At 42.8% G+C, this 70,294-nt stretch overlaps 1 protein-coding gene across 1 annotated transcript; it reads left to right on the top strand.

The window, feature by feature from the left end:
- The first annotated feature begins 18,460 nt into the window (after window positions 1-18,460).
- LOC140001063 (death-inducer obliterator 1-like) lies at window positions 18,461-37,245 on the top strand. The gene is made up of 12 exons (XM_072032200.1): window positions 18,461-18,464; window positions 22,898-23,078; window positions 24,017-24,176; window positions 24,836-24,952; window positions 25,167-25,272; window positions 25,861-25,998; window positions 26,127-26,670; window positions 27,181-27,334; window positions 28,373-28,462; window positions 29,109-29,313; window positions 34,664-35,757; window positions 36,583-37,245. Exons 1-12 carry the CDS (start codon window positions 18,461-18,463, stop codon window positions 37,243-37,245), a joined length of 3,456 nt encoding a protein of 1,151 aa, XP_071888301.1.
- Window positions 37,246-70,294: the final 33,049 nt, after the last annotated feature.

Below are 70,294 nucleotides of genomic sequence, written 5' to 3'. Positions count from 1 at the left end.
AATTTATAATATAATAACGTATAAAAATTGTTTAATTAATAAGATTAAATAATATTCATCATAATTTTATAGTAATAAAACAACGCCATACTGTACAACACAGTCAATAAAGTGGATTTAATGCAATAAAAATAAAACCCATTTATCCCATCCCAATGAGTTCCTATCCCCATCATCACTTCCCATCCCACTGATCATTTCCTATCCCAACAACGTCCCAGTTCTGATCCCAAGGCTGAATTCCCAACTCCCACCCACCCATCCAGCCAGCCATGCACCCATTTTCTGCATTTTCAGGTCACAAGACTCTGATGAAGGCCACCTCAGCCTTTTCCCCCCCAAAAAAAGCTGCTCTTTATTGTGAAAAACTTCACTTTTGCACAACACTGCAGACCCAGCCAAGATGGTCCTTCAAGACAAGGTGAAACAAACATACAAAACCCATATGGAGGTAAATTGGTTCATCTAAACAAATTCCTACCACGAAATCCTGATCCTCAATCTCAGCACCGATGAAAAAAGAGGATACAGTTCCCTCCTCCAAGGTCCCTCTCTGCCCCTGCTCCCCGTGGGCTCCTCTCCATGGCTGCAGCTGCGGCCCGGGGCCTGCTCCTGCGGGGGCTCTTTTTTGCACCTAAGTGCTGTTAACCATCCCAGGCATTTGTTGTTCACATGGTGAATAAGTGCTGTTTTGGATTTACAGAGATAATCTGTAGATTTGGTTCCAAAGGGGTTCAAATTCAGGCAAGGCAGTGAGAGCTTTGTGGGCTGCAGGAGAACCAAAATGCAGGAACTGTCAGGGCTCATCCTCACCCGTGACCAACTCTCATTTGGTCTTCTTTGGAGAGAAAGCCAAGCCAGCCAGATGGCTTCCACTACTTCTATGGGAGTGACATTGGGATTGATCTTTAAAATGAAATGAAGCAGAAGGCTGTGGGTTCTCCAACCTTCAAGATATGCAGCACTTGGCTGGGAAGGTTTCTTCCGTTCCTATGGATTTGAAGAATTAGGGCTGAAAGAAGCAGCAGGACCCTAGGGCCATATTCTGTCATCTCTATGGAAACTCCTGACGGGAATTACCTCCCTACTGGTGTCAAACTGCAGGCAGGCAAACGGGTGTGGTCTCCTCTCTGTGCAACTCCCCAATCCATGGTGTCTCTTTGCATGTGTGAAATTGCATGTGTATAGGGGGTGTGGTGGCAGAAGAGTGAAAGCCTCTTCTGATGGCTCCTAAAGCTGTGAGTCTGACCCTTCTGTGACTGTGCTGAAAGCGATCCTGGGGATAGAAGGGGGAGTGATCCAGCTGCACATCATGAGACGGGGAAGAGACAGAGGCTCTGGCGTGCACTGCTGACTGGTTTGCCTCGGTGGGGTTGGAGTGAGGAAGCTGTACCCTCCTCTGTTAGCACAAAGGAGAGGAGTTATTCCACGCTATTTTTCCTCCTCTGTGTATGAATGGACAGACTGCACAGTTGGTTAAGGCCGTAGCTACTGAAGACAAGAACTCGATTGTCTGCTGCTCTTCAGGCAGAAGGCAGAAGGAATCAAGAGACAGGACTGGCTCTGTCTGCATACTGCAGTAGACGCACTTTTTTGCATCTTCTGTGCGTGAAAAAGTATGTTTTAATTGATAAGAATCCCAAGGGCCTAGAAATACTGCAGTTTTAGGATAAATCTGGTATAAACTGAGTGTCCTGAGGATTTTGAGTACTCCATTTCCGTGGCCAGACCAACAGAAACTCCAGGGCAATAGGAAACACAACTTTCTCTCTCTTATCCTAAATTTCTCCACTTGTTATCTCCTGACCAGCAATTTACAGGAAAGTTACAGGAAAGTGAGGGAAAATATTTGAACTATTTATACACCAGTGCAGGTGGTGCCATGTTAACTTCACTCTTTTGCAAGATCTTGTTTGCTAACAGCAAGTTATGGCCCCTAGGGATGTTTTACCTTGAGGGAGGGAATGGGGGCACACCAAAACAAGTAGAACAAGCAAAATACTGTGGGGTGGAGCTGACAAAACAACAAACAAACAAACAAACAACAAAAAAACAACTACCACCACAGACCACCCACTAGTGCCGTGCTTTTCATACTGAAGTGAGGAAAGAGCAGAGCATCCTTGCAGGAACTTCATGCCTCAAAACCCTCCTTTGTCACTCTTCCTGCACTTGTGTAACAGTTGCTTGCAGGTCTGTTTCCTTTCTTATTTCAGGACTGGAAGATGGCTTCATGGACAAAACAGACTTGGCTTGGGGAAGAGTAATTGAATTTATTGCCAACTGATCACAAAGTAGGACAGTGAGAATTTAAAAACTTTAAAACCAACCAACCAACCAACCAACCAACCAACCAAACAGAAAACCACCTCGCCACACTACCTCCATCCCAGGCTAAACCTCAGTCTTGATTCTTCTATCTATTTCCCACGGAGCAGTGGGGGGTGGTTGGAGGATGTTGGGGAATGGAGGTTGCAGGCTCTGCTGCTCCTTCATCGTATTTGGCAATTTTATTGATGGTAGCGCTCCCCACCCCTCCCATCCCCTCTTTTCCCTTCCCTCCACTCCCCTGCCCTCCCCTATGCTCCCTGTTCTTTCTGACCAACAGTATGATAGATTCGGGTGGGTGGTCAGCACGTGGGGCTACGGAGAGGACATGTACACAAAGATTTGGCTCCAGATCCAAAATGTCATGTATTTGGCAATTTTATTTATGGTAGCACTCCCCTCCCCTCCCCTCCCCTCCCCTCCCCTCCCCTCCCCTCCCCTCCCCTCTTTTGCCTCCTCTCCCCACTTTTGCCTCCCCTCCCCTCCCCCCAATCCTCTCCCCTCCCCTCCTGTCTCCTCCCCTCCCCTACACCCCCTCCCCTATGCTCCCTGTCCCTACACTCTGTACACTCCCCTCCCCTATACTACCCTACACACTCCTACACTCCCCTCCCCTATCCTACCCTAAACTCCCATTCGCTACACTACCCTACATTACCCTATGCCCCCCTCCCCTACACTCTCCTACACTCCCCTCCCGTATCCTACCCTACACTCCCCTAAACTCCGATCCCCTACACTACCCTATACTCTCCTATGCTCCCCTCCCCTCTAACACGCTACACTACGCTATGCTACCCTACCCTACCCTACCCTACCCTACCCTACCCTACCCTACCCTACCCTACCCTACCCTACCCTACCCTATCCTATCCTATCCTATCCTATCCTATCCTATCCTACCCTCCCCCTGCCCTCCCCTCTCCTCCCCTCCCTTCCTTTTATTCCCTCCCCTTCCCTCCCCTCTTGTCTTCTTCTCTCCTCTCTTCTTTCTTTCGGGTAACTTCAAATCGCTTCAGTCGTTCTCATAGCTCCTATCCCTGGCTGATTCACGGGAACCCATCAGCAGCAACCAGAAGCGCTCCAGCTGCTGTGTCACTGGTCGAGCAACAGTCTCCAACTGGGAATCGCTGACTTCGTTGTGTGGCTCACACAGGTGCCTTGCAGTTCCACCGTGGCCTGGACGTTTCCTCTTGCTGTGTCCCCACCTACAGCGCACTTCTGCTTAGAAGCAGCAGCAGGCTTTGCAAGATGTCCCACTCCTTCCATTTTCAGTGGTTTAGCTTGGCTAGCCGGGTGGTGTCTGTCAATAGAAGACAACAACGAGATTTGGGTTAGAAACAGCTAACTGAGTAGTTCCTTCGCACAAGGGCAAGGAATATCTACCCCTTCCTACTGGAGGCTGCAGTGTCAGAGATAATGACGGGTCCTTCCGAGAGCTTTGAAATATCCCTTGGGGATGCTGAGTCCAGAGGACCAGAGCAAACCTGTCTAAAGTACACCGTGGAATCACTCGGAATGACTTCCTAGCAGAAGCATGTGTCTGATACGGCTTCAGCTGCTTGCAGTGTTCTTCTTCACCTCATACCTAAATTCAGATGAGAGATCTCAATGAAGATGGAAAGGTTGAGAAATAGAGAAATCACTGATGTGCTTTGAGAACTTCTAAGGACTGAGTACTGCATCAATCCAATGTTGTAACATTAAGGATTGGTTAGAAAAGCAAACGTTAAAAACAAGGAAAGGGGAAGAACAAGTAAGCTTTCTTAAAGTATCTATTCTATTTAAGGTATCTTTAAAGAAGTAAATAAGTACTGAAATAAAGATGCAGATAGAGAGAGAGAGAGAGAGAGAGAGAAAGAGAGAGATACAGAAACCTAAGAGTCTGCTGTGCAGGTTAGCTTCTTGCTCTCTTTTCTAAAAGTCACAGTGAATGCAGCATCTGTGTGCGTTACAAGCATTACCCTCAGTCCAGCACAGGTACACACGAGAGGTCAGCCTGCAGGTTGCGGAGGCAAAGCAACTGCTCTGGCTGGATGTGAAGAGCCAAGACAGAAGTTGCTGTCAGGGAAAAGATACACAGAGGGGATGAAAAAGACGGAGTGTGCTTCCGACCTTCACAACTTCTAAGCAAGCGGAGATGAGGTTGTGGAAGAAGCAAATAAGCTGTTGATCTAGAAGCAGCCTGAAGATTGTCCTTAAGCAGGGCCTTGCATTCTTCATTTTTACAGCATTGCTTGCCTTCAAGTGCACGACGATGATTTTATGAACTTTCTACCACTACAGAAATGCACCGGATTCTTTCACAAAACTTACGGGTGGTACTTGGCAATATTGGTCAGCATTCTCTATTTCCTTCTTCATCTCAATTCTCTTTTGGCCTGTGAAGCTTTCCAGATCAGAGGAGAAGATCCACGGTAATACGGAGCTTTGGATACTGCAAAGGAAACGAAGAATCCTACTGACAACTCTTTTCAACCTCGCCTGCAAGCATCACAGAAAAGAACACCGAAAGAACACCGCTTTATCATGGGAAGCATAAATTGGAGCATAGGTGTCCTATAGCTGAAGCGAGGTGAAGCAGGTTCCACACAAGGTGAAGGAGCACACCCATAAGCATTTCCGTAAAGCCGTGTTTTCAAACAAAGGGTTAAGATTTAGATTTTCTTACAAGTGAAGAATGAAGAAATAAAAGAAAAAGAAAATTACCAGGACATCCAGTTTTCCTCTAGCTTGCTTTGCTTCTTTCCGAATCTGAGTCTGGAGTGACAGTCAGGGAGCAGCGTTGTGCAGAAATGCCAAAGCCTCCCCAGCTGGTTGTACCTTCATCAGCAAGGGCTTTGATACTGCTGCCTCCTCAGAAACATCAGCCATTTCCGAGGAAAGCTGGTGTCCATCAGGTCAAATAGGAATGGGAAATCCCTCTTGCCACAACTTCACACTCACACCAGAGTTGGCAGGACAGGCCGATGGACAGAGAAGCGTCTGCAAGAGTGTTAGAAAACAGACTTTAGATTTCCGTCAACCCAGGAAGAATTACTTGCTCATCCCTTCAAAGTGAACTCTGAGTAGAAGGAGGGGATCCCAAGCTGCATTCCTGACATCTATGCTGCAAAGTCATCCAATGGGACATGTTACTGGACCAGCCTGTTACGAACAGAAACAGGACTTTGAGGTTATGCTGTTGGATTAGAATTAAGCTCAAAGAGTTAGTCCTTTGACATGTTTTTGTTTGCAAGTGTTTTCACTGCTTCCTAGACAATGTCTCCAGCAAGCTAGCTGCTTGCTTCATTTGTTCTGTTCTGTTCTTTTTGATTCTGTTTTGTTTTGTTTTCTCAGCCAGGATTCTTAGAGAAATGAGATTAAAGTGATCATATTGTATGTCCACCCATCCCTCCCTCCCCTTCGCTTGTCCAGAGCTTTTACCTCGTCCAGCAGCTTGAATGAACTCGGTCCTAGGCGCAGTTGTGTCCAAGCCATTCTGTTCCTAGACGTGTTGTGAGAACAGACAGCTAAGTAGTGGGGAGAGGACGTGCTGCTGTCTGCAGTGTGACCTCAGCGCTTACCAAACAGTAGGGAATACACAGAGAAGGGCCTTAGGAGAACTTCAAGCCCCAGATACGTTTTATGTGGAAACCATATTTCCCAAGATAACACTGGACACAACTGCATAATCAAAAGGGATTCATTTCTTGGTTCATTCAACTCCTAGGTTTTAGTTTTAAAACATGTCTGTCTTGGCTTAAAGCACTCTTCCAATCTCTATTTCCAGTTCCTAGGATTTCCTGAAATAGGGTGTCCTGGTTTCAGTTAGCACAGAATTAATCTTAATCTCTTAATCTCAGGGTCGTGGGTTCGAGCCCCACGTTGGGCGCCAAAAAGGCTGTCGTGGTTTAACCCGGCCGGCAGCTAAACACCACGCAGCCGTTCGCTCACCCTCCCCCCTCCCTCTCTGGGACGGGGGAGAGAAATGGAGAGTGAAGCCCGTGAGTTGAGATAAAGACAGTTTAATAAGACAGGAAAATAATAATAACAAAAATAATAATAACAATAATAATAATAATGATACAATGGTGATAATACGAAAGTAATAGTATGTACAAACAAGTGATGCACAATGCAATTGCTCACCACCCGCTGACCGATGCCCAGCCTAACCCCGAGCAGTCCGGCCCCCTCCCCCCAGCTAGCCACCCCTATATATTGTTTAGCATAACGTCAGATGGTATGGAATACCCCTTTGGCTAGTTTGGGTCACCTGTCCTGGCTCTGTCCCCTCCCAGCTCTTACTGCACCCCCAGCCTGCCCGTTGGCAGGACAGAGCAAAAGGCTGAGATGTCCTTGGCTTAGTATAAGCACTGCTCTGCAACAATTAAAGCATCGGGGTGTTATCAGCACTCTTCTCATCCTAAGCCAAAACACAGCATTCCACCAGCTTCTAGGAAGAAAATTAATTCTGTGCTAACTGAAACCAGGACAAGGGAATCCCACTTTTTCCTTTTACAATCTCACAGTCTCTTCTTTTTTACCTCTCCCCAAGAAACTTAGCACTGCTCTCTTCATACTTGACAACTAGATATGGAGCTGTATCAGCCAGAAGGAAGTTTCCTTCACACTTTCTGCTTCTTACGGTATCTGGGCTCTTACCTTTACACTTACTCACCCTTCCTACATTAGCACAAAGAAAGCTGTTTGGGAGATCTGATGTCTTGTTTTCCAGAAACTGCCCTGAATCACCTTTACGAGAGCTGTCCCACGCTGCGAGCACAAGTCTTGCAGTCTGGCCAGATATTTGCCTTCTAAGTCAATAACCAAATCTGTTACAAAGGTAAGAACATGTAATTAATGGAAAGGAAATACTTTTATTTTCATCACAGTTCACTTTTTTTAGTTAAGTTAAGAACATGTAATTAATGGAAAGGAAATCCTTTTATCCTTTTATTTTGATCCAAATTCTTTTTTTTTTTTTTTTTTTTTTTTTCTAGACCAAGAATGAACCGTGGAGAACCACCAAAACTCAGGTGAGAAATGAAATGACAAATGTTAAGGTCAGGCAGCTTGCCCACTGCCATTGCTACCCTGAAAGCAGATGGAGTGCATCTTCATACGCCACAGCCTGAGACACTAGTCGACAGGCCAGCCCGTGTGAGGAAGTCCATTGCTGCCTGAATTTTAACATGACAGGGGGACTCTTAAGCCTCTTGTTTATGCTTTAGTACTTGCGGTCTATGGGAGGACCACAGCACACTCTTCTCTGTCTCCCCTTATTTGTTGATCGTCTGTAGGAAGAAGAGAACGTGCAGAGGTCCTCACCCGTACATTGGGTCTGTTCTCACTCTGTGCAGCTCCATCATTGAGCAAAGTACCAACCTTGAGGCTTCTGTAAGGACTTGACACAAACTACAGAATACTACAATGAAGCATTCACAACAAAACCACATCTTTTTCCTCAGCCAAGCATCAAAACACTTACAGAAGGGCATGGTCCCTCTCTGTGCACCTCAAGGGGAGATCCACAAATCCTCACGTGGTTTCATCGCATCCAGCACCCTTCTCTGTGCCTCCCAGCTAAACGTGCACAGAGGCAGCTGTTGCCAAAGTGCTGTGGTGACACAATTCAGTTCTGTTTCTGAAGTCATCACCGCAGGCGCCTCCCAGTGACGGCACAACACTCTCTGTTGCTAATGCGTCTGTCTCAGAAACAGCTAGGGAAGTACCACTATGCCCAAACTGACTTGAATTAGAGTAGTTCCCAAATTGTTCTCTGCTCCCCTACATCTGTGGAAGGTGTGTGATCAATCTTTTCCTTGAGAAAGGACTACAGAGCAAAAGAGCTTGATTCTGAGACGTTGCCCGTCCTTGTAGAGCAGTTCACCTTTGATTTCCATGTCAGAAAAAAGAAGGTGAAATCAACAATTCCCTTCCTCTGAGCTGGGAATAGGAAAGAAGCCCAATTCTCCAGGAAGCCTTCAAAAGGAAACTCTGCATTTCTTTGTTAAACACCTTGTTTAATTTCTTGAAAGAAATCTTTCCCAGGACTTTGCAACTGCGGTGGTTCAAAGCGGGTGGGCAGCCGAGTTCCACCACGGCCGCTCTCTCACTCCCCCTCCTCAAAGGGAAAGGGGGAGAAAATACGATGCAAAGGGCTCCAGGGCTGAGATAAGGACAGGGCGATGGCTCAACAAGTATCGTGACGGGCAAAGCAGACTCAGCAGAGTGACCCTCAGGGTCCCTCCCTGCCCCTGCTCCCCGTGGGGTCCCTCCCATGGGATGCCGTCCTTCCCCAGCTGATCCCACACGGGCTGCCCACAGGCAGCAGCTCCTCAAGCACTGCTCCCACACGGCTCCGTCCCACGGGCTCCATCCATCCATCCATCCCCCAGGAGCAAACTGCTCCAGCACGGCTCCCCCACGGCTGGGCGGCAGCTCCCCCCAGCCCCCCTGCTCCTGCGGGGGCTCCTCTCCATGGCTGCAGCTGCGGCCCGGGGCCTGCTCCTGCGGGGGCTCTCCACAGGCCGCAGCCTCCTCCAGGCCACAGCCACCTGCTCCACCGGGGGCTCCTCCACCCACAGGGGGGCAGCAGCGTGGAGATCTGCTCCATGTGGGACCCATGGGTGCAGGGGGACAGCCTGCTCCACCAGGGGCCTCTCCCTGCACAGCCCGCAGGGGAACTGCTGCTGTGAGCCTGGAGCACCTCCTGCCTCCTGCTGCACTCACCTTGGGGGCTGCAGGGCTGCTTCTCACTCCTTGCTCTTCCAGCTTCTGTTGTGCAGCAGTATTTCCCCCTGCTTACATCTGCTCTCCCAGAGGTGCAAACAACATCGCTTATTGGCTCAGCTCTGGCAAGCGCCGGGGCCCTTTTGGAGCTATCTGGAGCTGGCTGTTGTCTGGACTGTTCTCACAGACGCCATCCCTGCAGGCCCCTGCTACCAAACCCTTGCCACGTAAATCCGATCGAAGTGTATGCAGCAATTACAAAGCCGCTGTGCTTTGGGCTGTCACGATCCTTCTGCAAGTGCAGGGGAGGTGCAGGGTTGCTTTGCATTTCCAAAAGGAGGAAGAAAGCCTCCAACCCCACTGGACCTCAGCCACTTGCAGGATCCAAGCAACGCTCCCCACTTTCAGTTATCTCCCTCCCATGCACACAGTGGGAGCAAGGTTGAACAAGCACATTTTTGAAAATGTTTATCTTAATGAAGAATAAAAGAAGTCTACAACACCCAATCCCTCTGTGCACCCAAGGCAAAAATCGTGGAGTATTCTGCCTCAACACTATTTTCAGACCCAATTTGTCAAGTCATCTAGCAGAGGATTTCTCTCTTGTTCACTCACTAGCTTAGTAGAGCACCAGTTTACATAGGTGCTGGAGCAGATTCCTCAACCATCTGAAGGGACTTGATCCCAGAAAAGTTCAAAACTGCAGATGACTCATGATTTTGTGGTGAAGCATCTATTAAATGAGAGCTGTTCCGCTTAGGGCACAGTGAGACAGTGTGAGAAGAACCCTGTATCTCACTGATTGAGGCTTTATAACTCTACAGAATTGTCAGTCAACAATAAATGGAAAGTGCAGGAGATATGTTCTTTCTTCCTCCTTTCCCTGCCATACATTAGCAGAGAGATTGTGGTGGGATATAGGTTCAGAGCCTCACAGAAGAAGGATTTGAACCCAGGCTCTCCACAGTCTGCACCACTGCCTTCCTGATGGCTTTTGACTATTTTATTTTATTTTATTTTATTTTATTTTATTTTATTTTATTTTATTTTATTTTATTTTATTTTATTTTATTTTATTTTATTTTATTTTATTTTATTTTATTTTATTAGTATTATTATTCTTCTTTTTCTGGGTGGTGTCTAAGTCTTGGGGGGAAGAACAAACTGTGGGAGGAGGGAATGCTACTACTGTCTGTGACAGTGGTGATTTCTGGACAGTGTTAGCAACAGAGCTTCTGCAGAGAAGAGAAAATGCCAGGCAGTCTCTGTTGGTATTCCATGTACTGAGTACTGAGTGCAGTTTTGGGCTCCACAGTATAAGAAAAAGACATAAACCTGTTAGAGAGTGTCGAAAGAAGGGCAACAAACAAGAGGGTCTCTTTTAACAGGGGGATTGAGGTTTGTGGCAAGGTTTTGGTAGCAATTTAGGGGCTGCACTGTGCTGGACACAGCAACAGACGCACCATAAGCCAAAGTCAGACAATAAGCCAAGGTGTGTTTACGTGTGGTTTACTGTGGTTTAACGTGGTTTACGTATAGAAGAAAGTTTTTGCCTATTGGTGAGTATACTGCAGATTTGCTGCATTGTTCTAAATTAAATAGCAAGATAAGTGATGGCATCGTAGGCTGGGAAAATATTTCTAGAGTATCAGCGCATTTTGAGCATCATTTTAACTGTTTATGCAAACATGAAGATTATTAAAATCAGTGTTTATTTATGTCTGTATGTAAACAGGTGATCATGTTGTATAGCATGCAGTAAATGGTTTGTGAATGCTGCTTGAAGAATGAAAAGAGTAAGTCAGCTCCACAAGGAATAAATGAATTTTGTTTATTTGTGCAATGCAGAGATTAGAATTAGACCAACAGCATGGAACCAAAGTCTTGCTGTGTGCCTTTTATCTGTAGGACAGTTCATGGAGGCTTCAGCAGCCCTATCTGTTTTCTAGCACTCTGAAATGTCCTCTGTGGTGCTGCACCCAGTTGAAAGCCTGCACTGATTGTGCTGAACTTTCCTAACAGGAGGCACGGGTCCTTCGTCGGACGCTGGCTGGGGATGTATGCTGCGATGCGGGCAGATGATGCTGGCCCAAGCACTGATCTGCAGACACTTAGGGAGAGGTGAGTGCTGGTCCTGAGGGAACTTCGGTATTGTCTGCAGACGCTTCTTCGTAAGTACTCCATTAAAAGCACAAACCCTGAATTTATTAGTGAGACTTTCTTTGATGCCCTGGTAACAGTTCCTAATGAATCAATTCATATTCAGCTGGGTGAAATCATCCCAGCCTGAAGCAGAGAAATAGGCATAGAAGGAGAACAAATGGGGAATCCTGTCGCCATTATTTTATAAACCTTTTAGTGTAACACCCAAGTTGAGGCCAAGGGAAAACCTGCCACCGTGGGACAGTGCTCTTACCCTTCTCTTCACTACTCACTTGTCAGCAGCACGAGGTCCAAACCCCCCTGGTGCAAGCTCTTAAGCATGCATGTCACATCCCAGGATGCTGCCAGTGGAGTGTTTGGACTTTCTGTATGGATCTTATGTTGTTATTTAATGGGTGCTTAGAAATCCAACAAGGTCTAAACACAGCCTGTACTTTTAAATAATCTTGGAAGCTCAGAGATACTGGAATGGCTATCAACACGCAGCATGATCCGTCAGAATATGTTTGCAGTTGATGTTTTTGTTTTGTTTTATTTTCCCTGTTTTTACAATCTAGCCTATGATGATAAAGGGCAGCTTGATGATAAATAACAAGCTTGGAATTCTAGGAGCTCTACACAAAATGTAAATATTCGAGATGAATTGAAATGTCTTTTAACATCTCATTATAAAGCTTTCTGCTGTCTAGACATTTGATCAGTGTAATGAAAACGTCACCATTTTTTATTCTATATCAATTTTTCCTTTCAGATTGGCAATGGGAAAAACACAAAAAACAACCAGAAGAATATCACAGAATCCTACGATGCTTTCTCGACAGGAAGGCTTGCTGTTATTCAATCCACCAGATGGGTAAGAACAAACATAAACTTTCAGGTTTTTTCCACTGAAATTTCTACTGTGTTGAATCACTAATTTGCAGTATGTTAATTCATAATTTTAAAAAGTGGATGTGAAGACAAGGTGTATGCTTATACAAAAATAAAAAGGTATGCAGATGGGCGCAAAGACTAGTAGTACAGAAACATTCCCTGAGACCTAAATAAAGCCATGTACTAGAATGTAGCTCTTGATAAACTCTGTAAGCCTTGGGTACCAGAGTCAGTAATGTTAGAATAGACAGTCTTGTAGCTTATTGCTGTAATTTGTAATAAAGGGCACTAACATTTGTTAACTTGTAATTCTCATTGTAGTTTAGAAGCCTTTTGTTTATTAAAGAAACTGGCACTCCCTAAGTTTTGAAAAGAGCATAGATTGAGAAAATAATTGTTATTGCTAAATACAGATTGCAGTTACTCTAGAATGTTTGACAGTCACAGTATTTACTGTATATTGTTCCCACATTCTTTATGGTCTCATTTTTCTTTGATTTTGTGTACGTGTGTCTTTTTTTCACTATGAAAACAGCACAGGTGGGTGTTGGAGAGGGGAAGTCAATTGGAGAATGGTTTGGACCAAATACAGTTGCTCAAGTACTAAAGTAAGTGAGATCATACCAGTCTCATTCAGAACGTACTCCCCTGGGGCAGCCAAGAGAAGGCCCAGGCAGAGTTTTGAAGGCTGCATCTCCCCCTGTCCCACAGTCAGGAATGTACTTGCCATCTATTTACAAGCGCAGCATGGAATGTCATGCCACAGCTCGGTGTGCAGGTACTGAGTTGGGAATGGGTGACCTCTAAATTTTAATAAAGGAAGAGCCTGAGGAGAAGAAACTGCAGGAAAGTCTCCTGCTACGCCGTCTGCATGCCCTCACCAGTCACACCACAGATGTATATTCCTTTCTGCACAGTGGCACAGCTCTGGCAGGTCGAGAGTGCCACCGTGTAGGTCGGAGTGGTGGTGTGAAACATCAGAGAGAAGCCATCTCGGCTGAGGAGGGAACTGAGCTGCAATTCCTCCCTTTCTGAGCAGCAGTTCTGCCAGCAAGGCTACTGGATAAAGATGGGCAGCTCCTCATAGTCTGGGAGCCACACTGAAAGGAACTGAGGCTGCTCAGTTCTCCAGGGGTACGTGGAGGTGTCTTACCTCAGGCAGGGGCTAGGCTACAGGTCCTGCGAGCTCAGCAGCAAGTCTTTGACACCCTGGAACAGGCACATGATCTGAAGAGGGAGGGGAGCTGAAGCATGCCCTGGACTCCAGATCTTTCATGGCCAAGTTTTTCATGGTGAAACGCTCACCCCCATTTCTTTCTGGCTTATTTGAAACAGCTAATTCTGCCAGTGCAGCTTAAGAGTGTAGCTCCCTTCCGCAAAGGTTTGGATTTTGCAGAAGTGGACATAAAACTGTGTGCTGCTGTCTCCCACTGAAGTTTTGGTGCCCCAAACCCTTAGCTGATTTAGCTTTTAACGCCCCATTTCTGCTGTGCACGCAGGCTCAGGCAGAAGTAATTCCACTGAATTCAGTGGAATTTCTTAAGCAAAAAGTAATCTGCAAAACCGGCATAGGAATTTTTTTCTTTTCCAGATGAGAAAAGACACAATTGGGCAAGAACCCAGTGCAGAGACTGTCGAGTGCAATAAAAAGTAATAAACTTGATGTAGTTGAACTGTTACTGTCACTGCACTTAGCAGTAAGACAAAACAGTTTGCACATGGTGCAGCGCATATGTTTTTCCTGGTACCACTCAGTACCTATTTTTCTAAAGATATTAAACATTTAATGTTTAAAGTTTTCTTTTTCTTACATGGAGACTTTAAAAAATGCAGAAAGGATGTTTTTTCTTAAGAAAAAATAAATAAATAAATGGTTCTGAGTGTAAAGCTACCCTTTTGATCCAACTAGTTTATATTAATTAGTACCTTAATGTTTTCTAGGAAGCTTGCTTTATTTGATGAATGGAATTCATTAGCAGTTTATGTATCTATGGGCAATACGGTGGTCATTGAAGACATCAGGAAGTGACACCTCATCAGTTTTCTGGTAACAGTTTCTGATTTGACTCCATTTGCCAGCATGTATCTAAACATGAACAAATACTTGGGGGGCCATGGATTTGTCTTGCAAGGGTAAGAAGAGGGAAGAAGGACATACAAACTCAGTTGTGTTTTTTTGATCCCTGATGCCAACTTCGTGCTCACATCACTGGATGTGAAGAGCTCCTTGAAGAATTTCTACTGTCATCATTGCTGCCATTTCATTTCTCTGGCGTTTTATAGGCAAAGCTTGACACTATTAATAACATTAATAGGACATGTCACTGCAGTCTTAAATTGTCATCCCCCAATCATTGATCTAACGTCTCACTTGGACGTGCCAGCACATACTGTCTGCTAGAATTACTTCTACTAAATAGCTGTAATTGCCATGCCCGGCTCGTTTTGTCTTGGGTGCCCTATAAAGATCCCTGGCAAACTAGCTTAATTCACTACTGAGAGGAAGATCTGCTTTGTGTTCCTCTGTGCGTTGACTGATTTCTAGTTTTATTCCCGCAGAAAAAATGTGCTGGTGCCCTCCTCAGAGCAGTAGCGCGTCCCACAGCAGTGCACATTTGCACAGAAGTGCTCTTGGCCGAAGCAAGAAGGCAGGAGGACTCTGCACAGGCTGGAAAGCCCTCTTGCTTATTATACCTCTACGACTAGGGATAAATCACATAAATCCCGTATATATTGATGCATTTAAAGTAAGGTTTTCTTTCAATTCATTGCTCGTTACTGTCAAATAAGTTTGGGTATCTGTGATGTCAGTAAAGAAATGAATGACAATTTCCTTTATTCCTTTTGAACTCCTAGGAATGCTTTAAGATGCCACAGTCTTTGGGAGCATTAGGAGGGAAACCAAATAATGCCTATTATTTCATAGGATTTTTAGGTAAGGAAAAAAGAAACTTATTCCAAATGTGCAGATGATCCAAAGAGAACATTTTTTGAAGGGGAAATAGTAAGGGGTCTAAGCGTGAACCTCTAGAAGTAAAGAAAGATGAGAATAGAATAAAATAAATGAAGAAGCATATCTAAAAGAGTTTAGAAACAGTATGAGATGATCCTTAACAGGAGCAGAAAGTTAACAGCAAAGCTAGGTGTAAAAATAAGTGATGACATCAACAAGAGCAACATACTGAGAATAGCTGATAGCATTTGACAAGTGTATTGGTCAAATGTCACTTTTATTTTCTTGTATTTCAAAACTGTTTCTGATAGCAGTATCTTTTTCACCTTTTGCATACCTTCTGTTATTAAGTATTGCTCTAATTAATTTAAAATGCATTCCTTCAGATTTCACCCCACTTTGGGCCAAAATTTTGCAACCCTATTTTGTCCTTTTGTAAAACCTAACCTGTTTTAGTTAGGCTTTTTTGTTCCAATTTCTGAATGAATGCCTAATGGGATTACAGATTGCATCTGTGAACATCCTGTACCTTTTAATCTGTCAAATGTTAGTGTTTACAACACTTGAGATTTAAAAAAAAAAAAAAAAAAAAAAGTACTGGATCTCACATGGAAAAATAAAAGTATGTGACAAAGATAGAACATAACCAACCAAAAAATTACAGTAATAGGTGACAATAGGAAGTTATACTAAATACCCTGTGGGAAACGCTGTGTCTAAACCTTCCGATTCTCTTAAAGAATCCCTAGCTGGAAAGTCTAGATTATACTGACTGCAATGGCAATCTAATTTCTATTTTACAGTTCTGGACCAAGTGCTTATTAATGTCACTTGCTTATTTTTAACATACGGCTTTTACCCATCCAGGCAATGAGCTGATCTATCTGGACCCTCACACCACTCAAAGCTTTGTAGATTCAGAAGAAAATGGCACGGTTGACGATGAGAGTTTCCACTGCCAGGAAGCCCCACATAGAATGAAGATCATGAATTTGGACCCTTCAGTAGCTTTAGTAAGTGTCAGGAAATCTGGAATGCATGTACTTTATCTCAAAGTAATGTCTCTCTACATTGGTAAGGGCAGCAATGCATCTCCTTGAACAGAACCAAGATCACAAAGCTGTCTTCTGTGATCAACACATAGTAGTTTGTACATAACTACATGGAGAATCTTAGGGCAAGTGGGGAGCTGTCTGTACTGTAGGGAGCTCGCTTTGTTTTCTTTACTGAGCAGCTTTTACTTCTTTCAAGAGGCATTATAATGGTCAGAGCAAGGAACTGAAACAGGTTTACGTGTTTTATTCTATCACTACTTTATGTTTGGTCACCTCTAGACAAGTTACTTAAACTTACTTTATATCATAAGTTGAAAATGTTTAAGTGGAATTATTGTATTTCACCCCAAATTACAAATACAAATGTATTATTTGTAATTCACCCAAAATGTCATGGGGGTACTGTGGTATTTGAAAAAGTTGGATCTGATCCCATGCCAGTATCCTGTGATTGGGTGATTGGCAGTTGTCACCAGTGGGATGTGTTTCTAAAGCTTTAAACAATCTGTAAAGATACCGGTATCTGTCATTCATTCACATACCTGTTTTTTAATACTGCTGCTTTTTAGAAAGTTTTTTTTGTTTTGTTTTGTTTTGTTTTGTTTTAATACTTAACTACGTAACTGTGCAAAATGTGGCATGATGCAACGAGACAGACAAAATCATAATGAAGAGCAAATATTTTCAGTATAGATACCAGAATGGAAATGTTCCTTAGGTGGTCCATCATCTACAAGTTTTCAGCTTCTGCTGATACCTGGACTGTAGGAACTGGGTGGCACTCCATGGAGGAGCACACAGGAGCTGCTGCTATTTTTTGCTTGACTATTTCGTTAGGGGTTTGCAGGGCCTTGTTCTCCCCGTGGGTTCTCTCCCTAGAGCTGCCACATATTTGGAGTCTTATATCTACTGATCGTACAGGGCATTACTGTATCAGAGGTCAAACCGCCTTACCTGCTGGTACCACATACCTACCATCTGCAAAGGTAAAACTCTGTGTGTTTGTTTTTTCCCCTAAGGGCTTCTTTTGCAAAGAAGAATGTGATTTTGATAACCGGTGTAGTCTTGTACAAAAGGTAAGAGTGGGAACTTAGCATCTCGATTTGTTCTTTATAAAGTCTGGTTTTTATTGTCTGTTTTTTGTAAAATTTTCCTTTGCATTTTCCTTTGTATACAAATTGTATGAGCCATGGAGAAGAATGCATTAAAGCATCAGGGTAAGGCAATACTACTGAATTGCTAATTGGAAATTGTTCAGCACTTTACCAGCCACAAACCCTGCCAGTTGGAAAATGGGTGTAAACATCCACACTTGAAGGTGTTACTGGGTGACACAATTGAACTTCTAATTCTCACTAAATGACTAAGGTTTAACTGCCATATTGTAGTGATGTATCAATGATTTGCTTCCTGATCCTTTTTTATTGTTTGACATAGTAGATTGCGTGTTCTAATTATGACTGTTAGTCCCTGCTATCTTAAAGATCTGATTCTGTAAGTGCTGCAGGCCTCTAGCTCCTGCTGATCTAGGGAGAACAGAAGGTGCTGGCTGCCACAGGAAACAGACTTGAGGATGTTTCTGCATGCAGCTGTTAAGCTAAGCACCAGACGTCTGAATGTAAAGTACCATCAACCTCTAAGGGCATTTATTAAAAAAAAAAAATCATCTAAGGAAAACAGTTTGTAAATAACTGAAATACAGGACAGAAGGTAACTTCTCTTTGAAGAGGAATAGCGTTTGGCTTCAGGAACACCTTTTTTCCTGACCAAAACCTGTCCTTCAAAATCTGATGCGTTTTTTTTTTTTTTTTCCCCTTTGGAGGAGCTGATAGATCTGTCTTTTGTGCTATTGATCAACAGAAAACTTGAGGAGAGTTCTATGCAAGCAACTTTCTTTTAAAAAGCAGAAAATATTGTACATTCCTAGTGTGCTTGCTACCTGTAAACAAAATTACAGGTTTGCAGATATCAAAGCTGATATCAAAAGATGATAAGACTGATAATTTGTAGTACAGTTCAAGAGATCTGTCTTCCAGATGTGTTTTAACTAGGGATGTATTACAGAGACCATGGTGCTTGGATTTCACAGTATGTCTGTATAAAGACTTTTTTTTCCTGATGGACATGCGTAATTAAAAAACACTTTCAATTAAGCAGACACGTTTTGTGTTTGAAGCGTCTCCCGAGCCAGCTTTTAAAATGAAAGCATTCTGTCCTCAGGAGATTCTAAAGCAGCAGAGTCTACGGATGTTTGAGCTGGTCCAGAAGCACCCGCCACACTGGCCTCCTTTCATACCTCCAACAAAACCAGAAGTGACAACCACAGGAGCAGGTAAGGCACCGATTAAAAGCCTAATTGTGCAATGATGAGATGAGTGAGCCTCGTTGTGCTCAGCAGCTGAGCTCTGCTGCCTGCTCTGCGGCTGCAGTTCCCTCAGCAAAGGCTTTGAGGTTCTCCGACTCGTGTTAGGCGATGCATTCCTGCACCATTCGCATCGAATGGGGACGCTTGACGCGGAAAAAAAGCAAAAAAAAAACCAAAAAAACACCAAACAATAAACTTAAAACCTCTGCAGCCCTTCCTCCCCTCAGCGCCCCCCTTCCTTCCCCTCGCCGTTCCTTCACGGACCGCGCTCTCCGCGCCCACCCCGCCGCGTTCTCCACAGCCTAAACTGAAACAAAACGCAAAGCCCTCGAAGCCGGGACCAGCAAGGAGGGCTCAGCACCCGTCCCTGCGGGGCTCGGAGCCCGATGGTGCCCGGCAGGACGGCGAGGGGCCGAGCCGCCCCCTCATGGCGGTTGGCGAAGCCGCCCTCAGGGCGCAGGGAGGGGGGCGGTGGAGCGGCTGTTGGAGGCGGCTCCTCGGTAGGCCTTGCGGGGTTGGAGCTGCCCGGGGGGAGCCTTCGGTCCCCTCAGCGCTAGGGTGGGCTGAAGGGGCGGCGGGGACCCTCCTGTGTTGGCATACTGCTCTCTGAAAAGAGTACTCACTTCTGGTAACTTTTCCAAACGCGCACCAGAAACAGCGCCCATCAGAAGATGGTGCTGGCTGGGGGGCATGCTCGCCTTGCAGCTGAGGCAATGGACTGGTGAGCTGCTGCCAGAATCACAGAATCACAGAATATCTAGGTTGGAAGAGACCTCAAGATCATCGAGTCCAACCTCTGACCTAACGCCAACAGTCCTGCTCCTTCCCCGCGCTCAGCTGTGTGCTCCTGCCCTCCTGTGCATTGGATACAAGAGCTGTGCAAGGACAGCGTGAGTTGGTGCAGCTGGATTGTCTGGCAGAACACTAATCCTGTCAGTAAACCAAAAAAATCTGTCAGGGCCTATCCATTTTGTCATAGTCAAAATGGGATATGAGGGTGTTTTCTTTTTTTTTTTTTAAGATGAGGTTGTTAACATATGTAGGATGTAAGTACCTTCAATACTTTGTCAAAACACACACACCACTTCACTATCCTTCAAATGTAGTGAGGTGTCCTGCAGATTTGAGAAAGTACTTCACAGGTGTTCTGAAACACCGAATAGCCTATGTAGTGTAGGTATCTTTTACTACATGCAGAATCCCTGCCAGCAAGTAGTTAGGTAGACAGTTGTAATTATAAAGTAGTATTTTAGTTTGTGAGACTGTTAGACTTCCATGAGGCTGAAATATCTGCTCATTTTCTGTTGGCTAAAGAAGCATTGAGTTCTGTGCTCTACTGTAGAAACATTTCAAAATAGCCATGACGTGAACTGGCAGAATAAAGGATGCTTGTGCATCTTTCTTCTTGAACCCATACTGATGCTGCTGCCTATCAACCCTGGGAACTTCAATCTACCTTTGTGCTAGTGCCATTTATTTATTTATTTTACATGTATATAGTTTTACCATGATATAGCCGTTGGAACACAGGAAGGTTTGGGGCACGGATATATTTTTTATATACACAATATCTTAACTGCTGTTCTTAGTTCTATCAGCGTGCTTGTTAACTAATTTGAACAGATGATAAAACTGTAAGTATGGAATGTAAGCTTAGTATTTCATGTTTTGTACTTCTGCTGCAACCCAAAAGAACTAAAATCATAGCACCGAGGACCGAATTGTACTGTGGTCATTTTGAACCCTGAGCTGTGCTGTCCTGCCGCTCCGTAGTGAGACAGAGGTGCGCTGTCCCACCGGCCTGAAGAGACAAGTCTGGGCAGAAGATAAACCAGGAACCAGAAGTAGAGAAATTCTCACAACCTTATTGTACACATATTTTGGATATTCATCTTCTAGCTTTTCAAGACTGTTCATTCAAAGTAGTTCAGCTTTTTACCTCAGTGTATTAAGTTCCAGGTGCCTCATTAGACCAAACTGAAAATGTCACTGATAGTTTCTGATCCCTGTTCTCCTTCCTGGGATAGCTCAATGCCTCCTGACGGATAGTGTAAGGTTAGTGGGGTAGGCTTTGGGAGATAATAGAAACAGAAGAGAAGTCCGTGTGAGTCCAGCTCAACATCCCCCTGGGTTTGTGTTCAGTTTGTCAGTACTTGAGACCAGTCCCTAGGGAAAAGTACGGGAACAGTGGGTGAACAAGAAGTTTAATCTCTAGTAAGATCTTCACGCTCTTTGGAATGATTTAATGTAGTGTGTTTCATCTTACACTTCAGATAACTTTCACTCAGAAACCTTTAGCAAGGCATCCACTCACAGTGGATCCACATAGCTAGTGCTTCTGCATCCTCCTCTTCACTTTGTATTCCAGGCAACGTTTAGCACCTGCTTCTCTGCCTAGCCTTATGAAAATTCAGGTACAGCATCGGTTTTATGGTTCATCTTAACCACCAGCTTGTGTATTGGTGGTGAAACATGCTGGCAGTAAGAGGCAGTGTAGTGCAGCTCGTTACAAGCTTGCGTTCTGCTGGAGGTGCCTACTAGAAACGCTCAGCGTCTAACAGAATTTAACGACCGGCAAAGGTGGGAAGGCTGTTTCACTCAGAAATGAGTAGTGACATTGTTTCTCAGGTAATCCAAATCTTCCCCTTTCTGAGGTGTATTTCTATTCAAACAGTATGCTGTTATAGGATTTCTTGAACTGGGCGAACTGGGCTTCAGAAGGGTGCTCCCTACCTTTGTCCCCCTCAAGTCTGAGAAAAATCGGTTGTTAGACCCTTCCTGATAATGTCTGCTCTCACTGTAGCAGGTATGGAAGACCAAAAGGGTCCATTTGGTTTGTGGTGAAATTAACCAAAGTTAAATTTCTGCATCCTTCCCAGGAAGCACATAGCTCTCTGCAGATGGGGCTGTGGGACTAATTCTGATTACAAAACCTTGCTAGCTAAAAACATCAGATAATAATGAAAAAATTAAGAAATCACAAACTGGTCAGTAGTCAAATGCAGATTTATGAGGAGAAAAAAGACTTTTGGGGAAGTAACTTTAGCTTTTCTAATCAGAACAACTTCATCTCAGGAGTTGTTTCTTGGTTTCCCTCGGAACCTTTGTGCTGTCACAACGAATGTGTCACGGTAACTCTGCCCACGGTAACTCTGATGTCCTGTAAACGAGACTTCTGGCAAACTGAAGTGGAGCACATCACGTTTGCTGGATGGAGAGTGTGTTTTGGCTTATTACGTTTTGCTGAATTGTTCCCGTCAGTGCCAAAATGTGGACAGGTGAAATGCAACCTACAGAAATGCTTGTTTTTAAAGTCCTGTGCAATTATAACTTCAGTATATGGAGTCTTCGCTTGTAATTTGTAAATTTTCTTGTGCATTATGTGTATTGTCAATATATTGATGTTAGAAAAAACATTAAATGGCAGTTTTGGATACTGTGAATGGAATAGTTGGTGGGAATTAAATAGCCGCAGTTGGAGCAATGGTTTTAATATTTAATTATTAAATATTATAGTATTAAATCTAGAGTTTAACTGGAAAGTAAATGAGAAGATCTGATAGTTTATAGCGACAGTGTGATACTCATACTAGCAACCAAATGGCTTGAACGTATATTTAAAATTTTAAGCAATTGATTTGTTGTTTAACTTGACTCTCTTTGCTTGCTCCTTAAAGTAGAAAGTTTGGAGCGAGGATTTCTGCTTAAATGTGAGATATGGGTTGTGTTGCTTTTTTTTTTTTTTTTAAAGACTTTGTGAAAATGTTTGTTTGTTTGTTTGTTTGTTTGTTTTGAAGCTTAATCATGAAGTCCAACTCAGGAATCTTTGAAGGTGGTGTCTTTTTTTTTTTTTTTTAATTTTCTTGCATAGCTTGTGACTGAGATTTTCAACCTTTACAACCAAAATGCAACTCTTTTAAACTCTTCGGACAGTCTCTGAGAAGTGCTCTCTGCAGGATCAAAGGCAAACTTCTTCTTAAAAAAGTCAACTTTTACACATTTTTTAAAAAGGCTTTAAAAAGGCTTTAAAAATGAATGGCTTAAATTATATACTTGGTAGTTCTCCAGAGGTATTTCACAGACTTCCTTATAGGTTGGCAGCTGGTCTTCATAAACAGGAAGTTATAATGTTAAGCATTTAATACTGCATTTTCTTCTTTGTTTTAACAGCTCAAAAGGAAGAGAAGAGAAAAAAAGATAAAGCGACAGAGTTTATAGGGGCATCAAAGAAAGCTATTGCTTCAGCATCTATGGTGGAGAAACATGCATCTTCCCTCACTAAAAATTTTTCTCCAAAGAAGTCCCCTTCCATGTCTAGCACATCGCTAATGAAGCAGACGCTTAAACCTGCTGGGAGTTTCAAAGGTGAAATTCCCAAGAAACCATGGCCTTCAACAGGTGGCGTTCCTTCAAAACAAGCAGCTTCTTCTCATGACTCGCCAGTTTCCAAAAAACTAGCTGCATCCAGTTTGGCTGGAGGACTCAAAAGGCCTTCGCTGTCTTCCGTTTCTACTGCATCTGGAAGTAGACAAGCAAAAACACAAGCTAGCCCTATCCAGTCGCAGCCCAACTCACAGATTCGACAACATATTCGTCAGTCCCTAAAAGAAATGTTATGGAAGAGGTGGGTGAGAATTCAAAGCACTTATTTTATATAGGAAACTACAACTAGAAGTAAAGGGTTAGCCTGCAGAGTTTTGTTTCTTTCTTGCTAAGTGATACTAAGGGATTTAATTTGTGCTAGAAATTACTACAAGTATTTTTAGCATTAGAGCTTTATTAAAAATAAAAAATCTGATGCCAAATAATTGGGCATGTGAAAAAGCCTTTAAAAAAAAGTCACTATCCCATTTGTAGTGAGAGACAATTACAGTTGAAGAATTAAATCACAGCATAGAGATGTTTATAATGCAGGTGACCTGAAGCTGATATCTGGCAATGGTGGTGTTTGGAGATGTAGGGGTTGTACGAAGCATAGTGTAGGGAATATCACAGTGAAAGGTTGGAAGGGCTTGCTGAGGCAGAGGTTCCTTCTTCTCCCAAAGTTAGCAACTGTATTACTATTTAAAAAAAAAAAAAAAAAAAAAAAAAAAAAAAAAAAAAAAAGCTGAAACATTGTCCCACAAATATTAAAGCTCTTGTCAGCTGTCAAGACTTAGGCCACTGTGCTCTGGTAGTGTCTCTGAAATAGAAATGCTGTTCACAGTGGAGGGTCTAAGATTAAAACTGAAGTGTTTTAGCTCCCTCAGTAGCTCATGACAAAAAACAACAACAAAAAACTAATTGCAGTGTCATGAGTAGGAGTATTTGTAAGGACTGACCTGGCTTCAGTTCGTTAAGGCTGTCTTCCGTGGTCTTCTGTAGACAGTAGCAAAAGGTTGCCATTGTTGACATTTTGAGGTCCTGAGATAGACTTTGGCTTTGAAATGTGTTTTAAGGAAGTCCTCACTGAGTGAATAAAAGCGTGGTTAACTCCTTCCTCTGAAAATTTAGTTTTTATGAATGCTGCCTGAAGAATTTGTGCCTAACGTAAATGCGCATACCCTTTCTTGTTTTTGACAGAGTCAATGATAGTGATGATCTGGTCATGACAGAGAGTGAAGTAGGGAAAGTAGCACTCAATATTGAAAAGGAGATGTTTAATTTGTTTCAAGTTACGGACAACCGATACAAGAGTAAATACCGCAGCATCATGTTCAATCTCAAGGACCCAAAAAACCAGGTTTGGAATTTACTTAAACAGTAAACGTACTGAAATATATTCTGTTTTTTAAATAATACATCAATATGTAGTTTCAAGAGAGAGACTTATGAATTATGCTCTAAAAATTGTTTTAAAGCCATTCAAATATTAAATAATCCAGTTGGAATGGAAGTCCAGTTGGATCGCGTGTATTTATTAAGATTGGCCTTTGTAGTGAAATATTTGTTTATTGAATGGCATTCTTAGAAAAAAAATAAATGTTTTTCTTCTGTGACGTTCTGTGGTTTGTATGGGAGACCACTTGTGTACATGATAATTTATCTTTTAAAGGAAAAAGAAGCTGGTGCAGATGGGAATAGTGACTAGACAACGTAATTTTTAAAAAAAAAATTCTACTATAGATATGAAACAGGAGTGGCAGTTCATCTCTCAAAATTCCTGTTCAGTAGAATTGATAGTCTATTTTATGGTAATGTGGAAAATTCATACTTCATGATGATTTCATCATTAGTTTCTGGTTGCTGCACCGTGCTAAGTTTTCTTAAGATTAACTGGCATTTTTAATAGGGAATTAAGAAACCTGAAAGGGTTTTGACAGTCCAGCACTGCAAATCATGTTAGTTGCTTAAGTTATTCAGCATGGCAACAAAGTGTGTTTTTTTTTTTTTTTTTTTTAGGGACTTTTTCATCATGTTCTTCGTGGAGAAATCTCAGTGTCAAAACTAGTGAGAATGAAACCCGAAGAACTTTTATCTAAAGAACTGTCTGTATGGAAGGAGAAACCAGCCAAAGCGGTAAGCAATACGATTCTCCAGTGTGTCCTTAGATATGAACTACCAGTAACTTCACCAGCCCTTACCACCCATAATTAATATATTGTTTTCTTCCTAATGAAATATGAATAACGTAAGCTTTTTCTCTTCCACTAGCCAACTGATAAGAAAATACAAAATAAAATTATAAAATCAGTATGCAGACTTGTTACTAAAGTGTTTTTGTTTCTCTCAGATGTTAGAGTCAAGAAACAAATCACACGAGATCAAGAAAGCAGCTGTAAAACGGGAACAAGTGCCAGATGTAAATATGGAAGATTCTCCCCCGGTGTCTGATTCTGATATAAGTATTAGCTATTGCTTTAGCATGGAGGTGCCAAGGGAGATAAATGCTAACTAGGGCCTCAAATTTTGTATCAGAAATGCAGGTTGTTTCAATGAACTGTAAGAATATCACCTAGTAGGTGTGCTATGAGCATTTTCCTTTTGGTTTGAAGGAATGCAACAACCTAATATCGGGCATATATCACATGTGCTTCTAAAATATCAGACGATGCGTGTTTTTCAGACCTTTGCCTCAGTTTACAGCAAAATCTTAGCCAATTGTTTTCCCCCCCAAAAATGTGATCAGTATTACAATTCTGTATTCTCAGGAAGCAGTTAATGTGATAGTATCTACTTCGGAATTACATGAAATGAAATGAGGACAAATACTATTTGAGAACTCTGTTTGACATGATATTCTTAAACAAATGATAAAAGGGGAAGAATATTTCAAAATTCCATCTTTTTGTAAGTGCTGCTCAGAGCAGTAGTTCTGCACAGCCCTTAATATCTTTTTAAAGAACTGGAATTAACGGTTTCAAAAGTATTTTTTTATGATTGAATTTAGCAATCAACCAGAATGTTTTCTGTGTTTGTTCATTTCCAGGAGCAGCAGAAGTCAACCCAAACTGTACAAAATGTAAATAGTGCTCCTTCTCCAGACGTTTTTAGCAGTATGTTGAAGGATACAACAAATGAACATCGAGCCCATCTTTTTGACCTGAACTGCAAAATCTGTACAGGTATCTACAGTGTTGACTTTGTCTGAAGTAAAAGAATTATTAAGAGCATTGCTTGCTTACTTGTTTTTCTCTTCAGACCTTTTCATTGTTAAACAGTAATCAAAAACACTTTAAAATTAATTTTGTAGGTCAGATTTCAGCATCTGAAGATGAATTACCACCGAAGAAGATAAAATTAATGGCTTCTGATAAAAAAGCAGTGTCAAAATCTAAACCAGAAGTTCAGAGAAAATATGAAAGTTCTGCACCATCAGCAGCAGCGGAGCCTGCTAAAGAGGCAGCCTCTGAAAACACAGAGGAAACCGAAGTTGCACCTGCAGCAGAAGCAGTTTCCCAGTCAAGCTTAGAAAGAACTTACATTCCTACAACCCAAGGCCATAACAACACAGATTCTTCATCTGAAGAACCTTCGACTTTTCCTGCCTCTTGCACTGGTGCAGTTGTCACAACTGTAACAGTTTCTGGCCGAGAGCCTAGAACACCAATGAGCGGCTCCTCTGGTACTACGACGACAGCCCTGCGTTCTGGTACTGCATCTGGTGAAGTTTTAACAGGGGAGACAAAGCAGGAAATGTCAAAACCAGTTATGACTGTTCCCAAATCAATATTAACAAAGCCATCGTCCTCACCAGATCCAAGATACTTAGCTGTTCATCAGTCACCCAATATCAGGTGTGTATATTTAATAGTAAGCTAAGCCACTGAATCTCTGGTCTCGCTATGGTCAGTTTGTTTGTCCCCCTTTGCTTCTTACCCTCCCCTGCCAATAATCAAAAGGCATGTTCAACTTTAAATGCGATCACCTGAACTTTAAATTTTTAATTCGTCATCTCCTTGTTTAACTTCTCTAGTTGGTAAAATTTTCTGAGCATCGTTATATATTGACAGTAAAAATTCTTCAATGTGTTTTAACAGATAAATAAAACTTATAAGATATTTGACTTTAAATCTGCATGTGCATTCAAATATATTAAGTGTTTGTGAGGGTTGGTTTAAAGCTGCTCCAGACTTTCATCCTATATTGGATGAAAGTGGAAAACATTAACAAAGCATTTACTAAGGCTTCTGTTACTTGCTTTTTTAAAATAAAGTAATTGATCAATAAGAGGAGGGAAGAAAAGAAGAAGAAGGAAGCATTCTTACTGTGCTCTATAACGTTTCTCTTTTGGATTTGTTTTGCAGTGTTGCTGAGCCACGCTCACCTCAAGGCAGCGATACTTCTCTCTTCCTCTCTCGCCTCAACACCATTTGGAAAGGATTTATTAATCTGCAGAGTGTGGCCAAATTTATCACTAAAGCATATCCTGTCTCTGAGTGCTTTGATTATCTTAGTGAGGTTAGCACTGACATGTTTATGCGTTTAGAATGTATTGCAGTTCCTGTTGTTAGAAAGGCTGGGGTCACTGTGTATGTTGTTATATTGGACGTGTAACAAAAAAAAAAAAAATTGCATCCCTTTAGTAATCTCCTTTAGTAATAGGAACAGTAGCCTGAGGCAGGGGGGAGGAGAGAAAGCCTTTTAAAAAAAATTCCTCACGTATTTGTGAAGAATTCTCATGTCTGTTAATATGTTTATATATGTTAGTATCTAACATAGAATAATAGCTTGATAATAGCAAGATCAGTTTTTGACGAGAAGCATCATCAGCACGTGTTTTGAAAGAGATGCCCTGTTCTGCTCACAAACAGATGGATGGATCACTGATGTGATCTATTAGAAAAGTTTGGCCATTTATTAAAAATATCATCCTTTGATTAACTTTGATGCAACTGCTTTTATATTTTGGGAGGGTGTACATTCAACTAATTAGGTAGTATGACAGCTTGTGATGAAACAACTGAGCAGTTATTTAACTTCTCTGAAGAAGTGTATTTGTTGTGATTGAGGGTTTCAGGCATGTAGTTTAGGTCTTTTCTTAGGAGGGTTGGTGGCTCTCTTGTTGTTTTTGCTAAAACAGGTGTCACTGTCATCATGACAGGAAGCTAACTAGAATTCATATGGGTGCAAAAATTTCAGATAAATTGAAAGCGTAGATAAAAGCTATACTACATATAACAGGTTCCCTGTAAAAGCAAAGCTAACAAATAGAATCGGCTGATAGGCATACAAAAGTATTTGACCTTCCACTGCTATCTTCGTCAGGCAGTGCTTTTTCTGTTTTGTGTGTACTGCCAGCCTTCCAGTAATATGCCATAATGAACTCCTTGCATTTTGGAAACAGCCTGTCTGAAATTAGGAATGTATATGTGCAAGTTTAGTAAAACATAGTACTGTATTATCGCCTAAGCTACTGGGATGGGGCAATCTGTGCTGGTTCAAAACTGTAGCCTCTCTTTCCTTTTCTTATACGACCATGTAATGCTTCTTGTTTAGGATTTACCAGACACGATTCATATTGGTGGGAAGATCTCACCGAAGGCAGTCTGGGATTATGTTGGCAAACTCAAATCTTCACTTTGTAAGGTATTTACTTAAAATCCTTTGGAAAACCAGGAAGAAATATACAGCAGCTTTTGATAGAATTTCCTTGTTACTAATTTATATTGATGTCGATCATACCTAGAAAACTACTGCTACCACTTATTCCATTGAAATTTTTGATTTATTGAAGAAACAGGTTTGCCTGTTGAGCTGCCAATCGTCTTTCCCTTGTGTAGTAGTTAAACATTCATACAACCTATTGTTTTTTAATGATTGAATATAAACAATCTATTTATTCAGTTACTGAAGATAGAAATTCAATTTTAAAAGACTAGGAAATTATTAGTAAGTGTATGTAATAAATTTTACTACTAAAACCCTTATGGATTTAGTAAAAATGAAGCACAGTATGCAAATATAATCTAAGAATTTTCCATTTCTTTCATAATTATTTGAATATTCTGAACCTAAAGAGGTGTAGCTTGATGTGAGATACGTAAATAGTTGGTATTTCTGAAAATGACAAAATTGATTCTGGTTTAATATTACCAATTGAATGACAGTATTTTCTTAAATCTTGGTTTAAAGCTGCTCCAGACTTTCATCCTATATTGGATGAAAGTGGAAAACAATTTTATTTGCTGATGTGTTACAGGTTGAATTTTTCCACTTTGATTTTGTATTTCAGGAATTGTTTTTGATTCGTTTGATTCGTTTCCATCCTGCCACAGAAGAAGAAGAAGTTGCCTATATCTCTCTCTACTCCTATTTTATCAGACGTGGTTGTTTTGGTGTTGTAACTAATAACAACAGACATGTCAAGAATCTCTACCTGATCCCACTGAGTTCTAAGGACCCAATTCCTTCCAACCTCTTGCCCTTTGAGGGACCAGGTAAGCACAAAATTTAGGGGAGGTTAACTGCTAGGTCAAATTACAAAACGAGTAAATCAGAGACCAATTGGTTTTGAATGTTTAATGTAAGCATAATTAAAAAATATATAATTTTATAAAAACATTTTAAAAGTGTGCATATAGGAAAAAATTGCAAAGTCAATCATCTCAAGGTGACATGGTCTGAAACTCACATAGCCTTTCCAACAAGATAAATCTCTGCTGTTAGGAGGATTTGTTTACCCATAAAATGGAGTACATAGAACAGCCACTATATTGAGACAAACAAGCAAACATTATCAGAACATTCAACCGACCCTACTTTCAACAACCCATAAATCCACCAAGTGTTAGGTCCCTACAAGCCATGTGCTGTCCCCTAAATCACATAGGAGACTCTTATCCCACGGAGCAGTCAAGAAATCTCTGAAGACAAAGGTAACGTTTATGGTTTCACTACATTGTTGTTATCTCATGGTATGTATTACGCTGTGCATGCAATATGCATGTACACGGGGTCTGAAATATTCTGTGCTACCTGGATCAAGTTCCAGACAAATCACTGACTTCAGAACATTGGTTTGCCTGGGAGCAGGCAAATTCCTTTTGCGTAGGTGGCAGACAGTAGGTGGTATAGGTTGGTATATATTACGCTCTTCTATTTTTAGTTAGAGTTATCAGCAGTAATGTATGGCTTGAATTTGCTCCATCTTTGTGCATTGAACATGGAAACAGAATGAAATGAGAATGAGTTCAGATGTGAAACACCTTTATATTACAAAATTTGAAGTCATCTTCATCTGAGGATGGAGGCGGTGCATATGCTTAGTTTCCAAATAAGTACCTTTTTTCATATAGAGTAACAGGTTGAGGAGCTTAAGAGCTACAGGTTACAATGAAGGCAATACTTCATTGTTGTAAGGATGGTTTGCAAAATACTAAACAGCGCAAAATAATTACACATTAAAACATGTAAGGAGCTGACCTTTCTGACAAGCTGACTGTCCTCTGCTACCCAAATACAAGTTTAGGACTAAACTCAATAAAGCATTCTCAGGGCTTATATTCATAAACAGAGGTGTCTTCTGCCTGGCCAGGTTTTCACATGTTAATGGCATACAACTTAAAAAACAATAACAGAAAAACACCACCAACAAGTAATGTAATGCTAGGAAAATACTCTTCTTTCCTGCATGAAATTGCAAAGGGCGCTTGCTTTGTGTTCTTGGACAAGATTTTTCTCATACACTCTGAGCCTGTCTTATCCATCCCTGAACAGTGCACAGTCTACGTCATTGTTTTCAGGCTACAGCTAAAAAGGCAGGCTTGTTGCTACCTTAAGTCATCATGTAGTCTCTATAAGCTGAATGTAAGCACCTGGTAGTCTTTAATTTACCCAGTTCTTGAAAAGTAGGCAAAAACTATTATTCCTGTTTCATAACCAAAAAACAAGAACATGTAAGTGTTAACACTTGGCACAGGGAGGCAGACAGAGTCCTAAACTGTGGGCTAGATTTTCCAGCCCGAATAACTGAAATACATTCCTTTCTGGACAGTAACATATAAGAATGAGTTTGCCATTGAATTGGCTACATCTGCAGTCTTCCGCTGTGCTTTTAACCTGCTCTAGGGAAGCATTTAAATGATCTTCCCCTCCTTGCATTCTTGAGCAAACATAGGCTGTCCTTGTACACTATCTTTTATATTTCTGTTGTAGATTTCATTTCAAATGAAGCTTTTAAAGTGGAGGCCTGGCAAAAGTAGACAGACTTGTTAGCATAGAAATGAGGCACATCAGGCTGGTTTTTACAAAATGTAAATAGGAAAAGTTCTTTCAAAACTGGAGGTAATTGCCCAGAAGAAACATAGGTATAAACACTTGCAGGCATGTATTAATACCGCAGCGTAAAAGACTTGTAATACATACTTGTTACTGACATCTGATGGAATTTACTGTTTTTTATACCCAATAAAGATATTTTTTGGTAAGTGGTCATTATCTCCTTAAATTTGTGTACCTTCAAATAGTGTTTAGCAAGTACTCAAAAAACATGACAGTGTAAGATACTTTGATAAATATGACTGGGGGCGGGAGGAGGGAGAGGACAATAATCCCATCACTCCAGAAGTCCTAGTTGGAAGATATTCCAGCTGTCTCAACCAACTCCATCAGGTGTATACGGATTATGAATCTCTCCTGTTTTCTGATGGACTGGATTTGGAACACAACTGGGGACCTCTGACCTGCTGTAGTGCCTAGAAGATCTACAAAACTTTGTCATGGGTGATATAAATATAGAGGAACATGGAAGGATATTCACATCTATTCACTTCAACCACCTCAGATATTTATTACCAGATATTATGTGTTGGTGGGATGTTCAGCATTGTTTGTTTTTTTTTTTTTTTTTTTTTTTCTGGTAGTTTACTGTATGTGAATTTGTTTGTCTCGTTTCACATACACACAACACTATTTAGCACTTTCATCTCTACACTTTCATCTGGAATTTATCTTGAACGTGTGTTTAAGTTTTACTCTGTTTTTATTAGCGATGATCTCTGTCTCTTACAGGGATTCAGAACTGTTTTTTTTAACTTTTTGCTGTTAATTTTAGATACACAGTCCAATAGATTTTTGAAACCTGTTCGTTTCAATTAGTCAATGTTTGAGATGCATGTTGTGACTAGTTGGACAAATCACAGGTCTCTGCAGAAGAGCAGATAACCAATACGTTAATGACAGAAGAACAGTGAATGCTTACGAGGAGTTTTAGGGTGAACACAGATTTGAGAGATACTCTGCACGGGTCGATGCTGACCAAATGTGGAGTCATTACTCACATGCTGATAAAGAAAAAATGTAAAGCAGTCACTCAGAGTGAATCATACCTAACTATTGAGTCTCTTCAGAGTGTACACAGTCTTCCCAAGTAAGCTGTCTTTTGAGCTATGCCCTGATGTTATGCATTAATGTAACTTCATCTGGGGTAGTAAACTATAGTGATCAGAATTTCTAGGATTGCTTTTAGGCAGTGGGTTGAAAGGAGTTTTTAACTGGGTGAATCAAGGATTTGTGATCCTTTCCAAATAATCTTAGATTCACCAAAGATAATTACTTGTTTAGTTCCTGTCCTGCCTCCTTTCGTTGTACATCTTGCCGTCCCTGCCCTCTCACAAGGGCAATCTGTATAGAATTATAAGCAAACTAAATTATAAGCAAGTCTTAGTTTTGGTTAGTATAGCTAGGTCATTTTCTTGATGCATATATGATTCGTGTGTATATATATATATATATTTCTAACCATGGAAGAAAGTGAAAATTGGCAACACAAAATACTGAAATACTATATCTGGAGGAAAAAACTTGGCACTGAGTTTTAAATGTACAAGTAGGAAATAGTATAGAAGTTTATTTAAACCAACATGGCCAACATCCTCTCAACCACAGAACTATGTAAAACTCAAACACTGAACTTTGAAGTAATCTGAAATCAGCTGTGGAACTAGAATGCATTCAATCAAATTTCAGTGTTATTTTTTTTCAAAATACTTAAGATGAGAGCTGCTTCTGATAGGAAACTTCAAGTAGATTTTGCATTGGCCTCAATTTTTTCTGTCTTTTTGCAAAGACCTTCTAGTGAGTAACCAGATTTTGCTGGTCTCTCCATTATGTGGCTAAAACAGGCGTGCTGTACTATTACCAGTCACAGTCAGAAGAACACAGAATTTCAGAATTTAGGCAGGTTACTGCTTAATGAAATATTTATGCTTAATGAAGCTGTGTTGAAGAAGTCATCGTCTTGACTTACCTGGTTATAATCCTCTTGCTGAGGAAACCTCACATTGAACTTAAGAAATAGGCTTACCTCATTTAATTCTTTCTTAGCGTACGTGAATATAATTTCAGCTATACAAATAAAAACAGCTGATGTAATTTTCTCATAAGATAGTAAATTTAGGAGCCCCCTTAAAACTTTGAATTCAGTTGTTTCAGCAAAGGTTCATACTTATGACTGGTAATGGCAAATAGAATTTATCTGCAACTATGGGAAGTTTGGGGTTTTGCTGGTATCAAGAAGTTTTCAGTGGCAATAATTAGTTATTTATAAGTTGTTCCTTAGTGAGCAGTTGGTTTTGTTTAGTAAGAGACTAAAGATATACATAAATTCATATATTACACCTCTTTTAAACTCTTACTTAAGGGTCATGAATATAAGGGACAGTGTAGGTTTTAGAGTCCTCATCGTATAACCACAGTAAATCTCTTTGCTGTTAGTTTCGTTTCTATATTCCTGATTCCTAGCTGGATGCAAATATTAATATGGCTCCCAAATGAGGATCTCAAGTCACTAAATCCAGAAGTTAAAATCCTCTCTTTATATGTTTTTTCTACATTTGCCACTGACTGTATGTTAAAGGATTTATTCCCTGCTCTTTATTCTGGTTGTATTTGTCTTCCACGAGTGCCTGTGGGAAATGTGAATGTACAAGGAAGGAATACGATAATGTGAAATGGACCTTCAGCTGTTTGCATTTTTCCTCTTTATGGGAAACTTTCTGGTCATTTCTGGAAATGCTTCTCCAGGGATTCAAGCCTGAAGCTTTCACAATGGAGTAATTCTGCTCACATTTCTTACTTAGGGAAGGGTCTGTGGCATCAAACTCAATTCTACAACAGTGTTAAAAGTCACCTTGATGGAATGGTGTAAATGTCAGTCCGGTATTTTAGCACAGATTAGAACAGAAATGTAATTATTAAGTTTAACAATGCCTCGTGCTTTCTTTGTAACAGAAAGTGAAGTGTTTGTTGTTGTTGTTTGTCTGTTTGTTTGTTTTAATAGCATTAGTTTTTTTCTCTTTATTTCTAGTTCTTCAATTCCAACGTAGCCCTACAGAAAGTTAGATTGCTTGTCCAGGTTTTCTCACTTATCAGTATCTCTGTGTATATAAGGTATTTGCAAAGTATTTAGAAAGGAAATATTTGATTGGGGGAGGAAGTGGACAATAATAAGTAGAAAGTAGTAATACAAAAATAGGAAAACTTTCTTTAATTTTTGAACAGCAGAGACATTTACAAGGACATCTTTCAGTAAGATTCACCTGTTACTGCAATATTAAAAAATATCAGGGAAAGAATTAAAACATTTTTAGTTACTGTATACAAATTTATATAAATAGTAATTAAATATAGACACATAGGCTTATGGGATAATGTCACTGCATGAAATTTAGAAGAACTGTTACTGTTATGACTCATAGCTGCCATTATATAAAATGATAAGTTCCTATTGAGAACACAGATAAAAAATAGTAGTTTTTTTACATATGCAATCTTTGTGTTTCCTTTCAGGTCTCGAGTCTTCACGTCCGAATTTAATTCTTGGATTGGTTATCTGTCAGAAAGGGAAGCGTCCTGCTACTACCATGGATACAGACAAAATAGAGACAAAGCGCAGCCGAATTCAGGTGCAAGAGGAAACAGAAACATCGCTGTACTCTAAGGGGCCAGTAGCTTCTTCACAAGAAAAGAAAACTCCGAAATACACACTGTATTCGGGAGACTCAGCTGTAAGTACAACACTACCTGGATCTCCTCCACCTCCACCCCCACTTCCCGTTCCAGAAACCTCATCAGTTACACCTTCAGTATTAAAAATACCGTCCTCGATTAAGAGTGGAACCACAAGTACTGTACCACCACCAGTTTCAGCTACCGCTTCTACAAGTGCTACTGCTACGCATTCTTCATCCTCAAAAACTACCACACCTCTTGAGTACATCCTCCAGACACTTTTTGGTAAAAAGAAGACTTTTGAACCTCTTGCTAAGGAGACTGAAATTGTCCAGTCTTCAAATCAGGAAGCTAAAGCAGCTGTGGATGGAGGTGTGTCAGCTGTTCCTTTGCTAGATCCCATTGCACAACAGTTTGGACAGATGTCAAAAGACAAAGCTACAGAAGATGAGGAGGATGACAGGCCATACGATACCGAAGAAGAATATGATCCAGAGAAAGCTTTTGAAATGCAGACCGGTGAAAGCAAAAAACTGTATAGTGTGGAGAAGCCCAGTAACACAGCAGAACCAAAGGATGAGGCCTATGATCTGGAAGACAAAACTATCTTGGAGGAAGCAAAAGTTACGGTTGATGATTTACCTAACAAAATGTATACAGACACTAAAAACACTTCCGTGGAAACACCTGCCTCGTATGTGCCAGATTTATCTGCGTCTTCATCCTTGGTGGAACTGCAAAAAATGTTAGAAGAATTAAACAAACAATTAGAAGAGCAGAAACGACAAACTGAGGAGCAAGAAGAAGCCCTCAGACAACAACGAGCAGCTGTTGGTGTTTCAGTGGCTCACTTCTCGGTGTCTGATGCTTTAATGTCACCTCCACCAAAATCTTCCCTAATAGAGACTGAATTGTTCCATCAGGACCAACAGGCTGCGCAAAAAGTAGATTTACCTTCATCTTCCAATCAGCAAGCACAAGTTTTAAACCAGAGCTGTGACCCTCAAGCGAGTTTTCCAAACACTTTGCAGACTTCACTTGGTCAGGAAGATAAAACTTTAATTCCTGCTACTCAGCTTAGTTACGGTGGTGATAACTGGGTTTCCAGTGAAAAGCCTCCTGCAGTGCTCCAAAAAGAGGCACCTAATAGCAAATTTGAAAATACTGTTCAAGTTACTTTGGAAAATGTGAGTCAAGCAGTTTCTGCAGAACCTTCTACATCCAGGCCTTTACGTAAAGTGCTGCTTCCGACACCTCCAAGTACGTCTTTTCAGCCTAATTTCTCCACATCTAATGACAGTCAGTCTTTGCAAGATATGCACAAAGTATCCTGGTCAAACGAGGCAAATCCAATGTTTACTTCTCAGGAAAAGGGACCTGGTCACTTTGAACCAGACAGGGGTCTTTCTGCGGTGCAATACGAAGAACAAAGAAACCCTCAGCCTCATCAATTTGTAGAACAAACTGAATCTCCACCAGTTCAGGGTGAGGGTGGACCTCTCCCACAGCACTTTGAGGAGAACCGAGCTGGAGGTCCGTTTTCTTTGTCTGGGCAGAAAGGAGGACCTCCAGCACCACTGATGCTCAATGCACACGGAGGACCTCATGGACCTAATTTTAGAGGCCCAGCGCCACAGTTCTCAGAAGAGCATGTTTCTCCAAATAACGATGGACAAAGAGGATCTGCCCCTGGAAGATTTGGAAGTCAAAAGGGTCCCATTCCTTCCTTATTTTCTACACAGCATGGACCACAGTCGCCACAAAATATGAAGCCAACCCCAAGACCACTCCTGGACCTTCCCAGTCATCCACCAGGCCACAGAAAGGAGATGTGGGAGGAAGCTGGGCCGTCTGCACCTCTTTCTGGTATTCCTGGGCAAGGGCCCGAGTCAGAAGGACAGTGGTCAGGATCTGACTTCCGAGAAGGCAAAAATCTTGAATTTAGAGGCCAGACATTTGAAGGGAGACAGAGAGAGAGATACGAAGGAGGAAGTAAAGACAAGGTTTTAGATCAGCCAGAGCCTCAGCAAGCAGATAATCGACAAAGCAGACCCTTTGAGGAAAGACGAAGGGATCGAGAACATGGCAGACCTTGGGAAAGAGACCGTGGCAGAAACTGGAACAGAGACAGGGACTGGGAGAGACACAGAGACAAAGAATGGGATAAAAACAGAGACAGAAACCAACGTGACAGAGAACGATCAAGAAGCAGAGACAGAGATCGTGACAGAGACCGAGACCGGGATCGAAGCAGGGAAAAAGAGCAAGATCAAGACAGAGATCAAGATCGTGAAAGAGGAAAAGATCGGAAAGATCGGAGTAAAAGTAGGGAGATCGGTAAAGAGATGAAGCCAGAAACACCTAAGGAAGGTCAGAAACCAACAGAAGCAGAAGCTTCATCTTCCACTAATCAGTCATAGAACTATAACTGCTGTTATATTTCCCATAGATAATATACACCACTGCAAGGACTGAGTCAATGTCTTCTGTATATACTGTATATTCTCACTTTTGCAAAAATGCTGTTGTAAATCTAGCCTTACAAAATGTACTGACAAATTAGCAATTTTTGAACAACTGTGAATGACAATATTCAAATAGGTAAAAGGCAAGAACATACTGGACTTTCACTTGCTGCATTTTGTGCATAATGTTTTTCTTATAAAAATTCACAGCGTTACCTGTTCTGAGATTTTGTTTTTCCTACTTGCATCTTTATCTTAAAATTTCCATTTACAGTACAGAAATGGAAAAAGTCTAAGAAGAGCCCATATTGCTTTTTAAAATTATAAAGTTGTGTTTTCCAGTAACTTGAATTGTAATTTTGTAAAAGAATTTAATCAAGACCTTAGGAGCCATACCTTTACATCTCATGTATGTGATATTTTGGTGTCAAAGTTGTTCCTACAGCACACGCTTTAAACAAGGAGTCAAATATTGCTGTCTTGTTTATTTTACAATGGAAGGGCCATGCGTATTTAGGAGAAGGCTGCAGAAGAACAGTGTTACTGATTATTGGACGGAGGATTTGAAAATGGAATGTTATAAGCTTAAAGTGCACTATCTTCCTTTTTATATACAGGTATTTTGTGTTTTGAAATCCATCTGTTAAGTGTACAACAACGAAAAAAAACGTACCTAGTTTTTCATGTGGATGAGGGGTTTTTAATTTCACATTTTTACAAACCTGCAATTAAAGAGTATATAAAAGTAGCACCTTTATAACCAGCAAAAAAATTAAAAAAATCAGACATCTATTGGCAAAGAGCTAAGACTACAAATGAATTGGTATACCAAAGGAAAGAAAAAGATGTTTGTTAAATAAAAGAAGTTTATTAAATGGGCCATGGAATTTATTTCTTCGATTTAAATTAATTATGTGGGACATTTCTTGGGTTTTCTTTTGGCAGAACTTTGCTGGAAATTTAAGAAATGTCTCCATTGTCCTGTACTTTCCACTCTAAAAGTGTTTTGCTCCTGAAAAAAAAAAAAGAAAAAAAAAAAGTGTCACTGTTGTCAGACCCTGCTTATGCTGGTAGCGTATATAAGACTGTCCACTGAAAAAGGTATAAAACTGCATTAAGTTTGAAAAGAAGATTGGTAATATTAATTATTAAGTATTAGTAATATTAATTATTAATTATTGAGTAATTTTAATAATTATTAATTATTTAGTAATATTAATTATTAGTAATATTGGTCTGTATTCTGAACCCGTAGACAAAATGTTAAAATGCAAAGAGGCGGTATTAAATGCAAACATCTACTATGGTGTAAGATTTTTCTTAATGAGATGTTTTTAATTTAAAGATACACGTAAAAGTATGCAAAAAGCAAGTGTGTTTGTTTAGGTTTACTTGATAGAAATTTCTGTAAGTTGTATTTTATAGGACAAAATATATCACTGTACATTAAAATATGGGACTTCACAGGTTTTTGTTACTAGAATAAACATCTACAGTGAAACGTTGTCCATTTCTTAAATCTGTACATGTGTATTATTTTCTAACTAGCTTTGCTACTTCTCAACATGCCACCACAAGAGGCTGATGGCACACAAGTTTCATTTCCATCTGTTTAACAAAAGGTATTTTACAGGATGCCACCACACCCAACTGATACTTACTTGTAGGTGTTCTGAAAAACATGTGAAAGTCTGTTCTTGTGATTCTCAGTTCTAACACATGCCCTAATTTATTCTGAAGATTTTGTTGTTTGAGTTACTTTCAGATTTTACACCAAAAAGATCTGGAGAAATGAATAATTAAGTAATCTATTTTGGCTTTGAGCTGTGGAAATACTAGATTCCCGGACCTTTCATTGTTGTGAAATAGATAGGTGAAAGTTTTATTTTTCCTTATAGGAAATGCTCTTTTATCACAGATTAGTTTGGAGAATCTGTTCACCGTTAAGGAACCGTAAATGCACCTCGCTCATTTTCATGGCATGATGCGGTAATACCACTTGACAACTCCAGAAGACTGGAAAGGGGCTTTTGAGTCGGTTTACACACCGACCGTGTAAGTTTTTACACACGGGTGCATTACCAAGGCGTTTACCTCCACCGTACCTGCGTGTAGCAAGCTCCTGCCTCCAGTGCTGCGGAGACGTGCTCCTCGGGGGGGGGGGGAAGGCAGAAAGGGAGGAGAGAGCACCCTGCGACAGAGAAACAAAACACACGTGTTAATTTCAAAACATCGTGGCTTTTTTTCCTCCCACGATTTCCCCTCCTGATGGCTGGTGCGCGGGTGGGCAGCTGAGGCAGCCCCGGGACCGTGTGCGTAGCCCCGGCCGGGGCCGCTGAGCTCCCATACGGCTTTTTTTTTTTTACTTTTATTTTTATTTTGGCTTTATTTTTAGGCACCGGGAGCGGCTGAGGCCACACAGCCGCCGAGATGAGCGAGCCTCGTTGTGCTCAGCAGCTGAGCTCTGCTGCCTGCTCTGCGGCTGCAGTTCCCTCAGCGAAGGCTTTGAGGTTCTCCGACTCGTGTTAGGCGATGCATTCCTGCACCATTCGCATCGAATGGGGACGCTTGACGCGGAAAAAAAGCAAAAAAAAAAAACAAAAAAACACCAAACAATAAACTTAAAACCTCTGCAGCCCTTCCTCCCCTCAGCGCCCCCCTTCCTTCCCCTCGCCGTTCCTTCACGGACCGCGCTCTCCGCGCCCACCCCGCCGCGTTCTCCACAGCCTAAACTGAAACAAAACACAAAGCCCTCGAAGCCGGGACCAGCAAGGAGGGCTCAGCACCCGTCCCTGCGGGGCTCGGAGCCCGATGGTGCCCGGCAGGACGGGTGCTGAGCCACAACGAATGTGTCATGGTAACTCTGCCCACGGTAACTCTGATGTCCTGTAAACGAGACTTCTGGCAAACTGAAGTGGAGCACATCACGTTTGCTGGATGGAGAGTGTGTTTTGGCTTATTACGTTTTGCTGAATTGTTCCCGTCAGTGCCAAAATGTGGACAGGTGAAATGCAACCTACAGAAATTCTTGTTTTTAAAGTCCTGTGCAATTATAACTTCAGTATATGGAGTCTTCGCTTGTAATTTGTAAATTTTCTTGTGCATTATGTGTATTGTCAATATATTGATGTTAGAAAAAACATTAAATGGCAGTTTTGGATATTGTGAATGGAATAGTTGGTGGGAATTAAATAGCCGCAGTTGGAGCAATGGTTTTAATATTTAATTATTAAATACTTTAATATTAATACTTTAATAATACTTTAAATATTAAATACACACTGCCTACAAACACAGGTAACTGATCTTTGCAGGGGTAATTCCTTCTCCTCCCTGAGATATCCTGTCACCTCTCAGGATGTCACTGTGCACAGAGATTGGGAACGATGGATGGAGACAACAACAAACCCAACTTTACTGGGATCACCAGCCACATACTCTGCAGACACAAAACAGCTCTGGAAAAGACAATCACTGCATGTATCACAGCCTTCTCCAGTGAATGCAGATGATCATCAGCCCTTGCTCTGTTTTCCACACAAGTGGCCTCAATGGTAACCATGCTGGAAGTGCTCCATCAGTGGCCCCCTTTATATGAAGCACACAAGTCATGTACCACACTTAGGGAGGAATCTTGGCTCAAAGCTTACAGCACACCCTGGGCATGCAAGTCTTGCAGGAGACAGCAGCAGCTCTTCTCTGTTCTGAGCAGGAAAATAACCAAAGCTTATTTTATCTTTCAGCATCAGTAGCTTCCCCTTTGATCCAGAACCAGTAAGTCTGAATTGCCACTAAACTGGGAAACTACGGCCCTGGCACAGAAAGAGATGGCTTGCTCACATCTCCTGGTTTTAGAGAATTACAGCATTGTTGGGAATTCCCTACACTTGGCCTTAATTACAGCATTGCAAATTAAAGGCTAATCAGCAGCAGCATGCCAAATTCTCCAGGACTCCTGTAGCTCCGAACAGATCCAGACACATCTGAACTCTCTGTACTTGTTCCTTGCAAAAGGGTCTGCCTGCTTATTATTTAGCTGTTGCCAGAGAAACCCAGGTCAAAGACAGCCTTTTGGGCAGGAGTCTAGCAGGAGCCCTGGCCAGTGCTGGGGCTGAATTCCCTGGCAGCGTTGTGGCACCCACCGCATGCTGCTCTGTGCCACTGTCAGTTTGACAAGCCTTCTGGCAGCTCCAGGTGTTCATGTAAAGTGTCAGATGTAAAAAGAAAGCAATAATTTGGAAGATACTGACCTAACAATGCAGTCAGGGTGTTTCTGGTGCTTAGGCCACGCACCCAGGGAAATGAGTCAACTGAGAAGAAGAAAATGCTTGTACACAACAGACCAGAGCTGGGTCTTTGAGGGATGAAGTGGTTGGGTTGGCACTCAGCTCTCCAGCTGCATCCCATACGTCTTGAACTTGTTATAAAGGGCACCTGACAGTGAGACAGAAGCCAAGGCTTCCTGGCACTTCCAGTCCTGGGCCAGCTTGTTGGGAATACAAGAGAACAGGTAGGTAGGGCTGGGGACCAGGACTCCTTCCCCATAAGAACAGGTCCATACTCTGGTTGTTCCTCCATGGGTGAGAACCTGCCATGCTGCTCCATACAGAACACACACGTGCACACACACACTCTTTAGTTCTTGCAGGACAGGCTTTTAATCACAGTCCAGCAGAAAGTGTGTCAGTCTAAACCCATGCAACCTGCTTTTGGGTGAACAGCCTTGCTCTGTGCTAGGTGGCTCCAGTTAGACACACAAACATCACTGCACAAGGAAGCCTTGAGAGGTATTGAGAAGTAGGTGTGTAAACCAGCTGTAAGGAGTCTTCTGCTCCATACTTGCAGTGCCAGGGATGTCTGTTTAATGCTCCCTGCTCTGCTTACCAGACAAGAAAAAACAGATGAGAAAAAAAAAAAAAAAAGAATGAAATAAATCAAAAGCAACTGTCAACACTTCAACATTTTGCTTTCATTAGGGTGACTGAGGAACCCCAGTGCTGCAAGAGACACTTGCTCTTGTGATGTAAAAAGCCAGAGGAGCCTGAAGAACTATTTCATATGTCTTCCTTTATCATCTCAATGGCAGCCTTCCCCTCTAGGGTCTGGCAAGGTGCACATCACACCCCAACACCCCAGTCGCTGAGTTTCACATTCACCTCTCGCAGGTCGGTGGCTCCTCACAGCTGCCCCCACACAGCCAGTCATGACAGCCCAGCTCCAGTGAATGCATGAACCAGGGTGTGATAGCAGGGACAAGCAAAACAAGCAAACAAACAGGAAGATGAGAAATAATCCTGGAGACTGTCCTCCCTGAGGTGACTTGTCCCCACTCTGCTGGTCTCCCCAGCTGCCAGTCTGCTCTGGGACCTGGCATCACAAAAGTGTTCTTGTTCCTCCCACTGCCACCTCCTTCTCTTGGTTCTGCTATGCATATTGCCTCTAAGATGACCAAAGAAAACTGTGCTAGTAGCAAAGCACAGTACTTGTCCTTCCATGACATCTCTTTCGTTTACCTCTAGCATTGCAGATCGTGGTGTTTGAAAACTGTGCTATCAGAAATCCCCTCTGGTTACTATGGCCCAGCTTTTTGCTGTGATGCCTCCTGTCCTGCCAATGGTAACTCTGTTTCTGGCATCACTCATGCCAGCTTACAGTGCTGTATGCCGTATTCCTTCCTCCTTCCCTCTGAGTGCAGGTGAAGATGTTGAATTCATACCCCAGAGCCCATCTGCCCACCTGACATTCAGGCAAGCACACCCGGAAAGTCTGGGTCCACTTCAGAAAGAACTAAATAGCATTATTGTTCTCAATTTCAAAGGCAGAAGGTAAATGGAGATATGGTGACACTGAATATATAAAGTAAATGTGTTTAGTTTTGCCAGACTGCTTGATAAAGAAACACTAATAAAAAACTGAACAAGCAGGAAATTCAATTCCAGTCTCATCATATTCTATAGAGATGTATTGAACTGGCATTTCTATAAATTGAAAAATATTTTTGTCACCAGAGAAGTAAATCTATATGTCTAGAACAAAGTGCTGGAAATGTGAAATTTATGAAAACCAGAATGAAAACAGAGAAGAAACTCGTGTGCTGTTTTGTCTTACCCGAAACATGTCACAGAATGTGGTGGGCAGGTCCCTCTGAGCCAGACAGCTATTACAAGTGTGAGCAGGTCATGGGATTGCTGTGACTGTTGGTGGTGTTAAGGTAAAACCTACTTGGAACGATTTACTTATGGCTTGACAGATAATTTTAGCCCAGGTAGGAGTGTCTGTTAGTTCCCTCTTTTCAGGACACAGGACCAAAGGCTATATGACAGAGACGTGCACATTCTTGGCATTCTTCCCCACACAGGTCCCCAAACCAGGATTCACTTTGTCCTGGGAGGTCCTGGTTCAGACCCCACGGGGTGAGTGAAGGGCACTCAGAAGGCAAGGGCAGGACCTGGCTTTAAGGCCAGCATGTCCCAGACAGCTTTCTGGGGCAGGAAGATGTGACACTGGAGGCTGGGGTCACCCCATATTTCTCTGGTGCAGCAGGTGGAGCTAGCTGGGACCCCTGATAGCACTTCAAGAACTCCTGCATCCCATGCCTGTCCATTCCTTGGTTCTGGGTAAGCTTGTACTGAGCTGACCCACCTGGCTATGCGTGAAGGGACTGCAAAGTTAGTGAATGATGCCCTTGTGAGTGACCTCTGTTATCCATGGTTGACATTTCTATCCAAGCAATCTTTGCATCAAACAGGGGTTCCTCTAAGAACTCACTCCATCTTCTTGGCATCTATCAGCCTCTGGGTGTAGAAATCTCATATCTTGCTGGGAGGCAGAGACATAGTTGCCTTCCTTCAGCTGTCCATGTATTTTGCAGCAAAGTGTTACAAACACCATCAGTTCATCAACCAGCCCATCTGCAGGCAGGGTGCTTGCCCAAGTCCTCCTCTCTCCCTTTCACTTCCTTCCTTGCACTTGTCATTTCTTCATCTTCTTCTTTATGGACGATTTGGATTCCTTCTCAAAAGCTTCCAAGGAGGAAGACAGATTCTTACCCACCATTTACTTTCTCTGCTTCTTATGTAGCAATGCTTTCCCATCATGCATTTGTTCTTTGAGAGATATTTCTAATCATACAATCACAGAATCAAAAAACTATCCCAAGTTGGAAGGGACCCAGAAAGATAATCAAGTCCAATTCCTTCATTAAGTTCTACTTCTAAGGGCCTTTGCATTCCCTTTGACCCCTTCCTATGCTTTGTTTCCCCACTTTCATCTCTTACTTCTTCCTTTGCCTGTCTAATTCATAGATCTTGCTCTGAGAAAAATGCCCATATCTGTTCCTTTTTACACCCCCTGAATTCCATGGCCCCATTGAGACATGTCTCAGAAACCAGGGAATCACAGACATACCCTATGTCACAACTGACTCAGACACAATGATAGAAAACTAGATGGCAGTTTTTAGTGAAGAGACTGTCTATGCAACCCAAGCAGAGAATGGACTGTCAGTTTTCTCCAGGAGTCTCTCAGCACCTTGGTATATCAGGGTCTTCTCACAGAACTGCTTGCAGTGCATAGCTTTAGTTGATAAACTAAACGAATTTCCTTGGGCTGATTCAATCTGCCTTTATCTTCACCTTGAAGACCAACTTTGAATCAGCAACTGATGTACAAATAAATTTGAGGAGTCCCACACTTGGTTTCCTGTAGTCCTGTTTGGATTCTGTTTCCACTTCCTTCTGCTTGATCTTGACATACCAACTGAAACTGCTGTGAAAACTGCTTGGCACTAGGGAAAGTTTTCACATCCTGCCCAGTCATTGAGGTGAGACCGAGAGATGAAACTTTACAGCTAAATTAAATCTGATCTTTATGGTAGAAACAAACAAGATCTAATGAGCACCTCAGCAGTCCCATCACACAGTCCTGTCCCTTGCATTTGTGTCAACGAAGGCTGCTGATGCCACTGGCAGAAACCTGAGAAAAATCATTCAGACATGAGTGTAGTGTATAAACAAAAGTGTCTTTCTCCTTCACGAACTAATTCCTTTAGAGCTTATGCATGAAGTATAAAGCTGAATTTGAGTTAACAGAGCATTACGGGAATAGTGACAAGGGAACTGGTCCTCTGCAAAGAATACATAAACCAGATCCATCACTCATTGGATTCTGCCTTGGGGTCTTCACAAATTCTTTTAATTTCTGTCCAGCATCCATTCTTTTGCAGAGAAGAAATGTCTTTCCAAAACTCACTATTAATTAACTGATATATCCCAAAGCATTTTCTGTGGTCCCACAAGCTTTAAATCAATGCAACATCAAGGACTACACTGTTCGTCATGGGTCTTTTAGGTAATAGATAAAAGGAGCATAAAGAAACATCTATTTTTCTATCTACTTTAGAAAATCTTGGTAGGTTAAGGACATGGTCTGGCAATATTTTAACTGTTTACCTTCAGGATTCTTCATCTCATGTATTCCTAAAAACGTTACTAGTGCCAACTGGACTAACTGGTATAACTTTGGATGATGGTTCTCAGAAGAGACTGTGGGCACTAAGAAAGATAACCAGTGCTTTGCAAGGAAGAATTGTGTGTGTGATACCTTTCTGGCTAGGTTTCATGCTTTAATCTTCATTTGAACATCAGCTTGGGTAATATTTTTCTAGAGCTGATAAGCCCTCTCACCTAAAAATACGTACTTGCACTGCATTCATCCAGCAAACCTGGCAAGGGGTACAAGGAAAAGATGCATTTGCCCTACCTATTATCCTGAAGAGCAGCTTTTTTGTTTCCCACCACTCAACCCCACCCACCAGAAGAAACACTAAAAATACCAAACCCAGATCTGACGGTGCCTTTAGCAACTTCTAAAAGGGAGCTTTTCCAGATTGTCTCATTCCTCCTGAATTCTTCCCCTGTAGAGGTTGGACCAACATTTTAATAAATGACACAGCAGAAGCCACACTGTATGAAAACTAGGTTTAAGACAGGTCTTAGATGATAAGGCCTCAGTCTATGCAACCATATAGTGAAAAGCAGCAGGGAATACTCAGCGCAGAATACAGCTCTTTACCCCTAAATAGGTGACCCAAACCCAGCACAAACAGCACCTCTACTACTACCATAACACAGATTTGCACATGGGATTTATTTCTAGCTGTTGCTTCCTGACAGGTCAGGGTCCAACATATGGATTTGGGGAGCCTTTCAGTAACTGCCTGAGTTTGGTTACCCCTGTTCAACAGGCTCTGCACCTTTGCACTGCTGCTGCCCTGATGCATTGTGCTGCGTTTGTGAGGGCACCAGCACCACAGCCTGTGTGGTGGAGCAGATGTTCTTTCAACCCCACCTTTGCACTCCTGTGCTACCCTCCTCGCACAGTCCCTCTGCAGGTCAGCGCTGACAGGGATGTCCCCATGGGTCCCATCTTATGAAGGCCCCTGTGGGAGTCACTTCCTGATGAACCATTTGGATCTGTTTCTATAGGGTGCTTCCAACACAGTTCCCACATTTATCTTTTCCCTGTCTGGATGTAGCTGTGCTCTGTTGGGATAGAAAACGATGGACAATTGCATCCTTCATGTATTTTAACTTCAGAGTGCTCTCAGTAACTCCAAGAGGCAAACCAAGGTCTGATGTCTGCTGGGGTGACTCTGGGACAGCTCTGTGTCAGAGCCAAACAGCCTAGGTGATGCAGGATATGGTGAAAGTTATCAGATCAGCCCCAGAAAGGCAGCTGGTGCAAGGCAGCAATGAGACAAGGGAAACAGTAATTTCTGATGTGAGTTTGTACTCCTTTCTGGGCCTTCCACTGATGGTATTGAACCAAACTACATCAGCCTGATGACAGATTATCTCTACTGTGATGATCGTTGAAGGAAATCAAAGTGCATAACTTTTCTTCAAAACACCTGGAGAAATGGACCTGATCAGCTCCATGGACCCACCTCCCTGTCCTCTAAGCCCTACTAGTTTCCTGGGGTGAAAAGAAGAACATTTTATGGCTTTCTATAAAGCCATAAATGAGTGTGTCAGGGCACACTGCTAGCAGAGAAGGCAATGCTGGCTACTCTTCTTGGTGCCATTGAAACCTGCCTAAATTCCTTGATAATGCTGGAGCTATGGGTATCACATGACTTGAAAGTTCAAAGGAGTCCAACAGTGCTGTTTGGTGTTTGGGTCCCTTTTTCAGGCTTTCAGGCCTCTTATAACAATGCATGAGAAGGGAAACTACAGGAACTCTCAGACTCCAAGGCTTACAGGCAAGAAGATGCTTAATCTAATTGAAAACTGAGCCGCATTTGAGGTCTGCATAGTATAAAGAACAACTTGTAACCCATGGTTCTATGGTTGCACTCTCATGCCTCCAAGTGGGGCAGCTCTGTGACATCTGCTTAGGGAAATCCCATCCCAGAGTCAGTCCACAGAACCAGCCAAGAATCCGGGAAAGATCGCTAAAGCAAGCAAGGACAACATGTCTGCTGCTAGGAGAAGTCTGGAAGATCACTCTTCCACACCCAGATGAACTAGCTCAGCATTCATACCAGCCAGCTCTGCTTGGAGGGGAAAGGAAAGAAAGCAATTAGTGAGGAAATAAATGAGGAAAAAAAAAAAAATAAATAAAAAAAAGAAGAGGAGAACAAAGACAACACAAGAACATTTTGCCACAAAGATGATGAAGTGAGTACCTAATATTTCTGCAAAATGACAGACCAGATCTCCATGAAAAGCACAAAAATGGTCTCAGATATAAGCACTTGCAGCCCAGGAGAGGATGGGAATATGAATAAATTTATTTTGCTTTTGTCCATGCTGTGATTGTGTTTAGATGGGTACTCAATATCCATTTTTCATATTTTTTTTCTATCATCCACCAATCCTCTGCCCTCAGTTCACTGGAGTCATCCCATATAAGGTGGGTGGTAGCACTGCTGACTCTTATCTGGGCAAGAGATGCCTCTTGAAGACTCACGCTGTTGCAATGATGGGTAGGAAAGAAACAGACATCTTTGACAGAATTTAGTCTCATGATTTCTTTCATCATTTGCATTATTCCGTGGAGCAATAAAAAATTGTGTTTTAAGTGGCACTGCTCCTTTATCATCCCAACTGTCACTTGCCAGAAAATTCAGAAAGCCAATGTAGAGCTTGAGGTTATTAAGAAACCTCACTGAAGCATATTCCTCACTCCTCTTACTCAGATAACTACTCCTATTCTCATCCAACAGGTCAAGCCTGACTCAAAGAGCAGTGAACTGTAGGAGTGAACAGAACAGTGGCTGATGTCCCTTTGCAGCCCTTCCTGGATCTCCCTCATTTGCAAGGCAGTGCTGGAACCTGGGTTGCCTGTCTGGGAGTCAGTGGGACAGGCTGTCTTGGTGACCAGCAGGTCTGACACATACCCCTGTTGGCTTTGCTGTCAGTGGGGTCTGGTGCTTACAGAACCTCGTGCATGAAGGAGCCTTGTTGCATGGTGCTCTCCTTAATAGTGCTCTCCAAGCTGGGGCTTAAGACCTGTTCCAGACTCTTTTTCTGCAGGATCGATCTTCTTCCCATGATCCAAGAACCTTTAGTCTTTGACAAATTGCTAACAGCACTGGCAGCCTATTCCACTTTGGGGGACTGGATAAAACCACCCTTAAAGCAGGGGATAAATCAATAGGATGGGATAGGGCAAAGGTGGGAATAAAAGTAATTGGGCAATCATAAGGCTGGTAGTGAGACGAGCAGATTTCCCAGAGGAGCTAGCCAAGAGTAATACATATCTAGGCTTACAAAAGAGCTCCTGTAAGTCAAAATAACAGATGTGGTCGTGAATATAGCCTTTGTCAACGCAGTATAATTGCGATGTTCAATGGCTTCATGAAAATGTGTTGACTCCTAATTGCTATAGCACCTGCATTCCTCAACTAGCACAAAGCTCCAAACCTTCAAGAAGATCATAAAAGAGCTGAAAGTTTCCTGGCTTGCAGACAACTGCATTTTTTCAGCTCCCCTTGCAAACTGCACAGTGACAGCTTGGACCAACCCCAGCAAGTCCACTTGGCAACTGTTCCCTATTTTGCTGTGGGAAGCAAGCAGGAGATGACACAGGCTCCAGCAAAAAGAGTACAGAGGTTGATTTTTTCTTCTTCCTGTTGGTCAAGTTGGCAGTTCCTTGGGCAGGACTCTTAGAGTAGTGGGAATGAAGTGAAATGATCTTGCCTTAGAGAGTCCGTGTCTCCGTGGGTTCCTTCAGTCATCAGGGACTGAAAACTCCCTTCCTGTATGTGGTGGTTTTACTGTGTTGGGCAGCTAAACCCCACAATCGCTCTCTCACTCCCCCTCTTTAGATGACGAGGGGAAGAAGTAAAGCAAAGAACAATTCACAGGTTGAGATAAGGATAATTTAATTAAAGGGAAATAATAATAATAAATAAATAAAGATTATTATAAACTAAACAATTTAACTAAAGGGAAATAAAAAGGGGAAGGGGAAAAGGGAGGGGGAAAGGGAAAATAAAAAAAAAAAAAGGAGGAAAACAAACAAATAAAACAAATGAAGGCTATGTGGAAGTGCAGAGGAAAGAAATTACTCTCTACTTCCCACAAATGAGCGATGATTGACCATGTCCTTGAAGCAGGGCCTAGATGCACATAGCCAGTGTTTGGGAGGAGGAACGATGTTTTCACAACAAGAGCCCACCCCTCCCCTCCTCTTCCTGTTTCCACCTTTTATTGCTGAGTGTGACATCACATGGTATGGAATATCCCTTTGATTGGTTTAGATCAGCTGCCCTAGTGATGTTTCTCTCCTCACTTTTTGCCCACCCCCTAGGAGGGTTAGAGAGAGGCCCAATGCTGTGCCAGCACTGCTCAGCAGTAGACACAACCCTGGTGTGATAACACTGCTGTTCCAGCTACAAGTGCAGAGTACAGCACTGTATGGGCTGCTGCCGGGAAAGTTAACATTCCAGCCAGACCTGGTACACTGTATTACTTCCTTTTCTGCTGCAGTGCTTCCAAGCACCTCTTGCAATCACTCAGAATCACACAGGAGTGATTCTTAGAGAGCTCCTGGCACGTGAAAGTGTCCCAAGTGCCTTGAGTTTAATCAGGCCACAGTTCTTCTTACTCCTAAGCTCAGCAATACTCTGCAAGTGATGCTCTAAAACAACAGGTTTCACACTGAGTACCACGAGGTCAAACTCACCCTGTGGCTCATGGTTCCAACCAAATGCCATTTTGCAGCTAGAAGACCCCATCATGCTCATAACCTATCAGTAGTGCTCAGGGTGGCATGCTGCTAATATAAATGATACATCCCCTCACACCATGCCACCAACCCTGCTGTCATCTCATGGCTGGGTGTGTGCACATCACAGGTCTTCCCACTCCCCAGGGCTGAGGGGTTTGGTGACTTGTTCAAGAGGATGTCCTGAAACCCCAGCTCCTGAAGCACCAGCTCAGTCCTTCCCGTTTTCACGCACATGACAGATGGAACGATGTACTTTCTGGACTTTGATCTCTGTTTTCTCTCTGTGTTTCCTTCTAGATCTTCCCTTCTTTCCAGCAAATTGAAAGAGAACTTTCCCGTATGGCAAAGAACTTTTCAAGGAGATCTTTCACTTCACAGTATCTGTGGATCTCTACTTCAGCCACATATCTTTTTTGCCTACATCTCTGGACTGTCCTCTGCTGCCCTTCACACTCGCTGTTTCTCCAGCCATGTGACACTCATTATTTCTGAATGCAAAAAATAAGAAAGACAAAAAAATTCTTTCAAGTTGCGGAGGCTGGGCTGTCTTGTCATTCATCTGTGGGGAAAACAAAGGAAAACAAAATAAAGAAGAAGAAGCAATCACTAAAAACATCTCCTCCCTGAGCAGTTTGAAAGGGACGGAGCTCCTCTGTGATGTTGGCAATACCATGCAGCTCTGCAGGAGAAACACAGTGATCTGCAGTGGAGGTTTGTAGAGGTGCAAGCAGCAAAGAAAAAATGATCTTGCTTTAATGAATTACCTTAAAATTCACCTGTTGTAATCTCCTCTAATGAGTTACTTCTCCTTCACAGAGCTAGGGTTGCAGACAGTGTTTCAGCTCTTGGTTCATCCTGTAAGCAAAGTAAAATGAGCTTAAAAGTATTTACAATGTGGGTTTCCTTATGAAAGCAGATGTTCCATCTTACTAGAGCTGCCCCTTCAAGGGGTACCAATCCCACCAGCACACTGCAGTGCCCATGAGGAGATCCCATTAGGAACCAGACCCCAGAGCTCTGCCCACACACTTTGCCCTGTCACACTGCTTTTTGCTCAAGGCCATCGATGGCGATGTGGTGGGGATGTGGCAGAGGATGCTGCTGAAGATGTGACTGTGAAGCACTGCGGTGGGGGTGCCAGCACGTGCTACCCTGCTTTGGGACAGGATGAAATGTGCATGCCAGCTGACTGCTTCTGCTGCAACATGCCCCTGAGCTGATACTGGCATGACTGCCTAGGAAAGGGATTACGTTAGCACCACTCCTGTGGCCTAGGCCAGCTGGGCTGTCAGTCTCAAAGGCTCTTCCTCATAGAAATGCACCTTCAGAGTTAACACTTGTGCCAACTGTTAGCAGGGCTACATCTTGCTTTCAGCCTTGAAACCATACCAATACGTACGGTCCTGAATGCTCCTGAATTCAGTGTCCCATGCATGTCCAGCTGGGAGAAATTTACTGAGTCTTTAAGACTCTCCATAAGCCTTTTCTAACTGCTTCCACAATCCAAAGTATTTGCCAAGCATACTGTGCATAACATTCTCCCCACACTCCCACAGACTCGCATTTCACTCCAAGCTATGCTAACCCATAGCTCTTTGTGCAGTCATCAAGTTTCAGTTGTATTTTATTTATCATAGGCTTACACTTCAAAATTTAACCTTTTAGTATCTTGTGAGGTGATCTCTTGAGAAGGCAGTGCTTCTTCCTTGCCACATAAACATGGTTGCCTACAGGCTATACAGAATTAGTCTTCCAAATCTTTAGCCTTTTCCACTTCTATCAGCTTTGATTTCTTGTAATCCCCTGTGTCCAGCCACTGAGACATACCTGGTGGGTTCTTGGTTTTGTTCTAATTCTCTGAGTGAAGAAAGCATATCTAAGAACACTATCACTCTAAGCAGCAACAGGGAAATACCTGTGAACTGTCCCAATGTAATCAGGAACTGTTCTGGAAACATGATATGACGGATTGCCCAACTGAAGTGCCTCTACACCAATGCACACAGCTTGGGAAACAAGCAAGAGGGGAAATTCAGTGGTGAGGCACTGGAACAGGTTGCCCAGGGGTTGTGGATGCCACATCCCTGGAGGTGTTCAAGGCCAGGTTAGATGAGGCCCTGGGCAACCTGATCTAGTGGGTGGTGGCCCTGAACGTGACAGAAGGCTGGAACTGGATGACCTTTGAAGTCCCTTCCAACCCGAGTCATTCTATTCTATGATAAATAATGGCAGTCTGGAGGCCATCCATTAGCCCTTTGGCTTCTCACTCACCTTGGTGTCCCCAGCTCTTCATGGACACTTGACATAGGCATCTGCCCACCAGGAAGGCCTTTGTACCTGCTGCTCTGCTGGTGCTCTTGCTCTTGTAGAGATGAATCTCAGGAGCTGAGCATCTCCAGTATAGCTGCTTTTTTTGGCAGTGGCTCCATCTACACCTCTCCACACTAAAGAAGGTCCTTTCTTCACAGTGAAAGAGAGGATTTTGCCCAAGATTGCCCCAAGGCTCAACTTCTTGTAATGAACAGACAGACAAATCCCCAGAGTCATTGCAGAGAGCTGAGACCAGGTTGTGGAGCAACCAAGGGACATGTGATGCTCAGCCAACAACCAGGATGGAGAAAAAAACAGGCCACTCAGTCCTCTGAGCCTTCATGGCAGGTCACCAGGTTCTCTGTATAGAGGGTATGGGGACAAAGGGCTTCTTTGGGGGGTTCTGTAGCCCCAGGAGCATGGCCAATTTGTTGGCACCCTTATATTTGTGCTTGCCATCCTTGGCTCAGGACTCAGAAGGGCTAATGCCCCACTTCAGTCCAGGAAGACACTTTCAGTATGCTTTTCCAGTTGATTTAATTCCTCTGACACTATCATGTCTCCATGACACCTGCATCATTTATAAAACTCCTCCCTGCCTGCAGGGGACAGAAGTTATTATTGAGGGTCTGGAAGGTTATGCCACCCTCCCACTCAGACTCTGCAAAATAATTGAGGAGCCCTTGGCGTTCAGCTCCATGGTTTCCTCTTGAATGACACTCAATGTCAAGGCAGGGCTTACAGGCTTACAAGAAACAGCTTTTGTCTGGTCTCGCTGCTCCCTAGCCCTTTGCAAATCTTTCTGGAGATTTCCTTCAGGTACAGTTCTGCTTCTTAAACATTTTAAACCAGAATGATATTTAGCAAAGATAAGGCTTAAGCAGTCTCCCTGCATCTCTCTGTCTCAGTTGGGCTGCTTGATGGGCTTCAGTACACTGAAAGCTGATAACAGCAGCCTGCCTTGGGGAGCCTGGGTCTACATCCAGACTAAGAAGCTCAGCAAAGTCAGGGGGGCATGGCAGCCCAAAGTGTCTGATCAGAAGCATGCTTCATGGCACAGTTTAGAGCTGTACTAACCAGAATGCCTCGGGGGTTAGCGTGGACCAGGGACCATTTTCATGGAGTTCTGGGGAAACAGCTACCTTTTTGCAGAGTTTGGCTGTATGGCTGTACTAGCTATCTCGCACCAAAGTCAGGACTGGAAAGAATCCTTGGGGTGTTTAGTCTAAAACACTCACACCATGGTTACCTCTGAGAGTAGCAGTTCTGAACGGTTGAAGTGTTAGTCATTAGGTGTCCTCCCACTATTATGGGAGAGGTATACAGGGACCTAAGAAATCCACCACTGTAAATACACAGGGAGAGTGTGCTGCAGCATCAGATCTTCCAAATTCCTAACCCAATTACATGCCAAAACAAAACAAAACAAAAACAAACAAACAAACAAACAAAACACAACAACAAAAACAAAAACAAAAAAAAAAAAACAAGATCTCAACGATGTAATGCAAAACAAAGCCAACAGGGTTATTGCATAGCTCCATGCAATATGTCCTTTGTATTTTGACTGCTGTCAGCATGGTCTGTATACAAGATAAATTAAATTATTATTATTATTATTTTAAACAAACTGTAGAGTACTGTTTCTCCACTTTTAGCATTTGTTTTATTAAAAATGACTCTATATATTAATGTCTATACATGTAACTTACATTTATATACAAATAAATGAATAAATGAATAAATAAATAAATCTATATATATACTAGACTCCCCCACCACCCCGGGCACAGTTTCATTAAAATGGGTCTTCGTATGTCAACCACTATTTACGTTATTTAGGTGACATGAGAGTTTTCCATACAAATTTTATTACAGCTGTGCAGCTCATGAAAATTTCCAGAAAAAAGGGTGAAAGGACACAAAAAAATGGGCATTGATGGTTGTTAGCAGGAAAGGGTCCTACACAGACAACAACGGACCTCTGGAAGGCTGGGCAGATGAGCGATGGGTAGCAGAGTGTTTGTTGCAGGGTATGTGAACATGCCCCGCACTGCAGAGCGAGCCCAAAGCAGGGAGGGGATTCCCCCCGGATTCATTCAGGCTTGGCTGCCAGGATTAGTTTCTGAAATGTAGTTGGGCACATATGGATGCAAATAAGCACCCAGTAGGAATTTTAAAAGCACATAATCCCTAGCAATTTTGTGGGAGGAAGGCACCTGAATACAGATAAGAATCTAGCTTTAGGTGCCTAGCCTTTTACAGAATGAATCTCAATAGATGCCTACCTACTCTGTTAGATACCTACACATATTTTTCTTCCTTGGAACCAGTTTAAACAGGAGACTCTGCTAATCCACAGAGATGCAGTTTCAGTTTCTCAAGGCCTCCTGGCAGGCAGCAGCACCAGGAGGGAGACCTTGAAGTTTCTGTAAAGCAGCACCCCCTGTGATTGCTGTGAAGTCTGTCTCTGCTGAAGGCGTAGTAACAGACTGCTACGGCTCCGGCTGAATGCTCTGGCATTGTAATAGTCAAATTATATGCAAAATGCATGCATAGTCATTACTCATTAATTAATTTAAATAATTGACTACTTCAGAAGTATGTATGATCTGTCTCTTCTGCAGCTGCTTCATTTGGCTGATCTATTGTTCTGTGGACACATATTAGAAATGTTTGTGAAAAGCACAAAATATTTAGTTTGTGAGTACTGTGTAAGTAAATATTCTTTTTATCCAAGTACTCCAGAAGCAATTAATTAACACCATATCCTCAAAGAAGAGAGCCTTTCATAAATCACTGTCAGTAAAACAACCTAGTCTGGTTGCTGGGGAAAAAAAAAAAAAAAAGTTCTATTTGCACAACCGTGGACAAGTCTAAAGCAAGAACAGCCCAGCTGAGTGAGGAGCCTGCCACCTCAAGCAGAAATTGTGAGAAAGGAGCAGTGCCTATGGCCTTGAATGCTCATACTCCATGCTGGCAATGTCCCAAGGGATGTGTGACACCGTGGCACTGACATCCATGGTAGGATCCAGGGCTATGCCATGTCAAGCCCCATCAGGAGAGCATGGTCACCTCTGCTGGACTCATCACTTGGAGCCAGCCCCTTTTGTGATGCACGAACTTAAGAAGACTTCCTGCTTTTCCAGGAGATCCTCTCCTTTTCTTCCTCCATCTGGGCTTTGCAGATGTTTTACTGTTGCCAACCACCAAGGAGACTTCAGCATCCTTGTTTTCTCTCTGAAGTAACCAGAAATAGTGTTAGCCTGATTATTGACAGAAGTCTTTTCTGGACTGGTAGCACCTGGACAGTGAAGATGGACCCTTGACCAGCATGGAGGTCTCTCCTGACCCTAAGTTAGATCTAAACTTGGTGTCACAAACTTCCTTCTCCTCCTTTTTTTTTTTTTTTTTTTCCCTTTTTCCCTTAGTGGCCAGATGAGGACTTCTGGATGTCAGTAATTTCTCTTTTAATGCTGACTCTTCTTCTGACCCACACTATGCTCTCACCCAGGCCACTGTGAATGTCTTCTCCACTGTGGGTGCCTTGCTTTTAGCAAGGGTACAGCAGAGGCTAGACCATGCCAGAAGATTTTCAGAAGAATGACACTGATTTGGAGGAAGGCTAAATGACTATAATTAAGATTATCATGTTTTGGTTTTGTTTTTCTCACTTCCCTTTTATCATCCCAACTATAATGTGATTCTATGATTTTCATCCTATCTTTGCAGATGGAGGCAAGTCTTTGTTCCTTGGTAATACCAGAGCCCTTCTTGACTGCAGAAGGAATCTATCTATTGTAAACACAATAAACCTTAGCACAACACTTCCAAACATCATGGGGAGAGACGCTGAGCAAGAACATGATCGCAGATCTAGTGAAGTTACTAGTGGGAAGAAGATACCAACTATAGTCACCAAAACAAGAAAGGAAGAATATCTTTTCCAAGCAAATAACAACCTGCAAAGGAGGATATTGCAGTCTCTGAGGAGATTCAATGTGTATTTTAGAATCAGATTTGGGAATCCAGCCATCTGTCCAAATATTGAAATTCATCAGCCATTTCAAGTGGGAGTTCGTCAAGCAAAAACATCCAAGGGAGCTCCCACGCCTGCTGTGTTACTGGGCTTGGGCCACAGCCAAACACCATTGACACAGTTTTCTTGCTCTTGCATCTTAACTTTTTTTTTTTTTTTTTTTTGGCTGAAAATCACCTCTGAGTGTGTGCAAAATCTATCTGTCAGTTCGGCAAAGTCACATGTCATATGAAAGTACTACAGGTGCTAGTAGGATTTTTCATATGTGGATGGAGACAGGAGAATGTTCCCTGGCCACATGGAGACTCATTGCTCCCTTAAACATCCCTTGAAGAAGGGACCCAGCAGTGGCTTTCTCTGCATCACTCTTCTGTGTTTCCTTTCGGACCTTCATCAGCAAGGCTTTTTTTTTTTTTTTTTTCTTTTTATTTCTGCAAATATTGTGGTTATTTCAAGGTAAGGAGAATAATTAAACAAGGCTAGGGAGAAAAGCTGGTACAGACGCCTCTGTGAGAGGGCTCAGCAGTGGACAAAGTGGTTGCAGTTGCTGCACCAGTGTTTAGAAAGCACAGTTCTGCTCTGGAAAGGACATTTGCCTCCCATCTGGATCCATGCTTTCAAACAGGGCTACTGTTGGTACTATTTGCCACAAGCTTTGAGCCAGAAACTGGGCAATTTTTACAAGGCAGCACAGATCTGCAGTCTTCAGGCATTGCAGGAGACAGAAGAGCCAGGCCAGAAGCAGCACGGGTAGAGATGCCCGTAATATTGCCACAGCCATAAAGGGGCTGATTCAGCCCAGACTAAGGAGTGCTGGCTGAGCAGCTAGCAGGTGCAGGGAGGAGTGCTGCTGTCCCCAGCAGAAGGCAAAGGATGAACAAGATCAATGCCCACAGGACACAGATGCAACATGAAAACTTCTGCGAGTGCTGGGATTTCCACCGGGTCTAGTACCTGTCTTCAAAGCAACTCAGTCTACCCTGGGAATGAGAGCGCCCTGGCTCCCTTCGTATGGCTGTGTTCCAAGTCCTCGAGCTGCCAGAAGGCATGGAGGGCTGCCTCTGCCTTGTACTCCCCAGGCATGGCTGCTGTGCTGTGACACAGCCCAGAGAAGGTGGGCAATCTCATGCTGATTTGACTCATGACTTTTGATCTCCAGCATTGTGATTTCAGGAGATGTTTTTGGTCAAAGCCACACTTTGGATGGTTTTGTAGGATATCCTGAATAACTACAGATGGGAAAATCAAGCCTGGGACCTAAATGTTCCTGTACTTTGAGTAAAAAAAAAAAAAAGTTATGTGTCATCTATCCCATCCCAAAGTGTCCGATCATCTGCTAGGCTAGCATAGTTCTGTTCCAAATCCCTGGGCAGATTTAGGGGCAGAAGCGAAGCAGCACATGGCAGACCTGGGAAGTCTTCTTTGCAGAGAGCTCTGGTAAAGAAGTCGTCCAAGAGTTTGTGAAGGCAAATGAGACAGGGGGTGAAATCTGTATATCATGCAGTTGGTAAGAATGCACATTGTTTCTCTGAAAAAATAGCTGCCACATCAGGAGGCTACCACCTGAGGCTTTCCAAGTATTACTTCCAAGAGAGATTGCTCTGCAGCTGGGACTAATTCCAGCAGTTTAACTTGCATGGACAAACCCAGTCTCTCCAAGAGAACCATGTCCTCTAGTTGTAAGTCAGGGGTGTCCTGCTGTGTTGAAACACTGTTCCCCCTCTAAACCTCCCAACAGCAGAGCTGTAACGGGTATGGAGACAAGTGGATCCCCTTGAATATCTTCTCTCCATGGTGGGCCCGGGGTAAAGCCATGTAACGAGGTCCCTTGGTGGGTCACTGCAGGCTGACCTGCTCTGCTGGGTGCGGGAAGTCACAGAGGTGAAGAATGACCATGGTGCCCCACCATCCACCACAAGGTGCAAAGCAGAGCCAGTACCAATGGTGGGAAAAGGCTGTTCCGTGGGGGAGCTGCCAGCTGCACTGATCCCTGTGTGGAAACCCAAACACTAGTCCTTATGTACAGGCCCTCTTTGAACAGTCAGAATAAGTTCCTGAGGAACTATTGGCTTCCTATAGGCTGACCCCATCCCGTGTATGGACAAGGTTCACTGAAATATATTCCCAAATTGCAATAAAGATTGAATTATTTTGCTTTTCCACATGTCCCTGCTCAACAGTACTCACTCTTCTTTCCTGCCTCCTCTCAACCTCTCAACTTGGCTTTTGTTTAAAAGCTTTTTTTTTTTTTTTTTTACTCGGGGGATTTAGAAAGTTTATAACACATTAAATCTCTCCGTAATCTCATAAATATAAATGACAATATTATGAAGAATAAAAAACGGTGCAGAGAAATCAGAATAATTAAATCTGGGACTTCTAATACTTAATGAGTCCCTTTGTCTCAGGCTGTGATTAGGAAGCCATCACTTGCTGCATTTTCTCTGATGGAGAACTGCAGATGAGAAAACTGATATGCCCTCAATGCTAGATTTGTGCAGCACCAAACACCAGATGAACTGCATATACTGAAGGCTTGGGTAAGGTTTGACTAGGGCATGCTGGAAGAGTAGCAGATGAGCTTCCAGTTTCACAGCTATGGGGAACATCTGGCAACAGATAAGCAACAGCAGGATCTGGCAAATTATTTCATCTACTGATTTAATCAGCATTTGGAAAGCCTCTGTGCACCAATATTTCTCCCCTGTGTCTTGTCTCTTTTTAATATAGAAAATCTTCAGTGTAGCACAGACTTGAAACAGCTCACTCTGGGAGGAATAGTCTGTCCTCATAGGTGTTTGGGATCAGCTAGACAAAGCCACAGCTGATCTGATCAGATATTGGAGATTGCCCTGCTCTGCGAGTCAGCGTGGACTGAAGACTTCCAGAGGTCCCTTTCCACCTGCACTTATACAAATACTTTATTTCCTTCTCCTCACAGACTTCTAAAGGAGAAGCTAAACCAGGCTGATGTCTTGGCTGTAGCATCTCACCTTTGTGGTGATCTTGATCCTGTAAGGTGCTGTGTGCTTCCTCTGGTCTGAATCAGGTTTCTGTAGCATTCGAGAGGCATCCATAGCTTGACTCTGCCCTCTCTGCCCTCTGTTTCTTGTTCTAATACAGAGAAGTTGTCAGATTTTCTTTTTGGGTTTGTCCTTCTGACTCTGGAAACTTGCATAGAAATGGAACAAAAAGCCAGGCATGCTTCTGCTCTCTGCATAAGACAGGATCAGAGTTTTCCATGGAAAACAGGGAGAAATGTTTCTGAAGCAGAAAACAGACACGATAGTTCCTCCACTCATTGTTCTCTTGACATGTCACAATTTTCTACCAGCATCTATTTAGAGGAACAAGGCTCCAGGTACAACCACTAGCCATCTGAGGTGGAGGTAGGATCTCAGCCTGGCTCCAGCTGCAAATAGCAAAGGACCTGTCCCTGTCCTTACCCCTGACCAAACTGAAGATGGAGTCACCTACTGCACTCAGTCAACCAGGTGAGAGCCTTTGCCCAGACACTGGTCAGTCCTCAGCAGTCTTAACCTGCACCTCTCACATTCCCCAAAAGCAGGACAGCTGCTGAGCCTTCTGGGACTTCTTGGGGTACATCATGAGATGATGTACCACTGGCATGAAGGTACGTGGCCAGGGATAGGCCCTTCTCAGAATGTCCTTAGGCAGCAGTGGGCAGTGCAACAACTCCAGCAGAGGTCAGTGCAACAATATCAACAGTGGTCAGTCCAAGAACGTCAGCAGTGGTCAGCCCAACAGTGCCAGCAGTGGTCAGTCCGAACACACATGTGGAGGTTCTTCACAGGCTCCAGGCAAGCAATGTTCTCTGAATTTCAGCAAGAGAGTGCATTTCTCTCTCTCCCATGTCCAGATGCTTTCAGCAGCCCTAGCCAGGGAGGTGATGCACAGCCTGACTTGTAGATCTGGGGCTTTGGTTTTACACCCCTTGAGGGTGGAGGAAATTCAGCACATTTGCATGGAGTGACCAAAGCCAAGACCTGAGCGCAAGTTGGTGTTTTGGGATGTGCTTTCAGTAGCAGTATCCCAACGACATAATTTAGGTAGTTCAGATTTGTGTGTTTTGTCTGAGCTGCTATTTCTCAGCTTCCTTTAAAAAAAAAAAAAAAAAGAAAAGAAAAGAAGGCAGCAGGAGAACAATTCAAATGAGGGGCTTTTAACTTTGTTATAGGTGCATAGGCGGTTCAATGAATCTCTGGTTCTGTATAAGCAGTATCTCTATAACACAGGTTAACTGGACCTCTCTAGACATATCGCCAGAGAAATTGACCTTCCTCTGTTGATTTTATGTACTTCTGGCAGCCAGATTCACCCATACTTTTCCAGCAAGGGTAGAGAAAATAGATACAGGGTTAAGTATTAAGGGTAGAAGATCTAGACTGCACAAATACTTATGAAATGAAACCTTGACAATGAGCTGCATCTCATAAACAGAAGTATTTACTTCATGGGACAATTGCTTTATAGAATAAATTAGTAGAATACTTTTCCATCCAATTACACCCCAAAACACGGTGGGATGCTTTGGGTAATCATGATCAAATACCACCAAGCTGTCTTATAACATTAAAGAAAATATTTGATTGCCAGAAATCCATTACTGAGTAGACATCTGTGCACTGAACTCAAACCATGAGATTCTTCTTCTTTTTTTTTTTTTTTTTTTTCAGACTGGTTCTCTGTAATATGCCTACTCATACTACTGTACAAACACAAGATTTGCATTAATTTATGAAGTCCTGCAGCTTTTGATACTGTACATTAATTAAAAATGATTTGTTCACAAGAGAAGAAGAAAGTTTCACAGGAATTTACAAAGAACTTTCTGCAGTTTCTGGAAGAGATGTAGGGGCTCTGGTTTGGGGTAGGCTGGGACATCGTGGGGAGGCACTGGGAGCCCATGGCACCACTGCCTGTCATGAGCAGGTGAACACTGATACAACTTGCATGGGGGTCACTCAAAACTCCCTCTCTGATAAGCAGTGCTACATTTAGTAGGCTGATACTGTGCTCAAATAGCATGCAAAGCTACTTAAGCAGTCTATCTTCGACCACAAAAAATATGTCTGTTGCTCACTGACATGCCAGATATGTGATGCTCCCTTGCTTCTGGGAGAGGTCCCAATTTATTCTCTGTTTCCCTTGGAAATGACAGGTTTCCCTACAGTTTCTTAAAGGATTATGGTAAAAAATAATCTGTCCTTTGTGATGGTTATGAATAGTCAAATGTAATATCAAGGACTCAGAACCAACATTGTTAATCTAAACTATCTCTAACTGAAAGCATCTGAACAGAGGCTCAGATGAGTTTCTGGAGAAAGAAATAGTTTCTCTACAGAGAAACACTGGACGCAACTGCATAATCAAAAGGGATTCATTTCTTGGTTCATTCAACTCCTAGGTTTTAGTTTTAAAACATGTCTGTCTTGGCTTAAAGCACTCTTCCAATCTCTATTTCCAGTTCCTAGGATTTCCTGAAATAGGGAATCCCACTTTTTCCTTTTACAATCTCCCAGTCTCTTCTTTTTTACCTCTCCCCAAGAAACTTAGCACTGCTCTCTTCATACTTGACAACTAGATATGGAGCTGTATCAGCCAGAAGGAAGTTTCCTTCACACTTTCTGCTTCTTACGGTATCTGGGCTCTTACCTTTACACTTACTCACCCTTCCTACATTAGCACAAAGAAAGCTGTTTGGGAGATCTGATGTCTTGTTTTCCAGAAACTGCCCTGAATCACCTTTACGAGAGCTGTCCCACGCTGCGAGCACAAGTCTTGCAGTCTGGCCAGATATTTGCCTTCTAAGTCAATAACCAAATCTGTTACAAAGGTAAGAACATGTAATTAATGGAAAGGAAATCCTTTTATCCTTTTATTTTGATCCAAATTCACTTTTTTTTTTTTTTTTTTTTTTTTTTTCTAGTCCAAGAATGAATCGTGGAGAACCACCAAAACTCAGGTGAGAAATGAAATGACAAATGTTAAGGTCAGGCAGCTTGCCCACTGCCATTGCTACCCTGAAAGCAGATGGAGTGCATCTTCATACGCCACAGCCTGAGACACTAGTCGACAGGCCAGCCCGTGTGAGGAAGTCCATTGCTGCCTGAATTTTAACATGACAGGGGGACTCTTAAGCCTCTTGTTTATGCTTTAGTACTTGCGGTCTATGGGAGGACCACAGCACACTCTTCTCTGTCTCCCCTTATTTGTTGATCGTCTGTAGGAAGAAGAGAACGTGCAGAGGCCCTCACCCGTACATTGGGTCTGTTCTCACTCTGTGCAGCTCCATCATTGAGCAAAGTACCAACCTTGAGGCTTCTGTAAGGACTTGACACAAACTACAGAATACTACAATGAAGCATTCACAACAAAACCACATTTTTTTCCTCAGCCAAGCATCAAAACACTTACAGAAGGGCATGGTCCCTCTCTGTGCACCTCAAGGGGAGATCCACAAATCCTCACGTGGTTTCATCGCATCCAGCACCCTTCTCTGTGCCTCCCAGCTAAACGTGCACAGAGGCAGCTGTTGCCAAAGTGCTGTGGTGACACAATTCAGTTCTGTTTCTGAAGTCATCACCGCAGGCGCCTCCCAGTGACGGCACAACACTCTCTGTTGCTAATGCGTCTGTCTCAGAAACAGCTAGGGAAGTACCACTATGCCCAAACTGACTTGAATTAGAGTAGTTCCCAAATTGTTCTCTGCTCCCCTACATCTGTGGAAGGTGTGTGATCAATCTTTTCCTTGAGAAAGGACTACAGAGCAAAAGAGCTTGATTCTGAGACGTTGCCCGTCCTTGTAGAGCAGTTCACCTTTGATTTGCATGTCAGAAAAAAGAAGGTGAAATCAACAATTCCCTTCCTCTGAGCTGGGAATAGGAAAGAAGCCCAATTCTCCAGGAAGCCTTCAAAAGGAAACTCTGCATTTCTTTGTTAAACACCTTGTTTAATTTCTTGAAAGAAATCTTTCCCAGGACTTTGCAACTGCGGTGGTTCGAAGCGGGTGGGCAGCCGAGTTCCACCACGGCCGCTCTCTCACTCCCCCTCCTCAAAGGGAAAGGGGGAGAAAATACGATGCAAAGGGCTCCAGGGCTGAGATAAGGACAGGGCGATGGCTCAACAAGTATCGTGACGGGCAAAGCAGACTCAGCAGAGTGACCCTCAGGGTCCCTCCCTGCCCCTGCTCCCCGTGGGGTCCCTCCCATGGGATGCCGCCCTTCCCCAGCTGATCCCACACGGGCTGCCCACAGGCAGCAGCTCCTCAAGCACTGCTCCCACACGGCTCCGTCCCACGGGCTCCATCCATCCATCCATCCCCCAGGAGCAAACTGCTCCAGCACGGCTCCCCCACGGCTGGGCGGCAGCTCCCCCCAGCCCCCCTGCTCCTGCGGGGGCTCCTCTCCATGGCTGCAGCTGCGGCCCGGGGCCTGCTCCTGCGGGGGCTCTCCACAGGCCGCAGCCTCCTCCAGGCCACAGCCACCTGCTCCACCGGGGGCTCCTCCACCCACAGGGGGGCAGCAGCGTGGAGATCTGCTCCATGGGGGACCCATGGGTGCAGGGGGACAGCCTGCTCCACCAGGGGCCTCTCCCTGCACAGCCCGCAGGGGAACTGCTGCTGTGAGCCTGGAGCACCTCCTGCCTCCTGCTGCACTCACCTTGGGGGCTGCAGGGCTGCTTCTCACTCCTTGCTCTTCCAGCTTCTGTTGTGCAGCAGTATTTCCCCCTGCTTACATCTGCTCTCCCAGAGGTGCAAACAACATCGCTTATTGGCTCAGCTCTGGCAAGCGCCGGGGCCCTTTTGGAGCTATCTGGAGCTGGCTGTTGTCTGGATTGTTCTCACAGACGCCATCCCTGCAGGCCCCTGCTACCAAACCCTTGCCACGTAAATCCGATCGAAGTGTATGCAGCAATTACAAAGCCGCTGTGCTTTGGGCTGTCACGATCCTTCTGCAAGTGCAGGGGAGGTGCAGGGTTGCTTTGCATTTCCAAAAGGAGGAAGAAAGCCTCCAACCCCACTGGACCTCAGCCACTTGCAGGATCCAAGCAACGCTCCCCACTTTCAGTTATCTCCCTCCCATGCACACAGTGGGAGCAAGGTTGAACAAGCACATTTTTGAAAATGTTTATCTTAATGAAGAATAAAAGAAGTCTACAACACCCAATCCCTCTGTGCACCCAAGGCAAAAATCGTGGAGTATTCTGCCTCAACACTATTTTCAGACCCAATTTGTCAAGTCATCTAGCAGAGGATTTCTCTCTTGTTCACTCACTAGCTTAGTAGAGCACCAGTTTACATAGGTGCTGGAGCAGATTCCTCAACCATCTGAAGGGACTTGATCCCAGAAAAGTTCAAAACTGCAGATGACTCATGATTTTGTGGTGAAGCATCTATTAAATGAGAGCTGTTCCGCTTAGGGCACAGTGAGACAGTGTGAGAAGAACCCTGTATCTCACTGATTGAGGCTTTATAACTCTACAGAATTGTCAGTCAACAATAAATGGAAAGTGCAGGAGATATGTTCTTTCTTCCTCCTTTCCCTGCCATACATTAGCAGAGAGATTGTGGTGGGATATAGGTTCAGAGCCTCACAGAAGAAGGACTTGAACCCAGGCTCTCCACAGTCTGCACCACTGCCTTCCTGATGGCTTTTGACTATTTTATTTTATTTTATTTTATTTTATTTTATTTTATTTTATTTTATTTTATTTTATTTTATTTTATTTTATTTTATTTTATTAGTATTATTATTCTTCTTTTTCTGGGTGGTGTCTAAGTCTTGGGGGGAAGAACAAACTGTGGGAGGAGGGAATGCTACTACTGTCTGTGACAGTGGTGATTTCTGGACAGTGTTAGCAACAGAGCTTCTGCAGAGAAGAGAAAATGCCAGGCAGTCTCTGTTGGTATTCCATGTACTGAGTACTGAGTGCAGTTTTGGGCTCCACAGTATAAGAAAAAGACATAAACCTGTTAGAGAGTGTCGAAAGAAGGGCAACAAACAAGAGGGTCTCTTTTAACAGGGGGATTGAGGTTTGTGGCAAGGTTTTGGTAGCAATTTAGGGGCTGCACTGTGCTGGACACAGCAACAGACGCACCATAAGCCAAAGTCAGACAATAAGCCAAGGTGTGTTCACGCGTGGTTTACTGTGGTTTCCGTGTGGTTTACGTATAGAAGAAAGTTTTTGCCTATTGGTGAGTATACTGCAGATTTGCTGCATTGTTCTAAATTAAATAGCAAGATAAGTGATGGCATCGTAGGCTGGGAAAATATTTCTAGAGTATCAGCGCATTTTGAGCATCATTTTAACTGTTTATGCAAACATGAAGATTATTAAAATCAGTGTTTATTTATGTCTGTATGTAAACAGGTGATCATGTTGTATAGCATGCAGTAAATGGTTTGTGAATGCTGCTTGAAGAATGAAAAGAGTAAGTCAGCTCCACAAGGAATAAATGAATTTTGTTTATTTGTGCAATGCAGAGATTAGAATTAGACCAACAGCATGGAACCAAAGTCTTGCTGTGTGCCTTTTATCTGTAGGACAGTTCATGGAGGCTTCAGCAGCCCTATCTGTTTTCTAGCAGTCTGAAATGTCCTCTGTGGTGCTGCACCCAGTTGAAAGCCTGCACTGATTGTGATGAACTTTCCTAACAGGAGGCACGGGTCCTTCGTCGGATGCTGGCTGGGGATGTATGCTGCGATGCGGGCAGATGATGCTGGCCCAAGCACTGATCTGCAGACACTTAGGGAGAGGTGAGTGCTGGTCCTGAGGGAACTTCGGTATTGTCTGCAGACGCTTCTTCGTAAGTACTCCATTAAAAGCACAAACCCTGAATTTATTAGTGAGACTTTCTTTGATGCCCTGGTAACAGTTCCTAATGAATCAATTCATATTCAGCTGGGTGAAATCATCCCAGCCTGAAGCAGAGAAATAGGCAAAGAAGGAGAACAAATGGGGAATCCTGTCGCCATTATTTTATAAACCTTTTAGTGTAACACCCAAGTTGAGGCCAAGGGAAAACCTGCCACCGTGGGACAGTGCTCTTACCCTTCTCTTCACTACTCACTTGTCAGCAGCACGAGGTCCAAACCCCCCTGGTGCAAGCTCTTAAGCATGCATGTCACATCCCAGGATGCTGCCAGTGGAGTGTTTGGACTTTCTGTATGGATCTTATGTTGTTATTTAATGGGTGCTTAGAAATCCAACAAGGTCTAAACACAGCCTGTACTTTTAAATAATCTTGGAAGCTCAGAGATACTGGAATGGCTATCAACACGCAGCATGATCCGTCAGAATATGTTTGCAGTTGATGTTTTTGTTTTGTTTTATTTTCCCTGTTTTTACAATCTAGCCTATGATGATAAAGGGCAGCTTGATGATAAATAACAAGCTTGGAATTCTAGGAGCTCTACACAAAATGTAAATATTCGAGATGAATTGAAATGTCTTTTAACATCTCATTATAAAGCTTTCTGCTGTCTAGACATTTGATCAGTGTAATGAAAACGTCACCATTTTTTATTCTATATCAATTTTTCCTTTCAGATTGGCAATGGGAAAAACACAAAAAACAACCAGAAGAATATCACAGAATCCTACGATGCTTTCTCGACAGGAAGGCTTGCTGTTATTCAATCCACCAGATGGGTAAGAACAAACATAAACTTTCAGGTTTTTTCCACTGAAATTTCTACTGTGTTGAATCACTAATTTGCAGTATGTTAATTCATAATTTTAAAAAGTGGATGTGAAGACAAGGTGTATGCTTATACAAAAATAAAAAGGTATGCAGATGGGCGCAAAGACTAGTAGTACAGAAACATTCCCTGAGACCTAAATAAAGCCATGTACTAGAATGTAGCTCTTGATAAACTCTGTAAGCCTTGGGTACCAGAGTCAGTAATGTTAGAATAGACAGTCTTGTAGCTTATTGCTGTAATTTGTAATAAAGGGCACTAACATTTGTTAACTTGTAATTCTCATTGTAGTTTAGAAGCCTTTTGTTTATTAAAGAAACTGGCACTCCCTAAGTTTTGAAAAGAGCATAGATTGAGAAAATAATTGTTATTGCTAAATACAGATTGCAGTTACTCTAGAATGTTTGACAGTCACAGTATTTACTGTATATTGTTCCCACATTCTTTATGGTCTCATTTTTCTTTGATTTTGTGTACGTGTGTCTTTTTTTCACTATGAAAACAGCACAGGTGGGTGTTGGAGAGGGGAAGTCAATTGGAGAATGGTTTGGACCAAATACAGTTGCTCAAGTACTAAAGTAAGTGAGATCATACCAGTCTCATTCAGAACGTACTCCCCTGGGGCAGCCAAGAGAAGGCCCAGGCAGAGTTTTGAAGGCTGCATCTCCCCCTGTCCCACAGTCAGGAATGTACTTGCCATCTATTTACAAGTGCAGCATGGAATGTCATGCCACAGCTCGGTGTGCAGGTACTGAGTTGGGAATGGGTGACCTCTAAATTTTAATAAAGGAAGAGCCTGAGGAGAAGAAACTGCAGGAAAGTCTCCTGCTACGCCGTCTGCATGCCCTCACCAGTCACACCACAGATGTATATTCCTTTCTGCACAGTGGCACAGCTCTGGCAGGTCGAGAGTGCCACCGTGTAGGTCGGAGTGGTGGTGTGAAACATCAGAGAGAAGCCATCTCGGCTGAGGAGGGAACTGAGCTGCAATTCCTCCCTTTCTGAGCAGCAGTTCTGCCAGCAAGGCTACTGGATAAAGATGGGCAGCTCCTCATAGTCTGGGAGCCACACTGAAAGGAACTGAGGCTGCTCAGTTCTCCAGGGGTACGTGGAGGTGTCTTACCTCAGGCAGGGGCTAGGCTACAGGTCCTGCGAGCCCAGCAGCAAGTCTTTGACACCCTGGAACAGGCACATGATCTGAAGAGGGAGGGGAGCTGAAGCATGCCCTGGACTCCAGATCTTTCATGGCCAAGTTTTTCATGGTGAAACGCTCACCCCCATTTCTTTCTGGCTTATTTGAAACAGCTAATTCTGCCAGTGCAGCTTAAGAGTGTAGCTCCCTTCCGCAAAGGTTTGGATTTTGCAGAAGTGGACATAAAACTGTGTGCTGCTGTCTCCCACTGAAGTTTTGGTGCCCCAAACCCTTAGCTGATTTAGCTTTTAACGCCCCATTTCTGCTGTGCACGCAGGCTCAGGCAGAAGTAATTCCACTGAATTCAGTGGAATTTCTTAAGCAAAAAGTAATCTGCAAAACTGGCATAGGAATTTTTTTCTTTTCCAGATGAGAAAAGACACAATTGGGCAAGAACCCAGTGCAGAGACTGTCGAGTGCAATAAAAAGTAATAAACTTGATGTAGTTGAACTGTTACTGTCACTGCACTTAGCAGTAAGACAAAACAGTTTGCACATGGTGCAGCGCATATGTTTTTCCTGGTACCACTCAGTACCTATTTTTCTAAAGATATTAGACATTTAATGTTTAAAGTTTTCTTTTTCTTACATGGAGACTTTAAAAAATGCAGAAAGGATGTTTTTTCTTAAGAAAAAAAAAAATAAATAAATGGTTCTGAGTGTAAAGCTACCCTTTTGATCCAACTAGTTTATATTAATTAGTACCTTAATGTTTTCTAGGAAGCTTGCTTTATTTGATGAATGGAATTCATTAGCAGTTTATGTATCTATGGGCAATACGGTGGTCATTGAAGACATCAGGAAGTGACACCTCATCAGTTTTCTGGTAACAGTTTCTGATTTGACTCCATTTGCCAGCATGTATCTAAACATGAACAAATACTTGGGGGGGCATGGGTTTGTCTTGCAAGGGTAAGAAGAGGGAAGAAGGACATACAAACTCAGTTGTGTTTTTTTGATCCCTGATGCCAACTTCGTGCTCACATCACTGGATGTGAAGAGCTCCTTGAAGAATTTCTACTGTCATCATTGCTGCCATTTCATTTCTCTGGCGTTTTATAGGCAAAGCTTGACACTATTAATAACATTAATAGGACATGTCACTGCAGTCTTAAATTGTCATCCCCCAATCATTGATCTAACGTCTCACTTGGACGTGCCAGCACATACTGTCTGCTAGAATTACTTCTACTAAATAGCTGTAATTGCCATGCCCGGCTCGTTTTGTCTTGGGTGCCCTATAAAGATCCCTGGCAAACTAGCTTAATTCACTACTGAGAGGAAGATCTGCTTTGTGTTCCTCTGTGCGTTGACTGATTTCTAGTTTTATTCCCGCAGAAAAAATGTGCTGGTCCCCTCCTCAGAGCAGCAGCGCGTCCCACAGCAGTGCACATTTGCACAGAAGTGCTCTTGGCCGAAGCAAGAAGGCAGGAGGACTCTGCACAGGCTGGAAAGCCCTCTTGCTTATTATACCTCTACGACTAGGGATAAATCACATAAATC

This window comes from Anas platyrhynchos, chromosome 37 (genome assembly GCF_047663525.1).
Source record: "Anas platyrhynchos isolate ZD024472 breed Pekin duck chromosome 37, IASCAAS_PekinDuck_T2T, whole genome shotgun sequence".
Lineage (NCBI taxonomy): Eukaryota > Metazoa > Chordata > Aves > Anseriformes > Anatidae > Anas > Anas platyrhynchos.
Note: the sequence above shows the minus strand (reverse complement) of the source record. Positions and strands in the feature narration are given on the sequence as shown.

Bases quoted from the DNA above. Each gene is read 5' to 3' on its own strand.
- LOC140001063 (XM_072032200.1), top strand. The intron at 24,953-25,166 runs GTAAGCAATACG...TGTTTCTCTCAG, and splicing joins AGGAGAAACCAGCCAAAGCG to ATGTTAGAGTCAAGAAACAA. The intron at 28,463-29,108 runs GTATTTACTTAA...TTTGTATTTCAG, and splicing joins TCAAATCTTCACTTTGTAAG to GAATTGTTTTTGATTCGTTT.